This window comes from Manacus candei, unplaced genomic scaffold, assembly GCF_025592945.1.
Source record: "Manacus candei isolate 608988 ecotype Guabito, Panama unplaced genomic scaffold, ASM2559294v1 h1tg000187l, whole genome shotgun sequence".
In the NCBI taxonomy this organism is placed as follows: Eukaryota; Metazoa; Chordata; class Aves; order Passeriformes; family Pipridae; genus Manacus; species Manacus candei.
This window is the reverse complement of record NW_026138235.1, coordinates 1-64,373: the sequence shown is the minus strand read 5'-3', so window position 1 is coordinate 64,373 and position 64,373 is coordinate 1. Positions and strand designations below refer to the sequence as shown.

At 65.1% G+C, this 64,373-nt stretch overlaps 3 protein-coding genes across 3 annotated transcripts; 1 reads left to right on the top strand and 2 right to left on the bottom strand.

Annotated features, from left to right (window-relative positions):
* The first annotated feature begins 19,732 nt into the window (after positions 1-19,732).
* Positions 19,733-20,719, top strand: NEUROD4 (neuronal differentiation 4). Its single transcript, XM_051774124.1, has one exon. It carries the CDS (start codon positions 19,733-19,735, stop codon positions 20,717-20,719), a length of 987 nt encoding a protein of 328 aa, XP_051630084.1.
* A 21,594-nt stretch (positions 20,720-42,313) lies between these two features.
* On the bottom strand, positions 42,314-54,320 carry LOC127464035 (uridylate-specific endoribonuclease A-like). Its single transcript, XM_051774127.1, has 10 exons — positions 54,305-54,320; positions 53,141-53,257; positions 47,800-47,934; positions 47,614-47,667; positions 45,814-45,985; positions 45,073-45,272; positions 44,771-44,884; positions 44,588-44,694; positions 43,603-43,745; positions 42,314-42,428 (listed from the first exon to the last, which is right to left on the bottom strand). Exons 1-10 carry the CDS (start codon positions 54,318-54,320, stop codon positions 42,314-42,316), a joined length of 1,173 nt encoding a protein of 390 aa, XP_051630087.1.
* Positions 54,321-55,053: 733 nt separating this feature from the next.
* LOC127464034 (rap guanine nucleotide exchange factor 3-like) lies at positions 55,054-63,457 on the bottom strand (the record flags this gene model as incomplete). The annotated part of the gene is given in 16 exon segments (XM_051774126.1): positions 55,054-55,310; positions 55,780-55,822; positions 55,824-55,852; positions 56,165-56,219; positions 57,014-57,064; positions 57,066-57,079; positions 57,550-57,586; positions 57,588-57,638; positions 57,743-57,793; positions 58,749-58,839; positions 60,187-60,368; positions 61,613-61,738; positions 62,675-62,772; positions 62,861-62,894; positions 62,896-63,008; positions 63,376-63,457. Coding segments are annotated over 16 exon segments (1,176 nt in total), but the record flags the coding sequence as incomplete, so codon positions are not given.
* Between the last annotated feature and the right edge of the window lie 916 nt (positions 63,458-64,373).

The following is a 64,373-nucleotide window of genomic DNA, read 5'->3' as shown; positions in this document are numbered from 1 at the left end:
AATCCCTGTCCCTGCTCCTGCATCCCTGTCCTTCCTCCAAAATCCCTGTCCTTGCTCCCACATCCCCATCCCTGCTCCCAAATCCCTGTCCTCGTTCCCGAATCCCTCTCCCTGCTCCCAAATCCCTGTCCCTTCTCCCGCATCCCTGACCCGTCTCCCACATCCCTGTCCCTTCTCCCACATCCCTGGCCTTCCTCCAAAATCCCTGTACCTGCTCCTAAATCCCTGTCCTTCCTCCAAAATTCCTGTCCTTCCTCCAAAATCCCCGTCCCCTCTCCCAATCCCCATCCCTCCTCCCTTCTCCCCCGTCCCCTCTCCCACATCCCTGTCCCTTCTCCCGCATCCCCGTCCCTTCTCCCACATCCCCGTCCCTTCTCCCGCATCCCTGTCCCCACTCCCACATCCCCGTCCCCTCTCCCAATCCCCGTCCCCGCTCCCACATCCCCGTCCCCTCTCCCAATCCCCGTCCCTCCTCCCTTCTCCCCCGTCCCCTCTCCAGGGTGTCTCAGACGCCCCCCGGGGCACAGCGGGGGCCGGGGGAGGGGCCGGGGTGTCCCCCCGGGGCCGAGCTGCCCCTTTTTGGGTGGGTGGGCGGTCACGGGGGGGGCCCGGGTGACCCCTTCTCCCCCCGCAGATATCGAGGCGGCCGAGAGCAGCAACGAGGGGGTCCTGGCGCTGCTGGTGGACGCGCTGGGCCGGGTGCTGGGCGGCCTCACCGACAACCTCATCGGGTGCGCTGAGGGGATCGGGAGGAGGCTCCCCTGAGGTCAGAGCCCCCTCCCCGCCGCGGGGGCGGGGGCTGGGGGTCGGCCAGGGGCTCCTCGGGGTGGGCAGGGGCTCCCAGGGGTGGGCAGGGGGCTCCCCGGGGTGGGCAGAGGGCTCCTCGGGGTGGGCAGGGGCTCCCAGGGGTGGGCAGGGGCTCCCAGGGGTGGGCAGGGGCTTCCCGGGGTGGGCAGGGGCTCCTAGGGGTGGGCAGGGGCTCCTCGGGGTGGGCAGGGGGCTCCCAGGGGTGGGCAGGGGCTCCCCGGGGTGGGCAGGGGGCTCCCCGGGGTGGGTGGGGGTCGCTGGGCCGGGTCTAAGCTCGTGGGTGTTCCCTCTGTCCCAGGTGAGCAGCGAGTGCCCAGCGCGGTGAGTGCCTTCCCTCCGCCCTTCCCGGGGGGTTTGGGGACGTGGATTGTCCTCTTGGGGACATGGAATGTCCTCCTGGGGACATGGAGTGTCCTGAGGACATGGATTGTCCTCCCGGGGACATGGATTGTCCTCCTGAGGACCTGGAGTGTCCTCCCGGGGACCTGGAGTGTCCTCCTGGGGACATGGAGTGTCCTCCTGGGGACACAGGGTGTCCTGTCCCTGGCAGGGACGTGGCTCCGGGGCCGGGGGTGGGGAGGGGATTCTCCTCTGGGGGTCCTGGGAATTCCCGCCCCTTCCCAGGGAATGGATCCGGTTCCTTCTTGGCTCCTGAGCACCCAAAGCTCCCCCTCCACATCTCCCCAGGGCACCCGGCACCCCCCAGACCACCCAGAACCCCACCAGACCTCCCCAAACCCCACCAGACCACCCCAAACCCCACCAGACCACCCAAAACCCCACCAGACCACCCAGAACCCCATCAGACCACCCCAAACCCCACCAGACCACCTGGCACCCCACCAAACCTCGCCACCACCCCAAGGCACCCAAAACCCCACCAGACCACCCCGAACCCCACCAGACCACCCAAAACCCCACCAGACCACCCAGAGCCCCACCAGACCACCCCAAACCCCACCAGACCACCCAGAGCCCCACCAGACCACCCAAAACCCCACCAGACCGCCCCAAACCCCACCAGACCGCCCCAAACCCCACGAAACCTCCCCAAACCCCACTAGACCACCCAACACCCCCCCAAACCTCCCCACCACCCCCCAGGCCACCCTTCCATCCCCCCGAACCCTCCCCCACCCCTCCAACCCCCCCCCGATCCCACCCCAGCCCCCCCCCGTGGGTCCCAGCAGCCCCCCCGGAGCCCCGGCCGGGCTGGGAGGGGGTTTTGGGGGGCTCTGGGGGGGTCCTCAGGACCTTCCCCCCCCCGCACGGTGCGATTGCAGCTCCCTCCCAGGGCTGGGGGATGGACCCCCCCTGCTCCCGCCGAGCATTCCCGGCTCCAGGTTGATTCCCGGCTCCAGGTTGATTGATTCCCGGTTCCACATTGATTGATTCCCGGCTCCAGATGATTCCCGGCTCCAGGTTGATTGATTCCCGGTTCCACATTGATTGATTCCCGGTTCCACATCGATTGATTCCCGGTTCCACATTGATTGATTCCCGGTTCCACATTGATTGATTCCCGGCTCCACACTGATTGATTCCCGGCTCCAGGTTGATTCCCGGCTCATCCCGCGGCTCTCCCCGCTCCAGGCGCCTGCACCGCCCGCCCCGCTCCCAAATTCCCAATAAAGCAAATTCCAAAGGCCGCCCGTCGTGTCCCGGCTGCTCTTCCCCGAGTCCCGGGGGGAATATCCCGGGATAAAGGAATCGAGTCCCGGGGGAGGGGGGGAGCGCCGGGAATATCCCGGGATAAAGGAATCGAGTCCCGGGGGGAGGGGGGGAGCGCCGGGAATATCCCGGGATAAAGGAATCGAGTCCCGGGGGAGGAGGGAGCACCGGGAATATCCCGGGATAAAGGAATCCAGTCCCCGGGATTCCAGCCCGGTACCCACGGAGGGGGGGGGGTCGGTGCCAGCTGAGCCCCCCCGGGCCGTGTTGGGGGGGGGGTCCCCAAATTGAGCCCAGGGGATGGAATGGGGGGGGTCCCGGGACACCCCAAATTGAGCCCAGGGGAGGGAATGGGGGTGGGTCCAGGGACACCCCAAATTGAGCCGGGGGGATGGAATGGGGGGGGGGTCCCGGGACACCCCAAATTGAGCCCCAGGGATGGGATGGGGGGGGTGTCTCAGGACACCCCTAAATTGAGCCCCGGGGATGGAATGGGGTGGTCCCGGGACACCCCAAATTGAGCCCCGGGGATGGAATGGGGGGGATCCCCCGGGACACCCCAAATTGAGCCAGGGGGATGGAACGGGGGGATCCCGGGACTCCCCAAATTGAGCCTCGGGGAGGGAATGGGGGGTCCCGGGACACCCCAAAATGAGCCACTGGGATGGAATGGGGGGGGGGGGTCTCGCGGCACCCCCAAACTGAGCCGGGGGGATGGAATGGGAGGGGGTTCCCGGGACACCCCCAAATTGAGCCCCGGGGAGGGAATGGGGGGGGGCTCAGGACACCCCCAAATTGAGCCCCGGGGAAGGAATGGGGGGGTCCTGGGGGCTCCCCTAAACTGAGCGCCAGAAATCGAGTATTGGGGGGTCCCAGGGCACCCCTGGCTGACCCCCAGGGACCCTCCTGGGGGGTCCCGGGGCCCCCCCGTTTCCAGCTGTGCCCAGCGGTGCCTCCGAGTTGTTCCCAAACTTCCCCGTTCCCAAACTCTCCTTCCCTTCAGCATTTTGGGGGCACTCGAGGGCTGGGGGGGGGTCTTGGAGAGGGGGGGGACGGGATGTAGGGGTTGGGGGCACCCGAGGGATAAGGGGGACTTGGGGGGGGGGGTCCTGTGGGGATTTGGGGAGGAGGGGGGGAGACACACTGTGAGAATTTGGGGGGCTCCCAAGGACCGGGGGGGGATGAAAGGGGGGAGTGGAGGGATTTGGGGGCTCCCGAGGACAGGGAATGAAGGGGGAGGGGACGCTATAAGAATTTGGGGGGGCTCCCAGAGGACCAGTGGGGTGGAAGGGGGGGAATGGAGGGATTTGGGGGCTCCCGAGGGCAGGGGAGGGGTGAAGGGGAGCACTGTGAGAATTTGGGGGGCTCCCAAGGACTGGAGGGGTGGAAGGGGGGGAGTGGAGAATTTGGGGGGCTCCCAAGGAGACTGTGAGAACTTGGGGGACTCCCAAGGACTTGGGGGGATGGAAGGGGGGAGTGGAGGGATTTGGGGGCTCCCGAGGGCAGGGGAGGAGTGAAGGGGGGGACTGAGAATTTGGGGAGCTCCCGAGGACCAGGTGGATACAAGGGGGGAGTGGAGGGATTTGGGGGTTCCCGAGGGCAGGGGAGAAGTGAAGGGGAGACACTATGAGAATTTGGGGAGCTCCCAAGGCCTGGGGGGTTGCAAGGAGGGGAGTGGAGGGATTTGGGGGCTCCTGAGGACAGGGGAGGAGGAGGAGGGGGGGACTGTGAGAATTTGGGGAGCTCCCAAGGAGACTGTGAGAACTTGGGGGACTCCCAAGGACTGGGGGATGGAAGGGGGGAGTGGAGGGATTTGGGGACTCCCGAGGGCAGGGGAGGAAGGGGTGGGGGGGACTGTGAGAATTTGGGGGGCTCCCAAGGACCGGGGGGGGGGGGGGTGCAAGGGGGAGTGGAGGGATTTGGGGGCTCCCGAGGGCAGGGGAGGAATGAAGGGGGAACTGTGAGAATTTGGGGAGCTCCCAAGGACTGGGGGGGTGGAAGGGGGGAAATGGAGGGATTTGGGGGCTCCCGCGGACAGGGGAGGAGGAGGAGGGGGGGGACTGTGAGAACGTGGGGGGCTCTCAAGGACCAGGGGGGGTGCAAGGGGGAAGTGGAGGGATTTGGGGGCTCCCGAGGGCAGGGGAGGGGTGAAGGGGGGCACTGTGAGAATTTGGGGGGCTCCCGAGGGCTGGGGGATGCCCAGCCGTGCCCCCCGCCCCCCCAATCCCTGGATATCCTGGATATCCTGGATATCCTGTTGGATTCGCAGCTCTGCCCTCCCCCCCCCCCCCCCCCCCAAATCTCTGCCAAAACCTTCCCGGGGGTTGGGGGGGGGGGGAAGGGGGGTGGGCGGGGGGGGGGGTGCGGGTTTCCATGGCAACGGCGCTGATGTGGCAGCTCCGTGGGAAGCGGGAGAATCTTCCCGGGGCCGGGGGGGGGGGGAGGGAAAGGCTGCGGCTCTTCTGGGAGCCGTGGGATGAGCCCGGGACAGACCCGGGATGAGCCCGGGCTCGGATTTGGGGAGGGGCAGCTTTTAACTGAACCCCCGGACCCCCCAAAATTCGGCCGGACCAGCGCTGAGCTGGTTCCCAGTTTGGGAGACCAGTAAGAGGCGTCTCCTGGCCCCGTTTCCTCTCCCCCCTTGTCCCCCCCAGCCAAGGGAGGGGGGACACCCCAAATTAATGGTTATTAATTAATTAATCAAGCTTTTTTTACCCCAAATAAAGCATTTGGGGGGCATTTTTTCCCAAAAAAATCAAGACTTTTTTACCCCAAATAAAGCATTTTGGGGGCATTTTTCCCAGTCAAAATCAACTTTTTTTAACCCCAAATAAAGCATTTCGGGGGGCATTTTTTACCCCCAAAATCAAGCTTTTTTAACCCCAAAATCAAGTTTTTTTACCTCAAATACAGCATTTCGGGGGGCAATTTTCCCCCAAAATTAAGGGGTTTTTACCCCAATTAAAGCATTTGAGGGGGGTATTTTTTTTCCCCCAAAATCAAGCTTTTTTACCCCAAATAAAGCATTTCGGGGAGCATTTTTTCCCCCAAATCAAGCTTTTTTACCCCAAATAAAGCATTTCGGGGAGCATTTTTCCCCCCAAAATCAAGCTTTTTTACCCCAAATAAATTCCTTCTGGGAATAAACCCTGGAGCGGGGAAATGCCTCATCCCGATGGGAAGAGCTTCCTCCTCCTCCTCCTCCTCCTCGCTGGCATCTCCCTCCATCTCCTTCCGAAGCCGCTGGGCAGTGGTTTTTCCCCCAAAATCAAGCTTTTTACCCCAAAAAAGCATTTGGGGGGGCATTTTTTCCCCCTAAAAATCAAGGTTTTTTCCCCCCAAAATCAAGCTTTTTTTACCACAAATGCAGCATTTTGAGGGGCATTTTTTCCCCCAAAATCAAGCTTTTTTTACCCCCAAAATCAAGCTTTTTTACCCCAAATAAAGCACTGTGAGGGGCATTTTTTCCCCAAAAATCAAGACTTTTTAACCCCAAATAAAGCATTTTGGAGGACATTTTTTCCCCCCAAAATCAAGCTTTTTTACCCCAAATGCAGCATTTTGAGGGGCATTTTTTCCCCCCAAATCAAGCTTTTTTACCCCAAATAAGCCATTTGGGGGGCGGGCATTTTTTCCCCTAAAATCAAGACTTTTTTACCCCAAATAAAGCATTTTGGGGGGCATTTTTCCCCAAAAAAATCAAGCTTTTTTACCCCAAATAAAGCATTTTGGGGGACATTTTTTCCCCCAAAATCCAGCTTTTTTTCCCCCCAAAATCAAGCTTTTTTTTCCCCCAAAAATCAAGCTTTTTTTTCGCCCAAAATCAAGCTTTTTCCCCCCCAAATCCAGCATTTAGGGGGGTATTTTTTCCCCCGCGTCCTGCCGGCCGCCGGGATCTCTGGGATGAGCGGATTCCCGCTCGCGGAGGGGGTGGATAAATGTATTCGGTGCGAGCTGCCGCCTCCGCTGCGCCGGCAGGTGAGAGAAATCACAGCTTCGGGGGGGGGGAAAAAAAATCAAAAGCAGCTTTTCCCGGGGTTTTTGCATCCCGGGAAAAGGTTCCCGGGAAAAAGCGGCGGCTGCCGCCGAGCGGGAGGTCCCCGGGGAGACGGGACAAGTCATTCCCGACGGATCCGCGCTCCTGGATTGGGGCTGGAATTAAGGAATTTTAAGGAATTTTAAGGAATTTTAAGGAATTTTAAGGAATTTTAAGGAATTTTAAGGAATTTTGAGGAATTTTGAGGAATTAAGGAGCCGCCTCGGGGGGTTTAATCCGGCGGGAAAAGCTCAGCCTGGAATGAGGAGCCGGGAGCGACGCGGTCCCAAAATCGCGGGAATTCACCTTAAAAGGGGACACGGAGCAGAAAAACCGAGCGGGGAGGGGGGGAGGGACCGCACAGAGCTGGGGGGGCACCGGGGGGACATTCAGGGGACAATAGCAGGGCCCGAGGGGGACATCCAGGGGATATTATCGGCTCCTGGGGGGGACATCCAGGGGACATCATCGGCTCCCCTGGGGGGACATTGAGGGGACATCATCGGCTCCCCGGGGGGGGACATCCAGGGGACATCAGGGGGACATCCAGGGGACAACAGCAGGTCCGGGGGGGACATCCGGGGGACAACAGCAGGTCCCGGGGAGGGGACATCCAGGGGACATCATCGGCTCCTGGGGCGGGACATCCAGGTGACAACACCAGCTCCGGGAGGGGGGACATCCAAGTGACATCATCGGTTCCTGGGGGGGACATCCAGGGGACATCATCGGCTCACAGAAGGGGGTGACAGCCAGGTGACATCACCAGCTCCCAGGTGGTGACATCCAGGTGACGTCATCCGCCCCTGGCAAGTGACATCCAGCCGGCTGGACATCCAGGTGACATCCAGGTGACATCCAGCTGGACATCCAGGTGACACCCATCCAGCTGGACACTCAGGTGACATCCAGGTGACATCCAGGTGACACCCATCCATCTGGACACTCAGGTGACATCCAGGTGACATCCAGGTGACACCCATCCATCTGGACACTCAGGTGACATCCAGCTGGACACTCAGGTGACACCCATCCAGCTGGACACTCAGGTGACATCCAGCTGGACACTCAGGTGACACCCATCCAGCTGGACACCCAGGTGACATCCAGGTGACATCCAGCTGGACATCCAGGTGACACCCATCCAGCTGGACACCCAGGGGACACCCTGCAGGCTCCTGTCTGGGTGTCACCCCCCGGGCACCGGTGACCCCAAAGGGCTGCGACACCCCCAGTAAGTGGAGAGGGGAACACTGGGGGACATTGGGGAACACTGGGGAACACTGGGGGATACTGGGGGACACTGAGGGACACTGGGGGACACTGGGGACACTGGGGGACACTGGGGGATACTGGGGGACACTGGGGACACTGGGGGATACTGGAGACACTGGGGGATACTGGGGACAGTGGGGACACTGGGGGACACTGGGGGATACTGGGGGACACTGGGGAACACTGGGGGACAGTGGGGACACTGAGGGAACACTGAGGGACACTGGGGACACTGGGGGACACTGGGGGATACTGGGGACACTGGGGGATACTGGGGAACACTGGGGACACTGGGGGACACTGGGGGATACTGGGGACACTGGGGGACACTGGGGAACACTGGGGACACTGGGGGACACTGGGGGATACTGGGGACACTGGGGGATACTGGTGATACTGGGGGACACTGAGGGACACTGGGGACACTGGGGGACATTGGGGGACACTGTGGGATACTGAGGGACACTGGGGACACTGGGGGACACTGGGGGATACTGGGGGACACTGGGGGATACTGGGGACACTGGGGGATACTGGGGACACTGGGGGATACTGGTGATACTGGGGGACACTGAGGGACACTGGGGACACTGGGGGACATTGGGGGACACTGTGGGATACTGAGGGACACTGTGGGATACTGAGGGACACTGGGGACACTGGGGGACACTCCTGTCCATCCCCTCGGGAGCATCCCGGGCTGGCCCCTCCTGTCCCTCCCCTCGGGACCATCCCGGGCTGGCCCCTCATCCCCATCCCCTCGGGACCATCCCGGGCTGGCCCCTCCTGTCCATCCCTTCGGGAGCATCCCGGGGACAATCCGGCCGCGGAGCTGAGCCTGGAGCAGCCCCAGCTGGCCGGGATGTGCCCGTGAGGATTCCCGGGAATTCGCTCAAACACCCCGGCAGGGAGCGGCCGCCCTTGGAGGACCCGGTTCTAATTAATTTTGGCTCGTCGAGTAATTAACGGCTTCGCCCGTAAATGCCCCGAAAATCCACATTCCCTGCAAGGAGCTGCTCCTCCTCCCCGAAGTGTCCTCAGGGATGCTCTTCCCTGACCCTGGAAAACATTCCCTGTCCTTGCGAGTGTGGGGAGGACGCTGGGGTTTATTCCTAGAAGGAATTTATTGGGGGAAAATCCTTAATTTGGGGAGTCCCCCCCCTTGGCTGTGGGGGACAAGGCTCCGGAGGGCGGGAGGACGCTGGGGTTTATTCCTAGAAGGAATTTATTGGGGAGAAACCCTTAATTTGGGGTGTCCCCACCCCTGGCTGTGGGGGACAAGGCTCCCGAGGGGGGGAGGACGCTGGGGTTTATTCCTAGAAGGAATTTATTGGGGGGAAACCCTTAATTCGGGGTGTCCCCCCCCACCCTTGGCTGTGGGAGACAAGGCTCCGAGGGGGGTGGGTGAGGAGGACACTGGGGTTTATTCCTAGAAGGAATTTATTGGGGGGAAACCCTTAATTTGGGGTGTTCCCCCCACCCTTGGTTGTGGGGGACAAGGCTCCGGGGGAGCGGGGGGAGGACACTGGGGTTTATTCCTAGAAGGAATTTATGGGGGAAAACGGAATTTATTAGGGGGAAACTCTTAATTCGGGATGTCCCCCCCCCTTGGCTGTGGGGGACAAGGCTCGGGAGGGGGGGGAGGACACTGGGGTTTATTCCTAGAAGGAATTTATTTGGGAAACCCTTAATTTGGGGTGTGTCCCCCCCCCTCGGCTGTGGGGCACAAGGCTCCGGGGGAGCGGGGGGAGGACACTGGGGTTTATTCCTAGAAGGAATTTATTGGGGGGAAACCCTTAATTCGGGGTGTCCCCCCCCTTGGCTGTGAGGCACAAGGCTCCGGGGGAGCGGGGGGAGGACACTGGGGTTTATTCCTAGAAGGAATTTATTTGGGAAACCCTTAATTTGGGGTGTCCCCCCCCCCTTGGCTGTGGGGGACAAGGCTCGGGAGGGGGGGGGAGGACGCTGGGGTTTATTCCTAGAAGGAATTTATTTGGGAAACCCTTAATTTGGGGTGTTCCCCCCCCTCGGCTGTGGGGCACAAGGCTCCGGGGGAGCGGGGGGAGGAAGCGGAGCCGGGGCCGCCCCATTCCCAGGGGCCGTTTCCCCGGAGCTGGCGCCGATCCCTCGGTTCCTTCCCTCCGGGAATGCCGGCGCGGCTCCACGCCTGGGTCGGGGCCAGGCTGGCCCAGGTGCCGCCGCCGCTCCCGGGGGGGACATTCCAGGGCCATTCCCGGCTGCGGAGCCGCGGGACAGGGGCGGCAGCTGGGCCGGGACGGTGCCAAACGGGCAAAGCCGTGCCCGCAGCTCAACATCTGGGGCCCGCGGTCGCCGTCCAGCCAGCAGTGCCCCCGCCTGTGCCAAGGCTGCTTCCTCCTCCTCCTCCTCCTCCTCCTCCTCCTCCTCCTCCTCCTGCGCCCGCAGAGCCCTCCCGGGAGCGGCGGCACCGCGGACGAACCTTCCCGGGGCTCTGCGGACCCCTGGACCGGCTCTGGGGGGTCCCCGGTGCCGGGAGGGGAGGGGAGGGACCACCCCGAGGGGGCCCCTCTGTGACCCCCCGCGCCTGGAGGGTGTGAGGGGTGTGAGGGGTGTGAGGGGTGTGAGGGGTGGTCGCGGGCAGCAATGGGGGGACACTTGGGGTGCTGGGGGGGGGGCACGCAGGGGTGGGGGGTTGTGGCTGTCCCAGAATGCTGGAGCCCGGGGTTGGGCTGGACCCCCGTCCTGGCACCCCAAATATCCCCAGGGTTGGGCTGTGCCCCCATCCTGGCACCCCAAATATCCCCAGGGTTGGGCTGTGCACCCTGTCCTGGCACCCCAAATATCCCCAGGGTTGGGCTGGACCCCCGTCCTGGCACCCCAAATATCCCCAGGGTTGGGCTGTGCCCCCATCCTGGCACCCCAAATATCCCCGGGGTTGGGCTGGACCCCCATCCTGACACCCCAAATCCCCCCAGGGTTGGGCTGGACCCCTGTCCTGACACCCCAAATATCCCAAGGGTTGGGCTGGACCCCCATCCTGACACCCCAAATCCCCCCGGGGCTGGGCTGTGCCCCCATCCTGACACCCCAAATCCCCCCATCCTGACACCCCAAATCCCCCCGGGGCCGTGCTGTGCCCCCATCCTGACACCCCAAATCCCCCCAGCCCCCCAGATCGGCGCCGTCCGGGGCAGATTCGGCTCCCGCTCGGGAATTCCCTCCGGGACAAGCCCCGGCCGCCCCAACCCCGCGGTACCAGCGCGGGGGGTCCGGGGGGGTCTCGGGGCACCTTCGGGGGCAGCGGCGGCTCCTGCCGGCAGGGGTCAGCTCCGGACAGCGATGGACAGAGCGGGGCCGGGGGAGAGACAGGAGCGATCCATGAGTGATTCCGTGTGTGATCCATGGGCCATCCATGTGTGATCCATGTGTGATCCATGTGTGATTGCATGTGTGATTCCATGTGTGATTCCATGTGTGATCCATGTGTGATTCCATGTGTGATTCCACGTGTGATTCCGTGTGTGATCCATGTGTGATTCCGTGTGTGATCCATGTGTGATCCATGTGTGATTGCATGTGTGATTCCATGTGTGATTCCATGTGTGATCCATGTGTGATTCCATGTGTGATTCCACGTGTGATTCCGTGTGTGATCCATGTGTGATTCCATGTGTGATCCATGTGTGATCCATGTGTGATTCCATGTGTGATCCATGTGTGATTCCGTGTGTGATCCATGTGTGATCCATGTGTGATCCATGTGTGATTCCATGTGTGATCCATGTGTGATTCCATGTGTGATCCATGTGTGATCCATGTGTGATTCCGTGTGTGATCCATGTGTGATTCCATGTGTGATTCCATGTGTGATTCCGTGTGTGATCCATGTGTGATCCATGTGTGATTCCATGTGTGATCCATGTGTGATCCATGTGTGATTCATGTGTGATTCCATGTGTGATCCATGTGTGATCCATGTGTGATCCATGTGTGATCCATGTGTGATTCCATGTGTGATCCATGTGTGATTCCATGTGTGATTCCATGTGTGATCCATGTGTGATTCCGTGTGTGATTCCATGTGTGATCCATGTGTGATTCCATGTGTGATCCATGTGTGATTCCATGTGTGATTCCACGTGCGATTCCATGTGCGCTTCCATGTGAATTACACATGGAATCACATGGAACTGCACATGGAATCACACATGGAATCACACATGGAATCCCATGGAACTGCACATGGAATCACACATGGAATCACACATGGATCACACACGGATCACACATGGAATCACACATGAATCACACATGGAATCACACATGAATCACACATGGAATCACACATGAATCACACATGGATCACACATGGAATCACACACAGAACCCCCTGATGGATGGAAAGCCCCCCTTCCCCTCCCTTTCCCGCAGCCAGTGGGACCCCCCGGCACCCGAGGGGGTTTGGAGACCCCAAAACCGACCCCAGGGACAGCGGGACGGGGGGACAGACAGAGGGACAGTGGGACGGAGGGACAGGGGGACAGACAGTGGGACAGCAGGATGGAGGGACAGTGGGACAGGGGGACGGACAGCAGGACAGGGGGACAGACAGAGGGACAGCGGGACAGGGGACAGACAGTGGGACAGCGGGATGGAGGGACAGTGGGATGGAGGGACAGTGGGACAGGGGGACAGACAGAGGGACAGCGGGATGGAGGGACAGACAGAGGGACAGAGGGACGGGGGACAGTGGGACAGGGGGACGGACAGCGGGACAGCGGGATGGAGGGACAGCAGGACAGGGGGACAGCAGGGCAGGGGGACAGACAGCGGGACAGGGGGACAGACAGAAGGACAGCGTCCCTTTGTCCCCCCGCGCCACCTCCGCCGGTGCCCCCATCGCTCAAAGTGACAAACGTGGGTCAGCGAGCGCGGCCCCCCCGGACCCCCCCGGGCCCCCCCGGCCCCTCATTTGCCCCTAATTGCATTCCCCAGTGTTATGCAAATGAGGCGGCCCGGGCGCAGCTGCCGGGATTAAATTAGACCCCGTTAATCGGCGCTAATTGCGTTTCCGCGCGGGCCCGGGAATTCCAGCCCGGCCGCGGGGAGGGGTGGGAAGAGCCTTTCCCAATATTTACTCTGGGAATTATCCCCCTTTCCAGGCCGCGGGGAGGGGCGGGAAGGGCCTTTCCCAATGTTTACTTTGGGAATTATCCCCCTTTCCAGGCCGCGGGGAGGGGCGGGAAGGGCCTTTCCCAATATTTACTTTGGGAATTATCCCCCTTTCCAGGCCGCGGCCCCGCCGAGGGGGCTCTGGGCAGGGGGGGGGATGGGGGGACACGGGGCCAGGAATGGGATGAGCTTCCCTGGATCTCCTCAGCCCCAAATTCAGCCCAAATCTGGCGGGTTTGTGCCCTGCCCAGAGCGTCGGGGGGGGCTTCATCCCTTCTCCGGGTGGGACATCCCAGGGTGGAGCTTCGTCCAGGTGGAATGTCCTGGGGTGGATCTTTATCCAGGTGGAATATCCTGGGTTGGAGCTCCATCTCGGTGGAACATCCCAGAGTGGAACATTCCAGAATGGAGCTCCATTCCAGAGTGGAACATCCCAGGGTGGAACATCCCAGGGTGGAACATCCCAGGATGGAACATCCCAGGGTGGAACGTCCTGGGGTGGAATGTCCTGGGGTGGAGCTTCATCCAGGTGGAACATCTCAATTTGGAACATCCCAGGATGGACCTTCATCCAGGTGGAACATCCCAGGATGGAACATCCCAGGATGTGACTTAATCCAGGTGGAACATCCTGGAGTGGATCTTTATCCAGGTGGAACATCCCAGGGTGGAACATCCCAGGGTGAAGCTTCATCCAGGTGGAACATTCCAGGATGGAACATTCCTGAGTAGAACATCCCAGGGTGGAATATCCCAGGATGGAGCTTTGTCCAGGTGGAACATCCCAGGGTGGAATGTCCCAGGGTGGAGCTTCATCCAGGTAGAACATTCCGGGGTGGAACATCCCAGGGTGGAGCTTCATCCAGATGGAGCATCCCAATTTGGAACATCCCAGGATGGAGCTTCATCCAGGTGAAACATCCCAGGATGGAACATCTCAGGGTGAAGCTTCATCCAGGTGGAACATCCCAAGGTGGAACATCCCAGGTGGAACATCTCAGGGTGAAGCTTCATCCAGGTGGAACATCCTGGGGTGGATCTTTGTCCTGGTGGAGCCGCAGCGACGGGAATATCCCAGAGATACCCGGGAATGGAGAGTTGGGAGCGATGGATGGGATGGGGTGGGGTGGGATGGGGTGGATGGGATGGGATGGGATGGGATGGGATGGGATGGGATGGGATGGGATGGGATGGGATGGGATGGGATGGATGAGATGGGATGGGGTGGGATGGGATGGGATGGGATGGGATGGGATGGGATGGGATGGGATGGGGATGGGGTAGGATGGGCAGACCCCCTGAGAGGTGGAAGGGTTAAATGGGAGAGGGAGGATTCCCAGGAAGGACGGGATGGGGTGGGATGGATGGACCCCCTGAGAGGTGGAAGGGTTAAATGGGAGAGGAGGATTCCCGGGAAGGACGGAAGACCCGCGGGGGGAAGAGGGTGGGAGGGCTCTGGGGTGGGGGGGGAGCTCCCGGGGTGGGCCCAGCTCGGGATTTGGGGATCCCCAGCCCTGGGTGACGGTGACACCGGTGGCACTTCCCTCCTGTCCACCCCGGAGACCCCCAGTGCCCACCCGGGATGGGTGGGGGGGGCTGTGTCTCCCCTGGGATGGGCCGAGGGGATTTGGGGGGACTGTGGGGGCTGTGCCTACCCCCAGGATGGGCCAGGGGGATTTGGGGGGCTTAGGGGAGCTGTGGGGGCTGTACCTCCCCCTGGAATGGGCCGGGGGATTTGGGGGGGCTTGGGGGGGTTGTGCCTCCCCCGGCATGGGCCAGGGGGATTTTGGGGGTGCTTAAGGGGGCTGTAGGGGCTGTGCCTCCCCCAGGGATGGATCGTGGGGATTTAGGGATATTTAGGGGGCTGTAGGGGCTGTGCCTCCCCCCGGGATGGATCGGGGTGTGGGGGGTCTGTGCCTCCCTCCCCGCTCTGCCCCCCGAGCTCCCCATCCCGGTGCCCCCCCCCCCCCCCGGGAGGCGGGAACGGGCCCCGGGAACATCTTGCCGAGCGTTCCCGGGGGGTTTGGGGGTTTGGGGGGGGGGCTCGGCCCCCGTAACCCCAGAACAGATGCGGAGCCCCCGCAGACAATGGGATTAACGGCGGCGCGTGGCCGGGGCTCACAATGACCCCCCGCACCCCCCGGGGGTCCCGCAGCCCCCCGGGGGCGGCCCGGGCTCTCTGTGTGTCCCCCCCCCCCGGCCCCCCCTTCCCCGGGGCGCCCACCGGCCCCTTTGTGCGGGTGCCGGGACCTGTTGGACCATCTGTCGGGGGGGGGCGGGGGTCGCAACAGGCAGATTTATTGGCCGCAATCTGTTCGTGCCCGGCCCGGCGAAGGAGCCGCGGAGCCGCTAATGAATTAATTAGTATTCCCCCCTAATGCCGGGCTGCCCAAGGCTCCCGTTGGGGCGATCGGGAGAAGGGATCCGGGAGGGTCCCGGATTTGGGGAGCGCCCCCCCCCCCCCCCCCGCGCAGGGATGGGTGGGGAAAGGGGGGGGGGATTTTGGGGGTCCCAGCGCTGTCGCCCCCACATTTCCAGCCCCGCAGCCCCTCCCCCGTTCTCGGGGAGCCCCCCGAACCCCTGGGATGAGCGAAGGGAGCCAGGACACCCAGCCCGGAATTAGTCGGGGGGGCTTTTTGTGCCCCCTCATCCCGTAATTACTTGGGGGGGGGTCTTTTCCACCACTCCCCCCCTTCTCCCGGGGGTTGCCGAGCCCGGAGCCCCTTCCCGTGTCCCCGCCCGGCCCCCCCGTGTCCCCACCCGCCCCCCCCGGGCCCCTTCTGGCTCCGCCGCCCGTTCATTGCGGCCCCTTCGCTCCCTCGTTACCCCCGGGAGGGGGTCGCAGCCCCCCCGCAGCACCGGGCTGGGAGGGGGTGTCACCCCTTGTCCCCCCCCCCCCCCGGTGTCACCAGGGGGGTGCCCAGCCCGGGGGGGCGCGGGGGGGACACCCCGACAGTCCTGTGGGGGGGACACCCCGACAGTCCTTGTGGCGCTGCCACGTCGTGGGGGCGTCCCCGGGGGGGGCGTGGGGGGGCCCCTGGGGGGGCGCGGGGGGGGCAAGGGGGGCCCGTGCGGGGGTCCCGATCCGGGGGTCCCGATCCAGGAGTGCCCTCCCGGGGATTCCCGGGGATCGGCGGTGTCCCCCACCCAGGGATTCCCGGGAATCAGGGGTGTCCCCCATCCAGGGATTCCCGGGAATTGGGGGTGTCCCCCACCCAGGGATTCCCGGGAATTGGGGGTGTCCCCCATCCAGGGATTCCCGGGAATTGGGGGTGTCCCCCATCCAGGGATTCCCGGGAATTGGGGGTGTCCCCCACCCAGGGATTCCCGGGAATTGGGGGTGTCCCCCATCCAGGGATTCCCGGGAATTGGGGGTGTCCCCCACCCAGGGATTCCCAGGAATTGGGGGTGTCCCCCACCCAGGGATTCCCAGGAATTGGGGGTGTCCCCCACCCAGGGATTCCCGGGAACTGGGGGTGTCCCCCATCCAGGGATTCCCAGAGATAGGGAGCATCATCCACCCAGGGATTCCCAGGAATAGGGGATGTCCCCCATCCAAGGATTCCTAGGAATCAGGGGTGTCCCCCACTCAGGGATTCCCGGGGATCGGATCCATCCACCCAGGGATTCCCAGGGATCGGATCCATCCACCCAGGCATTCCCAGGGATCGGTTCCATCCACCCAGGCATTCCCAGGGATCGGTTCCATCCATCCAGGGATCCCCGAGGGTTCGGGGCACCCCCCGGATTCCCTTTCCCAAGGATTCCCGGGAGCCGCGGGCGCCGCCATTCCCGGGGATGGGGGGGTGCCCCCCGGAGTCACCCATCCAGGGATTCCCGGGAATCAGGGGTGCCCCCCATCCAGGGATTCCCGGGAATCAGGGGTGTCCCCCATCCAGGCATTCCCGGGAATCAGGGGTGTCCCCCATCCAGGGATTCCCGGGAATCAGGGGTGTCCCCCATCCAGGCATTCCCGGGAATCAGGGGTGTCCCCCATCCAGGCATTCCCGGGAATCAGGGGTGTCCCCCATCCAGGCATTCCCGGGAATCAGGGGTGTCCCCCATCCAGGCATTCCCGGGAATCAGGGGTGTCCCCCATCCAGGGATTCCCATGGATCGGGAGCATCACCCACCCAGGGATCCTCGGGTGTTCGGGATCCCCTTCCCAAGGATTCCCGGGCTCCGCCATTCCCGGGGATCGGGGGGAGCCCCCGGGACGCTCCTTGCAGGGGTTGCCGGGGGGGTCCGGGGGAGTCCCGGGGGGGCGGCGGGAGGAGCCGGGCTCGGTGCCCTCCCCCCGGGGGAGGAGCCGCGCGGGCCCCGCGGCCGGGCCGGACCCGCGGGCAGAGCCGAGCCGTCAAAACCGCCCGAGCGCGGAGCTGCCGCATCCCGGAGCTCCCGCTGCCCCCCCGGTACCCCCCCGTGCCCCCCCGGTGCCCCCCCGGTGCCCCCCCCCCCCCGCGGCCGGGTCACGATGAGCGCGGGCAAGTGACAGTGGGGACCCGCTCCTGTGCCCAGGTAAGGACGGGACCCCCTCAAGGAGCTGGCGCCGGGACCCCCCGAGGGCGCGGGGGGACCCCAAAGGACCTGAGGGTCCCTCTCGTGGGGGTTCCGCGGCCTCTCTCGGTGCCCCCCGAGACCCCCGGACACGCTCCGGGATGGCGCGAGTTGAAGGGGGGGGGGGGGCTCTGCCCCGACGGCGGAGCGGCGGGACCCCCACCCTGGGGGGATGTGCGGGGTGAATGAGGGGCAGGATGGGGCTCCAGCCCCGATCCTGGGGGGATGTGCGGGGTCAGTGAGGGGCAGGATGGGGCTCCAGCCCCGATCCCGGGGGGCTGTGCGGGGTGTGAGGGGGGGATGGGGCTCCAGCCCCGATCCCCGGGGGCTGTGCGGGGTCAGTGAGGGGGGGGATGGGGCTCCAGCCCCGACCCTGGGGGGCTGTGCGGGGTCAGTGAGGGGCAGGATGGGGCTCCAGCCCCGACCCTGGGGGGCTGTGTGGGGTGAGAGGGGCGGGATGGGGCTCCAGCCCCGACCCCGGGGGCTGTGCGGGGTGTGAGGGGGGGATGGCGCTCCAGCCGCTCCCCCCCGGATCCCCGCAGCCCCGGGCTGGGACCCCCGGCACGGGCGGGATTTCACCCGGAGTGGAGGCGCTGATGGGGAAGGTGACGATGATGATGGTGAGGGAGGTGATGAGTTGCCTTCATCGGGCGATTCCCCCTTTGTCTACTCCCCCCCCCCCCCCTTTTTTTTTTTAATCGATATTCTGGTGAAGGAAAGCGAAATCCCTAAAAATTCCAGCCGGGTTTCCAAAGAGCCAACTTTCCCTGGAAACGCCGTGCGGGGCAGGGGCTCCCCTGGCCAGGAGACCCCCGGAGCCGGGGTTTCTTTTCTCCCGGGATGGATTTTGGCGAGGGATTTTGGGAGGTACAGGCAGCGATGCTGCGTTTGGAGGGGGGGGGAAAGGCGTCCCGAGGGAAAGGGACCCCCCCCGGCTGCACCCGGAGGGATTTTGGGGCAGCCCCGCAGCCTCCCGGGGTCGATCTCACCACGAATCCCCCCACGAGGACTCGGGACCGGCCAGACCCCCCCGCGCATCCCAAAGATTTCCCTTCCCCGGCTGGTTTCCAGCCCCCCCCGAGCTCCCCCCATGAGTTAATTGGGGCCGCGTGGTCCTTCGGGGATAGGGAGCAGCAATTAACACCCTAATCCAGCCCGGCGGCCCCATCACGCGTATTAAAAGTGGGATTTTGCGGCGCGGGATGGCCGGGGCAGGGGAGCCGGGGCTCGGGAAGCGCTCCCAGCAAAGCTGCTTAGAGGCTAAAGCTTTATTAAATGAGTCGGGCCCGGCGGCGGGATTTCGGGCGCTGATTAACGCCGAGTCCGTGCTCGGCGGTGCCGAGGGAAACGAGGGTTCGGGCAGGAAAACCTCCGGGGGCGGCTCGGGGATGGATTTCCCAGCTCCCTTTTGTCGCCCGCGACGGGCTCGAGGGCTCGAGGGCACGAGGGGAGGGATCAACGAGCGGGAATCGCCCCGAAAAACGGGATTGTCGGAAGCCCTGAGCCCGCGGGGAGGCACCGGCGGCTTCTCCTCCCCAAAACGACCCCCCAGAAATTATTGGGGAGAGAGAAGGAGACGGATAAATAGGCTTTGGAGGCACCAGGGGTGGGCAGGGAGATGGTGGGGGCTCCAGGAGGTGACTTTTTCGAGAGATGGATAAATAATTAGATGCTGTAAGTACCAGGAGTGGGCAGGGAGATGGTGGGGTCCCTGGGAGATGATTTTCTCAAGAGGTGGGTAAATAAATAGATGTTGTAGGTACCGAGAGATGGATAAATAAATAGACTTTGTGGGTACCAGGAGCGGGCAGGGAGATGGTGGGGTCCCTGGGAGATGATTCTCTCAAGAGATGGATAAATAAATAGACTTTGTAGGTACCAAAAGATGGGTAAATAAATAGATGTTGTAGGTACCAAGAGGTGGATAAATAAATAGATTTTGTGGGTACCAAGAGATGGATAAATAAATAGACTTTGTAGGTACCAAGAGATGGATAAATAAATAGACTTTGTGGGTACCAGGAGTGGGCAGGGAGATGGTGGGGTCCCTGGGAGACGATTCTCTCAAGAGATGGGTAAATAAATAGATATTTTAGGTGCCGAGGGCGGGCAGGAAGCCGGGAGACGATTTTCTCCGCACGTCGAGCCCCTTTCCTGCCGGAATTCCTTCCCACCTCCTTGTCCCCTCGGTTGCAGAGCTCGGGGACCGGCGAGACCTTCTCCGGGGCCGAGGGGATGGCGGAGCTGGTGAGTCCCCCCTGGGCGGACGAGCCGGGCCCCAAAGCCGAGCCGAGGGACGAGGACGGGGCCGGAGCCTTCGGGCCGGGGCCGGGGCTGAGCCGGGAGGAGGAGGAAGAGGAGGAGGAGGAGGAGGAGGAGGAGGAGGAGGAGGAGGAGGAGGAGGCGGCCGGCGGCGAGAAGCCCAAGAGGAGGGGCCCGAAGAAGAAGAAGATGACGAAGGCGCGGCTGGAGCGGTTCCGGGCGCGGCGGGTGAAGGCGAACGCCCGCGAGCGCACGAGGATGCACGGCCTGAACGACGCCCTGGACAACCTGCGCAGGGTCATGCCCTGCTACTCCAAGACCCAGAAACTGTCCAAGATCGAGACGCTGCGGCTCGCCCGCAACTACATCTGGGCCCTGTCCGAGGTGCTGGAGACGGGGCAGACGCCGGAGGGCAAGAGCTTCGTGGAGACGCTCTGCAAGGGGCTGTCGCAGCCCACCAGCAACCTGGTGGCCGGGTGCCTGCAGCTGGGCCCGCAGGCGCTGCTCCTGGAGAAGCACGAGGAGAAACCCGCGGCCTGCGAGGCGGCCCTGAGCGGCCACCCCTTCAGCTACCAGTCGCCGGGGCTGCCCAGCCCCCCCTACGGCTCCCTGGAGACCCACGTGCTGCACCTCAAGCCCCCCCCGGCCTTCAAGGGCCTGGGGGAGGCTCCGTTCGGGGCTCACCCCCCCGACTGCTCCCCCCCGCCCTACGAGGGGCCCCTGACGCCGCCGCTGAGCATCAGCGGCAACTTCTCCCTGAAGCAGGACGGGTCCCCGGAGCTGGAGAAACCCTACGGCTTCCTGGCCCACTACCCCGGGGTGGGCCTGCCCGGGGCCCACGGGCACGGCCCCCCCTTCCAGGGCGCGGTGCCGCGCTACGAGATCCCGCTGGACGTGGGCTACGAGCCCTTCCCGCCCCACGCGGCCGGGCCCCAGCTCAGCACCATCTTCAACGAGTAGCCCCCGCTCCGGACCCCCATTCCTGAGGTTTGGAGCGTTTCCAGGATGGACGCGGCCCCGGAGAGGGGCGGGGTGGGGTGAGGGCCCCCCCCACCCCGAGCAGTTCTGTGGAGGGTCAGCGGGTCCCCCCGCCCCGGTGCCACCCCTCCGGTGTCCCCGCTGTCCTCAGGAGCTCCGTGAACCTTCCCGGCGGCCAAACCCCGGCCGGCACCTCCCCCGGAGCTGCTCCTGAAACCCTCCAGGGCGTCCCGCCGGGTGCTCTCCAGGGCTTGGGTCATCCCCTGCCCGGAGGCTGCGGCTCCTCTTCCTCCCTCCCCGGGGCGGTGGGATGAGGGGACACAGCTCTGTCCTGCCCCTCCTGCCCCTCCTGGGGGTGGGATTGGGGACACGGCTCTGTCCTGCCCCTCCTGGGGGGTGGGATTGGAGACACGGCTCTGTCCTGCCCCTCCTGCCCCTCCTGGGGGGTGGGACTGGGGACACGGCTCTGTCCTGCCCTTCCTGGGGGGTGGGATTGGGGACACGACTCTGTCCTGCCCCTCCTGCCCCTCCTGGGGGGTGGGATTGGGGACACGACTCTGTCCTGCCCCTCGTGCCCCTCCTGGGGGGGTGACCCGTTCCCCTCCCTCATGCCCCGGTGGGACTGTGGTATTCCCAGTCCAGCCATGTCCAGGTGGGCTGGCAGAGCTGGGAGGGAGCTGGGGAGGAGCTGGACACTTGGCAGAGGACCAGCAGGGATGGAGGTCCCTCATCCAGGGATGGGGGTTCACCATCCAGGGGTGCTGGGGTTCCATCGTCCAGGGACAGGGATCCATCATCCAGGGACGTCACAATCCATGGTCCAGGAATGCCGTGGTCCCTCATCCAGGGACGTCACAATCCATGATCCAGGAATGCCGTGGTCCCTCAGCTACAGATGGCTTGGTCCATCTTCCAGGGATGCTGGTCCACCAACCATGATCCATCCTCCAGGAATGCCGAGGTCCATCCCCCAGGGATGCCGAGGTCCATCCTCCAGAGGTGTCATGGTCCATCCTCCAGGGGCATCCTGATCCATTGTCCAGGGATGGAATGGTCCCTCTTCCAGGGACATCCTGGTCCGTTGTCCAGGGATGGAATGGTCCATCCTGCAGGGACATCCTGGTCCGTTGTCCAGGGATGGAATGGTCCATCCTGCAGGGACATCCTGGTCCATCCTCCAGGGGCATCGATCCATCACCCAGAGACACCCAGGGACGGGGATCCCCCACCCAGGTCCCTCCAGGCTCGGAGCTCCCCCGTGCCGGCCCCTCCACCGCCCTCCTCCTGCTCCCCAACCCACCCTGACCCTCACCCGTGACCTCCAACCCCCGGGATCGCCGGCGCTCGGATCTGGACCCTCGGGATGGGGCCCTTCATCCCTCCCAGAGTTCCAACGGGAAAAGGAGCTGCTGGAACCTCAGGATGGGGCTGTTCATGCCTCCCAGCATCCCAACGGGAACAGGAACCACTGGACCTTGGGATGGGGCCCTTCATCCCTCCCAGCATCCCAACGGGAAGAGGAGCAGCTGGACCCTCGGGATGGGACCCTTCATCCCTCCCAGCATCCCAATGGGAAGAGGAGCCGCTGGAATCTCGGGATGGGGTCCTTCATTCCTCCCAGCATCCCAATGGGAAGAGGAGCTGCTGGACCCTCAGGATGGGGCCCTTCATCCCTCCCAGCATCCCAACGGGAAGAGGAGCTGCTGGACCCTCAGGATGGGGCTGTTCATCCCTCCCAGAGTCCCAACGGGAAGAGAAGCCGCTGGAATCTTAGGATGGGGCCGTTCATCCCTCCCAGCATCCCAACGGGAACAGGAACCACTGGACCCTCGGGATGGGGCCCTTCATCCCTCCCAAAATCCCAATGGGAAGAGGAACCACTGGACCCTCAGGATGGGGCTGTTCATCCCTCCCAGCATCCCAACGGGATCTGGGACCTTCCGTGGCCCTTCCCCTTCCCCCTTCCCCGTCTCCTCCCGGCTCCCCACCCGCGTCCTGCCTCCTCCTGCCCCAAGAGCGTGTCTTAACCCCCGGGTTATTTCTCATCCGCCGTGTCTGAGGGGTCGAATTTACCGGAATGTGCTCCAAGAACCTCCCGGGTTTTCCCGGCCGACTCCCGCGCCCGTAGTTGGGAATTAGCTTCGTGGAGACGTGTGGGGTTTTTTTTTTGCCGTGCTGGTGCTCCAGGATTATTTATTAGCCGTTATTTATTTAATTTATTTCCCTCCCTTCCCCTCGCGACTTAATTTTATTTATTTTTGTATTTTTTTTTTCTGGTGATAAACCCGATTATTTACGTATTTAACGTCCAATTCCGATATTTAAAGGCCATTTCATGGATTTACCCCCCCCACTCCCCCAGCTCCCGACTCCTCCTCGGATCTCGAGACGAGCAATAATTATTTTCCAGGCTATGCAACGATGATTTTTGGCTCCCGAGAAAATACCAGGCGACTATTTTTGATGTCCCCGTTTTTTTTTGTACAGAGTTGGGGAATTTGGAGGTGATTTGAGCTCCAGGGGAGGGGTCCCTGCCCAATTCCCACACCCCCCCCCCCCGAGTCCTGGGGGGTTTCTTCCCTTTTGTACTGAAAATGTTTTATCCTTTTGTAAAAAAAAAAAAAAAAGTTTAAAAATAAAAAAAAAAAAAGCAGAATTGGAGGTTTTTAGCTCAAATAAAGTCGTGGTCTCGTTTCAAGCAGGTTTGCCCCCGGGGCCGTTGTCTCATTTTTGGGGGGGGGGGGGTGTGATGGATACAGGGGGTCCAACTGGGATCCCTGATCCCAGAACTGGGCTCCTTGGGGTGCTGGGGGGACTTGGGGTGTCAGGACAGGGGGTCCAGCACAGCCCTGGGGGGATTTTGGGGATTTAGGGTGTCAGGAGAGGGGGTCCAGCACAGCCTTGGGGGAATTTGGGGGGATTTGGGGGAATTGGGGTGTCAGGACAGGGGGTCCAGCACAGCCCTGGGGGGATTTGGGGGGATTTGGGGTGTCAAGACAGGGGGTCCAGCACAGCCCTGGGGGGATTTGGGGGGATTTGGGGGGATTTGGGGTGTCAGGACAGGGGGTCCAGCACAGCCCTGGGAGGATTTGGGGGGATTTGGGGTGTCAGGACAGGGGGTCCAGCACAGCCCTGGGGGGATTTTGGGGGGATTTGGGGGAATTGGGGTGTCAGGACAGGGGGTCCAGCACAGCGCTGGGGGGGATCTGGGGGGATGTCCTGCTCCATGGGGGACACAGGGACATGTCCCTCCTGCCCCACGCAGGACACAGGGACACGTCCTGCCCAATCCATGCAGGGACACAGGGACACAGGGACACAGGGACACAGGGACACAGGGACATGTCCCTCCTGCTCCACACAGGACACAGGGACACAGGGACACAGGGACGTGTCCCCTGTCTCTCCACGCAGGACACAGGGACACGTCCTGCCCTCTCCGTGCAGGGACACAGGGACACAGGGACACAGGGACACAGGGACATGTCCCTCCTGCTCCACGCAGGACACAGGGACACGTCCTGCCCTCTCCGTGCAGGGACACAGGGACACAGGGACATGTCCCTCCTGCTCCACACAGGACACAGGGACACGGGGACACAGGGACATGTCCCCCCGGCTCCACGCAGGACACAGGGACACCACCTGCCCTCTCCGTGCAGGGACACTCCGTGCCCACGTCCTGACTTCACCCCACTCCACCACCCCCCCTCCCCGCGCGTCCCGACCCCCGCAGCACCCCCCGAGTCCTCCCTTCCCAGCTGCGGCCCCAAAACCCCCCAAACGCAGCGTCTGGCGATGCCCCCCCCCCGGCCCCTCGCGTGGGGACCCCCCGCTCCACGTGCCCTGCACAGCTCAGCGCGTCCCGCCCGTCCCCCGGCCCCGCGCCGGCTGCTCCGCGGCCCGGGGGAGCCCCCGCAAGCTGTGCCCGGCTCGGGGGGGCTCTCCGGGGGCTCTCCGGGGGCTCCGGGACGGGGGGAGCAGAGGGGGGGCTCTCTGGGGGCTCTCCCGGGGGCTCTCCCGGGGCTCCCGCAGCTGCCGAGGGCAGGCGATGAGAGCGGGGGCACGGCCCGGGCAGGGAGGGAGGGGAGGGAGGGGAAGGGGAACCTCGAGTGTCCCCCCGGGAAAGAGGGGAGGGGGTGGGATGGGAGGGGATGGGATGGGATTAGTGGGATGGGATGGGATGGGAGAGGGTGGGATGGGATTTATGGGATGGGAGGGGAGGGGAGGGGATGGGATTTATGGGATGGGATGGAGAGGGTGGGGTGGGATGGGATTTATGGGATGGGATGGGAGAGGGTGGGATGGGATGGGATTTATGGGATGGGATGGGAGAGGGTGGGATGGGATGGGATGGGATGGGATGGGAGGGGAGGGGAGGGGAGGGGATGGGATGGGATTTATGGGATGGGATGGGAGAGGGTGGGATGGGATGGAGAGATCTGGGATGGAGAGAGGTGGGGATGGAGCGACCTGGAGGTGGAACGAGCTGGGATGGACCTGCCTGGGATGGAAGGATTTGGGATGGACCTGCCTGGGATGGAAGGATTTGGGATGGACCTGCCCTGGGATGGAAGGATCTGGGATGGACCTGTTCAGGGATGTGCCCACCCGGGCATGGACCCGCCTGGATTGCATTTCCCAGGGATGCCCCTCCCGGGGGTCTCACCCCGCCCCTCCCCGGGGGTCTCTGGGGGTGGGGACACCCCTCCCATCCCAACAACGCGTCCAAAACACTCCCCCCCCAAGCAGGGACAAGAAACCCCGGGCTGTGACACCCCCCCGGGCTGTGACACCCCCCGGGCTGTGACACCCCCCCAGACCCCCCAGCTCCCTCCCAGCCGGGCACCCCGACCCCCTCCCCAGTCCCTCTCTCCCCCCGGGGCCGCTCTGGGAGCACTGGGGGGGGGTTCAGCGGCCGCCGAGGGTCCAGCCGTGCCCCCCCAGCCCCCCCCGAGGGTCCAGCCGTGCCCCCCCAGCCCCCCCGAGGGTCCAGCCGTGCCCCTCCAGCCCCCCCGAGGGTCCAACCGTGCCCCCCCAGCCCCCCCCGAGGGTCCAGCCGTGCCCCCCCAGCCCCCCCCCAGGGTCCAGCCGTGCCCCCCCAGCGCCCCCCGAGGGTCCACCCGTGCCCCCCCGGCCCCCCTCGCTGGCCGGTGGCCAAAGCCCCCTCGGTGCCAGGCCCCCCGGGCGATGTGCGGTGCCAGCCGGGAATCGCCCCTTCCAGCAGCCCGGGCCGTGCCAGGGGTGGGCGAGCGCGGCGAGGGCACAGCTGGCCCCCGACACCGCGGGGGGGGGGGGACGGGACGGGGGGGGGACACCCTCGTGACCCTGGGGGTGGGCACCGCCCGGGGCTGAGAACTGGCAAGGGGGGTCCCGGGTGGGGTCCCGGGTGGGGGTCCCGGGTCCCCCTCCACCCCACAGCCCCCCCAGCCCCCTCCCAGGGGTCCCCCCTCCCCGGAGCTGAGCCCCCCAGAACTGAACCCCCTGGTGCTGAACCCCCCCGGAGCTGAGCCGGGGGTCCATCGGCTGCACTCTAATTAATGTATAATTAATTAATTACTAATTAATTAATTAAATTTATGTATTTATATGTTATATTTTTATATGTGTATTTATTTATACCTTGCATTTATATATACCCTGTATTTATGTCTATATATATCTATGTATTTATTTATTTATCCATTAATTAGTGACTAATTAGCACCTGGGCCAAGCAGAGCCCTCCTGGGCACAGAAGTGAAGGTTGGAGAGGGGGAAGGAAGGAGGACCCGGGGGCTGGAGCAGCTCCCGGCGGTCTCCCAGGGTCGGTTGTCTCGGATTCCCGGGAGAACATTCCCGGCTCTGGATGCGGCTCCGGGCCTGGGGTGGGATCCCAAAGCTCAGCTTTGAGGCCACCAGGTTTTCCATCTCCATCTCTTGGATGAGAGACCCCCCCTCTGGCCCCCCCATCCCCGGGAGAGCTGCTCAAACACCGGGACTCTTTTTTTTTTTAGGGATAGTGGAAGGGAAAAGCCGCCCGAGGAACGGGAAGGATTCCTCCCTGCGAGGGTGGGGATTCCCTGGGATGGATTTCCCGGAGGACCCAGAGCTGCCCCATCCCTGGGAGCAACCTGGGACAGCGGGAGGTGTCCCTGCCCCTGGATCTGGATGGTCCCTTCCAACCCCATCCCATGATTCCATGATCCCATCAGAGCTGGGAACAACCTCCTTCACCTCCCACCCCACCCACGGCATTCCCATGGCCCTGCTTGGACACACAGCCATGGAAAGGGACTCCTGGGAATGTTTGCTCCTGGAAAAACCCCCGGCTGGGGTTGTTCCCAGCTCTGATGGGATCATGGAATGGGGTTGGAAGGGACCACCCAGATTCAGATCCAGGGACACCTCCCGCTATCCCAGGTCACTCCACCCTGTCCTTGGACACTCCCAGGGATGGGGCAGCCACGGCTGGGAATGTTTGCCCCTGGAAAACCCCCGGCTGGGGTTGTTCCCAGCTCTGATGAGAATCATGGGATGGGGTTGGAAGGGACCATCCAGATCCAGAGGCAGGGACACCTCCCGCTATCCCAGGTCACTCCACCCTGTCCTTGGACGCTCCCAAGGATGGGGCAGCCACAACTGGGAATGTTTTCTCCAGGAAAACCCCCGGCTGGGAGCAGCTCCAACTCCGAGGGGTCCCGGCCCCGGCTCGGCCTGGATTCCCCGGCGGGGGTGGGGGTGCCCAGGGCTGGATAATTGCTAAGCCCCTCTAAAGCCCGGCTTTAAAAGCTGTAATTCCCATATTTGCCTGATAATCTGATCACGCCGGGAGCCACTGAGCCCCTGGATGTGCCCGGCTCGGGAATCCACGAGGATTTTCCCACTAAGCCGGAACATCAGACCGCTGATTCCCCGGTTAATCGTCTTTTCCCCCCTCGGGGGCAGCAGATTTTGGCAACTCACTTTCCTCCTGCCCCAGGGGGAGGGGGGGGAGCTCCGAGTGGTCCCAGCAGGGCCCACAGGGCACCACGGTGACCCTGGAAAAGCGGGATGTGCCAGGAGGGACACTGAGGGATGGACCAGGCCTGTGCCCAGGTGGGGGCAACCCCCCGTTTTTGGGGGGTTTGGGGCCTTTGGGGTGGGTTTGGTGTCTCCATCAGGACGAGGTGCTGCTCCTGGGGGGGGATCCTGGGGGAGGGTTTGTGTCCCTGCAGTGTCCTGCACCCGTCATCCAGCCTTTTATCCGTCCATCCTTCTGTCCTTCCATCTGTCCTTCCATCCTCCCATCCATCCTTTTATCCATCCATCCTTCTGTCCTTCCATCCATCCTTCCGTCCTTCCCTCCATCCATTCTTCCATCCATCCATCCATCCTTCTGTCCTTCCATCCATCCTTCCATCCATTCTTCCATCCATCCATCCATCCATCCATCCATCTGTCCTTCCATCCATTCTTCCATCCATCCTTCCATGTGTCCTTCCATCCTTCCATCTATCCATCCATCCATCCTTCCCTCCATCCCTCCATCCTTCCATCTCTCCTTCCATCCGTACTTCCATCCTTCCATCCATCCATCCTTCCACCCCTCTATCCATCCATCCATCCATCCATGTGTCCTTCCTTCCTTCCATCCCTCCCTCCATCCCTCCCTCCATCCTCCTCCACCACCCTGGACCCTGGCACAGGTTGCCCGGAGAATCCGTGGCTGCCCCACCCCTGGAAGTGCCCAAATCCAGCTTGGACGGGGCTTGGAGCGACCCGGGATAGCGGGAGGTGTCCCTGCCCCTGGAATGGGATGATCTTTAAGATCCCTCCCCACCCAAACCCTTCTGGGACCCTCTGATCCCCCCAAACCCCAGAGCTGTGTCCGGGTGTCTTTGCCCACCCAAATCCTTGGAATGTGGCTCCAGGAGACACCACACACACACACACACATCCCCTGGGATGTTCCACGGGGTGGAAACCCGGGAGAGGTGGAAACCCGGGGGATGGAGGGTCCCCCCGGCACATCCTGGGGCTGGCAGGGGCTCCTGGGGGTGGGGAATCCCACAAATCCCCCTCCTTCCAATCCCTTGGCAAAGCCGGGCAGGGATTAGGGAGAGGCTCCCCCGGCATCTGCTCCGCTGGCACTGCCGGAGCCAGAACATTCCCAGACTTTGGGGGACATCCCAGAGCATTCCCGGCCTTTGGGGGACCATCCCGGAGCATTCCTGGTCTTTGGGGGACATCCCAGAGCATTCCCGGCCTTTGGGGGAACATCCCAGAGCATTCCTGGTCTTTGGGGGACATCCCAGAGCATTCCTGGTCTTTGGGGGACATCCCAGAGCATTCCCGGCCTCTGGGGGGAACATCCCGGAGCATTCCCAGACTTTGGGGGGACATCCCAGAGCATTCCTGGTCTTTGGGGGGACATCCCGGAGCATTCCCAGACTTTGGGGGAACATCCCAGAGCATTCCTGGTCTTTGGGGGGACATCCCAGAGCATTCCCAGCCTTTGGGGGGAACATCCCGGAGCATTCCTGGTCTTTGGGGGGATATCCCAGAGCATTCCTGGTCTTTGGGGGGATATCCCAGAGCATTCCCGGCCTTTGGGGGGAACATCCCAGAGCATTCCTGGTCTTTGGGGGACATCCCAGAGCATTCCTGGTCTTTGGGGGGACATCCCAGAGCATTCCCAGCCTTTGAGGGGGACATCCGAGAGCATTCCCAGACTTTGGGGGACATCCGAGAGCATTCCCAGACTTTAGGGGACATCCCAGAGCATTCCCAGACTTTGGGGGACATCCCGGAGCATTCCCAGCCTTTGGGGGACATCCTGGGGCATTCCCGACCTCTGGGGGGACATCCCAGAGCATTCCCAGCCTTTGGGGGACATCCCAGAGCATTCCTGGTCTTTGGGGGGACATCCCGGGGCATTCCCGGCCTCTGGGGGGACATCCCAGAGCATTCCCAGCCTTTGGGGGGGACATCCCAGAGCATTCCTGGTCTTTGGGGGAACATCCCAGAGCATTCCTGGTCTTTGGGGGGACCTCACATCCCAATCCATCCCACATCCCAGAGCATTCCCGACCTTTGGGGGGACATCCTGGCCCTCCCAACCCCCCCTCGGGCTCTGAGACACTCGGAGCTCCTTTAACCCGAGGTTATCAATGGGGGGTCCCAGACCCCCTCCTGGGACCCCCCAAACCCAGATGGAACCCTCCTGACCCCCCCCCCCAGGGGTGGGAATGGCCCTGTCCTGCTTTTGGGGTCCCTGAGCAGCACCCACAGACCCCCTGAACCCCCCCAATCCCACCCACAGACCCCCTGAATCCCCCACAATTCCACCCTCAGCACCCACAGCCTCCCCCTCTCACCTGGGGGTCTGGATCCACCCCACACCCACCCCACGTCCCAGTCCATCCCAGTCCATCCCACAGCCATCCCACATCCCAATCCATCCCACAGCCATCCCAGTCCATCCCACAGCCATCCCACAGTCATCCTGAATCCCAGTCCATCCCACATCTACCCCGCATCCCACATCCATCCCAATCCATCCCACAGCCACTCCACAGCCATCCTGCATCCCAATCCATCTCACATCCACCCCACATCCATCCCAATCCATCCCACAGCCACCCCACATCCCAAGCCATCCTACAGCCATCCCACATCCTCCATCCCAACCCATCCCACCTCCCAGTCCATCCCGCATCTACCCCATATCCATCCCACAGCCACCCCACAGCCATCCCACATCCAAACCCATCCCAGTCCATCCCACATCCACCCCACATCCCAATCCATCCCACAGCCATCCCACATCCAAACCCATCCCGACCCATCCCACAGTCATCCCACATCCACCCCACATCCCACAGTCATCCCACATCCCAGTCCATCCCACATCTGCCCCACATCCCAGTCCATCCCACAGCCACTCCACAGCCATCCCACATCCCAATCCATCCCACATCCCAACCCATCCCACAGCCACCCCACATCCCAACCCATCCCACATCTGCCCCACATCCCAATCCATCCCAACTCATCCCACATCCACCCCACATCCCAATCCATCCCACATCCCAATCCATCCCAACCCATCCCACATCCATCCCACATCCCAATCCATCCCACATCCAAACCCATCCCAGTCCATCCCACATCTGCCCCACATCCCAATCCATCCCAACCCATCCCACAGCCACCCCACATCCCAACCCATCCCAATCCATCCCACAGCCATCCCACATCCCAATCCATCCCACATCCCAATCCATCCCACATCCATCCCACATCGCAACCCATCCCACATCCAAACCCATCCCAGTCCACCCCACATCCCAGTCCATCCCACATCCATCCCACATCCCAATCCATCCCACATCCATCCCACAGCCATCCCACATCCCAGTCCATCCCACATCCCAACCCATCCCAATCCATCCCACATCCATCCCACATCCCAATCCATCCCACAACCATCCCACGTGGGCGGGAATTGTCCTGGAATGTCCCCGGGAACACGGAGCGTCCCCAGCTCAGGCCGCGCCGGGACGGGACCGGGACGGGACCGGGGTCACTCCCCCATCCCGGGACAGCCCCGGGACATCCCCCCCGGCAGTTGGGAAGCACCGGGAATTCCCCCGGGCCCCTTCCCTCGCCCAAGGGCGGGATCGCGTCCAGGGGGAGCCCCGGCCAAGACACACAAACCCGGGGAGAGGGAGACACAGCCCCGCGGCCGGGGTTCATTTTGGATTTTAAACTCCGAGCTCCGGGCCCCGCAGGTTAATCCGCGGCACAGAAAGCGGCGGCAGGAGCGGGGGCTGCGGGGGGAGCCTCTGGAAGGGACGGGAGCTGGGGATGGAGCCTCTGGCAGGGATGGGAGCTGGGGATGGAGCCTCTGGAAGGGACGGGAGCTGAGGATGGAGGATGGAGCCTCTGGAAGGGATGGGAGCTGGGGATGGAACCTCTGGAAGGGATGGGGAGCTGGGGATGGAGCCTCTGGAAGGGATGGGGAGCTGGGGATGGAGCCTCTGGAAGGGATGGGGAGCTGGGGATGGAGCCCCTGGAAGGGACAGGAGCTGGGGATGGAGCCTCTGGAAGGGACGGGAGCTGGGGATGGAACCTCTGGAAGGGATGGAGCCCCGGGGATGGAGCCTCTGGAAGGGACGGGAGCTGGGGATTGAGCCTCTGGAAGGGATGGGAGCTGAGGATGGAGCCTCTGGAAGGGATGGGGAGCTGGGGATTGAGCCTCTGGAAGGGATGGAGCCCCGGGGATGGAGCCTCTGGAAGGGACGGGGAGCTGGGGATGGAACCTCTGGAAGGGATGGGGAGCTGAGGATGGAGCCTCTGGAAGGGATGGGGAGCTGGGGATGGAGCCTCTGGAAGGGATGGGGAGCTGGGGATGGAGCCCCTGGAAGGGACAGGAGCTGGGGATGGAGCCTCTGGAAGGGATGGGGAGCTGGGGATGGAGCCCCTGGAAGGGACAGGAGCTGGGGATGGAGCCTCTGGAAGGGACGGGAGCTGGGGATGGAGCCTCTGGAAGGGATGGAGCCCCGGGGATGGAGCCTCTGGAAGGGATGGGGAGCTGAGGATGGAACCTTTTCTGGCAGGGACAGGGAGCTGAGGATGGAGCCCCTGGCAGGGACGGGGGGCTGTTGAGGAGCCCCTGGCAGGGACGGGGAGCAGAGGACAGAGCCTCTGGCAGGGACGGGGAGCTGGGGATGGAGCCCCTGGCAGGGACAGGGAGCTGTTGAGTTGCCCCTGGCAGGGACAGGGAGCTGTTGAGGAGCCCCTGGTAGGGACAGGGAGCTGTTGAGTTGCCCCTGGCAGGGACGGGGAGCTGTTGAGGAGCCCCTGGCAGGGACGGGGAGCTGTTGAGTTGCCCCTGGCAGGGACGGGGAGCTGTTGAGTTGCCCCTGGCAGGGACGGGGAGTTGTTGACGGAGCCGTTTCTGGCGGGGCGAGATTAGAGCCCGGCTTAGGGAGGGTCCGGGGGGCGCTTTAATCAGAGTTTGTACAGGAATAATCCCGGCTTTAGACTCGCCCCCGGGCCAATCCCTCCCCAGCTGCAATCAGCCGGGAGAGGCCTCGGGAGGGGGGGGCGTTTCCAGCCCGAACGAGCCCCGCGGGAATTCCAGAGGGGGGGGGGGGGATTGTCCAAGGTCCCCCTCCCGCCCCCCCGGGCACCGGCAGGCAGGGCTCCAATTCGTCCCAGTCCATCCCAGTCCGTCCCAGTCCATCCCACATCCATCCCAGTTCATCCCACAGCCATCCCAATCCATCCCAATCCACCCCACAGCCACCCCACATCCATCCCAGTCCATCCCAGTCCATCCTACAGCCACCCCACATCCATCCCAATCCATCCCACATCCATCCCAGTCCATCCCAGTCCATCCCACAGCCATCCCAATCCATCCCAGTCCATCCCAATCCACCCCACATCCATCCCAATCCATCCCACAGCCATCCCAGTCCATCCCAATCCATCCCAGTCCATCCCACATCTATCCCAGTCCATCCCAGTCCATCCCACATCCATCCCAATCCATCCCACAGCCATCCTAATCCATCCCAATCCACCCCACAGCCACCCCACATCCATCCCAGTCCATCCCACATCCACCCCAGTCCACCCCGGTCCACCCCACATCCACCCCACATCCACCCCACATCCATCCCAATCCATCCCAGTCCATCCCAGTCCATCCCAATCCATCCCACATCCCAATCCATCCCAATCCATCCCAGTCCATCCCAATCCATCCCAGTCCATCCCACATCCCAATCCATCCCAATCCATCCCAGTCCATCCCAGTCCATCCCACATCCATCCCAGTCCATCCCAGTCCATCCCACATCCCAATCCAGCCCCGGGGCTCCCGTTCCTGCTCCTCCCCTGCCTGGGGGCTCAGTTCTGGCTTCTCCCGGTATTTATTTTCCTGGATCCCACACCGGGATCCCTCCTGTCCTGAGGGGACACCCAGATGTCACCTGTCCCCCCCCGGGCAGGTGGCACCAGGACAGGCCCAGCCCTGAGGAACAACCCAAATTTGGGGGCTCATCCTGCCCCCCCAGAGCTCCAGGATCTTCCAAGGAGGCTCATTCCCGGGGGATGCTCCATCCCTGGAAGTGTCCAAGGCCAGAGTGGAGCAGCCTGGGCTGGGGGAAGGTGTCCCTGCCCACGGAACAAGGGGATGTTTAAGGTCCCTCCCAAACCATTCCGGGATTCCACGTGCTGGTTTAGAGGAGATATTGGAAGGAATTCCTGCCTGCGAGGGTGGGGAGGGGCTGGGATGGATTTCCCAGGGGATGCCCCATCCCTGGAAGTGTCCAAGGCCGGGCTGGAGCCAGCCAGGCCGGTGGAAGGTGTGGAAGGTGTGGAAGGTGTCCCTGCCCGGGGCAGGGGCTGGAACGAGGCGATTTTTAAGGTCTCACCCCACCCAAACCATTCCAGGCTTCCCGGACGATCCCAACGCGAGCCCAAACCCCCCAAACAACCCCCGACCCGCCCGTTCACAACCCCCGAGCCCCGAGCGCTTCATCTCCCGCCCCAACCGGTTCCAAACTCCTTCCCCTCCCTTTCCCGTGCCTCGCTTTCCCCGCCGGCTCATTCCCGGCGGGATCTCCGGAGCCTCTTCCAGCGCCCGCCGGGGCCGCGGCCGCTTTTTTTTGGTTGTTTTTTTTTTTATTATTATTATTATTTTTGTGTGTGTGCGGCTGCGGCCCTTTGAGGGAGCACAAAGGGCCGGGGCGGCACAGATGGAGCCTTTCAGAGGGGAGCGGGCTCCTTTCTCCGTCTGCCGCCGGGCGCTGCCTCCCGCCGCGGTGCCCCTTAATTGAATCGGCACTTTCATAGCTCATTACCCCCCTGATGGATTGGATCAGCCGCGCCCGCGCCCGCCGGGGAACAGTTGGCTCCGCGTCCCCGAAGGTGCGCGGGGGCCCCCGCGGGCTCCTTGGCCACGAGCCGGAGCGCGGGGGGCGACGGGCGCGACCCCCCCAAACCCCCCACCCCCGGCTGCGATCCCCAACGGGCCGGGAGGGGCGGGCAGCGGGGCGGGCAGAGGGGCGGGCAGGGCGAGTGCCCGGGGACAGGGATGTGCCCACCCTGAGCTATGGATGGGTCGGGGCAGTGCCCGGGGACAGGGATGTGCCCACCTTAGGCTGTGGATGGGGCAGTACCCGGGATCCGGGATTTGCCCGCACCCAGCCTTGGATGGGGCAGTGCCCGGGGACAGGGATGTGCCCACCCTGAGCTATGGATGGGTCGGGGCAGTGCCCGGGGACAGGGATGTGCCCACCCTGAACCGTGGATTGTTCAAGGACAGTGCCCGGGGACAGGGATGTGCCCACCCTGAGCCGTGGATGGGTCGGGGCAGTGCCCGGGGACAGGGATGTGCCCACCCTGAGCTATGGATGGGTCGGGGGCAGTGCCCGGGATCCGGGATGTGCCCACCCTGAACCGTGGATTGTTCAAGGACAGTGCCCGGGGACAGGGATGTGCCCACACCGGTCAGTGTCCGGGACAGGGATGTGCCCACCCTGAGCTATGGATGGGTCGGGGGCAGTGCCCGGGGACAGGGATGTGCCCACCCTGAGCCGTGGATGGGGCAGGGGCAGTGCCCGGGGACAGGGATGTGCCCACCCTGAGCTATGGATGGGGCAGTGCCCGGGGACAGGGATGTGCCCACCTTAGGCTGTGGATGGGGCAGTACCCGGGATCCGGGATTTGCCCGCACCCAGCCTTGGATGGGGCAGTGCCCGGGGACAGGGATGTGCCCACCCTGAGCTATGGATGGGTCGGGGCAGTGCCCGGGATCCGGGATGTGCCCACCCTGAACCGTGGATTGTTCAAGGACAGTGCCCGGGGACAGGGATGTGCCCACCCTGAGCCGTGGATGGGTCGGGGCAGTGCCCGGGGACAGGGATGTGCCCACCCTGAGCTATGGATGGGGCAGTGCCCGGGGACAGGGATGTGCCCACACCGGTCAGTGCCCGCGGACAGGGATGTGCCCACCCTGAGCTATGGATGGGTCGGGGGCAGTGCCCGGGATCCGGGATGTGCCCACCCTGAGCCGTGGATGGGTCGGGGCAGTGCCCGGGGTCCCGGCCGCCCCCGGATGCAGTGCCCACCCTGTGTCCTCACCGTGCCCGCAACTGGGTGCTGTGGGGTGTTGGAACCCTCGGGGAACAAGGTTTGGGGTGTCGGACCCCTCGGGGGACAAGGTTTGGGGTGTTGGATCTCTCAGGGGACACTTCGGGGTGTCGGACCCCTCTGGGGACAAGGTTTGGGGTGTCGGACCCCTCGGGGGACACTTTGGGGTGTCGGACCCCTCGGGGAACAAGGTTTGGGGTGTCGGACCCCTCAGGGGACACTTTGGGGTGTCGGACCCCTCTGGGGACAAGGTTTGGGGTGTCGGACCCCTCTGGGGACACTTTGGGGTGTCAGACCCTTCGGGGGACAAGGTTTGGGGTGTCGAACCCCCCGGGGGGTCGCGCTGTGGGTCCGGTTCCCCCCCGCGGTGTCGGTTCGATCCCAGGGGGAGCATCCCCGGGAGCAGCAGATCGGGGCACCAACGGCCTCACCCCGCACTTCGGGGGGGAAGGGGGGCTCGTGGCAGCGCAGGGGAGGGGTCTCTGCCCCCCCCTTCCCCAAAAACGCGGGCAGGACCCCGGGACCTGCCGCCCCCCCTCCCCTTTCCCGTGTCCATCTGGAGCAACGGCCGCCGCTCCCGGCCCCGCTCCCTCATTAACCTCTGCTCGGGGGGGACCCCCAGCCCAGCTGCCGGCGCTGCTCGGGGGGCTCGGGGGGGCTCCGCTCTGCTCCCCCCCACCCCTTCCATCCCCGGGGGAAATCGCTGCCGAGGGAGGATTTACCATCCCAAAATCTGAGCGGGATTTACCGGCCCCAAAATCCGGGCGGGATTTACCGGCCCCAAAATCCCGGTGGGATTTACCGGCCCCAGAATCCGGGCGGGATTTACCGGCCCCAAAATCCCGGCGGGATTTACCATCCCCGAAATCCATGCGGGATTTACCATCCCAAAAATCCGGGCGGGATTTACCATCCCAAAATCCGGGCGGGATTTACCGGCCCCAAAATCCCGGCGGGATTTACCAACCCCAAAATTCTAGTGGAATTTATCATCCCCAAAATCCGGGCGGGATTTACCAGCCCCAAAATCCGGGCGGGATTTACCAGCCCCAAAATCCCGGCGGGATTTACCAGCCCCAAAATCCCGCCCTCTGTCCGCTGCATCCCGGGGGGGTGGGAAGGGGGGATGCTCCGAGGGGTCCCCGCCCGCTGGTTGCTCACTGAAAGCCCCCCCGGCCGTGTCGGGGTTGGGGGATTTGGGGTCGTTTTCTCAGTTCCTGAGCCCCCCCCCGTTTTCCCAGAGGCAGGAAAACACCTCCCCCCTCATCCCACCCCTCCACGAGGACCGGGCAGAGCGCGGGGCTCACTCCTGGGGGGCATTTCTGCCGCCCTGAAAGCCCCGAGCCCCCCCAAAAAAGGGCGGGGTGGTCGCATCCAGAGCGGGTCGTTCGGTTTTTTCCCGGGATCAGCCCAGCGGTGCCGCTCCAGGGGGGGCCGGGAGGCGCTTCCAGCTGGAATCCCGTCCTGGCAGCTCTGCCCTCTGACCGCCGGGATAAACGGTTTAGCGAATTCCCCTCCCGCATCCTCCTCCTCCTCCTCCTCCTCCTCCTCCTCTCTGGGGCCGAGGCGGGGCCGCAGCAGATGCGCCCGCGGCCCCATCGGGGCATTTAGAGCCGGATCGGTTACGGGAGGGGATTAAGGAGCCTCCGCGCAGCGGCCCGGCCCCCGCGGCCGCCCGGATTAGGGTCTAATGCCGCGGGCTCGGCCTTCCGGGGGGCTCCGGTGGAGCCGGAACCCTCCTCATCCTCGCTCCGGAGCTGGGGGGGGGGAACCCTGCGGCTGCCGCGGGATAAATCCCGGTGGGATCCCTCGGGAAGGGATTTCTGAGGGTGACAAGAACCAGTGGAGGAGCTGAGGTGGGGATGGGGAGGGGGGGAGGCAGAGCCTTCCTCCACCCGGGACCCCGAATATTCCACACCCCTCCTTCAAAACGAGGGAGAACTCTCCTGCCCCTCCAGGATCCCTCCTGCCTGTCCAGGATCCCTCCTGCCTCTCCAGAATCCCTCCTGCCTGTCCAGGATCCCTCCCAACTGCCCAGAATCCCTCCTGCCTGTCCAGGATCCCTCCCAACTGCCCAGAATCCCTCCTACCTGCCCGGGTTCCCTCCTGCCTGTCCAAACTCTTTCCCGCATCTCTGGAATCCCTCCTGCCTTTCCAAGGCCTCTCCTGTCCCTCCAGGACCTCTCCTGCCTGCCCGGGATCCCTCCTGCCTTCCCAGGCTCTTCCCTGCTTCTCTGGGATCTCTCCTGCCTCTCCAAGATCCCTCCTGTCTGCCCAGGCTCTTTCCCACTTCTCTGGAATTCCTCCTGCCTCTCCAGTACTTCTGCCCCTCCAGGATCCCTCCTGCCTCTCCAGGATCCCTCCTGCCTTCCCAGGCCCTCTCCTGCTTCTCTGGAGTCTCTCCTGTCTCTCCAGGATCCCTCCCGCTTTTCCAGAATCTCTACTGGTCCTCCAAAATTTCTGCTGATTCTCCAAGATCTCTCCTGCCCCTCCAGGATCCCTCCTGCCTTTCCCAGACCTCTCCTACCCCTCCAAGATCTCTCCTGCCTCTCCAGGATCCTTCCTGCCTGCCCGGGGCAGTTCCCTTGGCCCTGGGATGCTCCAGGGATGCTCCTTCCTCCTCCTCCTCCTCCTCCTCCTCTATCCAGTTCCACAGCTCGGGAAAAAGGGGGAATCACGGGCAACCCTCCCACACAGTGAGAGCTTTGGGGGGACCGAGGGGACACCCCAACATTCCAAAACCCCCCCTCCGAGTGTCCCCACGTGCCAGAGGCCCCCGGGCAGCCCCCAAAGGGAGCCCCCAAACCCGCCCCCTCCCAAACCCGAGCTCAGCTGGGGGACGAGGCAGCTCCGGGGGCCCCCCGAGAGCCCCCGGCAGGCAGAGCCGGGGGGCCCTGGAGACCCCCCCGGGGCGGGAGCAGATGGAGCTGGAGGCAGCTTGTCGGCACCTGCCCCCCCTCCCCGCCCCGACCCTGCCCTTCCCTGCCCTTCCCTGCCCTCCCTGCCCTTCCCTGCCCTCCCTGCCCTTCCCTGCCCTCCCTGCCCTCCCTGCCCTTCCCTGCCCTTCCCTGCCCTCCCTACCCTTCCCTGCCCTTCCCTGCCCTCCCTACCCTTCCCTGCCCTCTCTGCCCTCCCCGGGGCTTCTTTCCCCACGCGTGGGGTGACTCTAGGGCGTCCCCCCGTGCCGCTGGACCCCCGGGGCAGGAGGATGGGGAGGGATTCGGGGGCTCCAAGGGGTCTCCCCGTGCCGCTGGACCCCCAGGGCAGGAGGACGGGGAAGGATTTGGTGACTCCGGGGGTCCCCCCGGGGCAGGAAGATGGGGAGGGATTTGGGGGCTCCAGGGGATCCCCCCGTGCCGCTGGACCCCCTGGGCAGGAGGATGAGGAGGGATTCGGTGACTCCGGGGGTCCCCCCGTGCTGCTGGACCCCCGGGGCAGGAGGATGGGGAGGGATTCAGGGGCTCCAGGAGGTCCCCCCGGGGCAGGAAGATGGGGAGGGATTTGGTGACTCCAAAGGGTCCCCCCTTGTTGCTGGAGGGGCAAGGAAGATGGGGTGGGATTCGGTGACTCCAAGGGGTCTCCCCGTGCCGCTGGACCCCGGGGGCAGGAGGATGGGGAAGGATTTGGGGGCTCCAGGGGGTCCCCCCGGGGCAGGGAGACAGGGAGGGATTCGGTGACTCCAGGGGATCCCCCCGTGCCGCTGGACCCCCGGGGCAGGAGGACGGGGAGGGATTTGGTGACTCCAAGGGGTCCCCCTTGTTGCTGGACCCCCTGGGGGGGAAGATGGGGAGGGATTCGGGGGCTCCCGGGGGTCCCTTCGTGCCACTGGACCACTGGGGGGGTCTTCTCCTGAGAGTGGGAGGGGTCTGTGGGACCCCCAGAGCTTCTCGGAGTGATGGAATTGGGGGGGTCTTCTCCTGGACATGTGGGGGCTGTGGGACCCCCAGAGGTTCGTGGAGTGATGGGGCTGGGGGGGGGGGGGGAGAGGGTCTTCTCCTGAGTGTGGGAGGGGTCTGTGGGACCCCCAGAGCTCTGGGAAGTGATGGGGCTGGGGGGGTCTTCTCCTGAGTGTAGGAAGGTCTGTGGGACCCCCAGAGCTCTGGGAAGCGATGGGGCTGGGGGGCTCTTCTGGCCATGGGGGGTGCTGTGGGACCCCCACAGTTCTGGGTTGGGGGGGTCTTCTCCTGAGCACGGCCCACCCCACCCCCGGGCACAGACCCCCACGGGAGGGAGCCGATGCAGGGACACCCCCCACCCACCCCGATCCCACCCCCCCCCAAACCTCCCCCTGCCCCTTTTCCCGGCGCATTTCTATAAATCAACCTCTGGCATCCCCCCCCCCCTCATCCCTCCACACCCCCCCCGGGCCAACCCGCCCCCGTGGCGGGGTTCGGGGGTCACCCGCGACCCCTGGCAGATGGCGCGGGCGCTCCCAGCCCTTCCCCGGGAACTGTTGCGGTTCCCGACCATCTGTCGGGAAGCTCCGAGCTCCCGGGAAAGCTCCGAGCCCCCGGCTCGGCCACCCCGGGACATCCCCCCCCGCCGCGGCTGCCAGCCCGGGGGGCACGGGGAGGGGTCGGGGGGCACGGGGAGGGGTCGGGGGGCACGGGGAGGGGTCGGGGGGCAGCCGGGGGGCAGCTGGTGGGTGGGTGTGTCCCCCCCCTGCCCACGGTGACCCCCCAAATCCGCGGGGAGCGAGCGGGAGAAGGGGCTGGGGGGGGAGGAGGTGGGCGGGATCTCGGTGCCCTGGGGGAGGATGGGGGTCTTCTCCTGGGAATGGGGGGGCTGTGGGATCCCAGGGGTAGTGAGGGGGGTGATGGGGGTGATGGGGGTCTTCTCCTGGCACTGGGGGGGCTGTGGGACCCTCGAGGGCAGCGAGGGGGGTGATGGGGCTGTTGGGGGTCTTCTCCTGGCACTGGAGGGGCCGTGGGACCCCCGGGGGCAGCGAGGGGGTGCTAGGGGTCTTCTCCTGGCGCTGGGGGGGCTGTGGGACCCCCGGGGGCAGCGAGGGGGGGTGATGGGGCTGGTGGGGGTCTTCTCCTGGGAATGGGGGGGTTGTGGGACCCCCGGGGTAGTGAGGGGGGTGATGGGGGTCTTCTCTTGGGAATGGGGGGGCTGTGGGATCCCAGTGCCTTGGGAAACCGTGGGGCTGCTGGGGGGTCTTCTGCTGGCAGTGGGGGGGCTGTGGGACCCCCAGGGCAGCCAGGGGGGTTCAGTGGGGGCAAGCCTGGGGGGGTCTCTGGGATCCCAGTGCCTTGGGGGAGTTGGGGGGTCTTCACCTGATCCTGGGGGGTCATTCCCTGACACTGGGGGGTCATTCCCTGACACTGGGGCAGCGCGGGGGGCACGGTGGGTGCCAGCCCGGGGGTCCCGCTGCCCCCCCCCCCCCCGGGGCTCTGTTTGGTTCCCCCCCCCGGTGCAGAGCTGAGAGAAGCCCCCGGAGCCCTGAGCAGCTCGGGGGGGGGGGATCTGGGGGGTCTCTGGGGACCTGCAGCCCCCGGGGAGCCGCCCGAGCGTGCAGGGACGTGGGAGGAGCCCCCCCCCCAGACCCCAGTTCCCCAGGAGGGTCCCCGGGGAGGGGCTGCCCCTGGGATGGAGCCTGGGGGGTCTCGGGGGGGGGAGGGCAGTGCATGGGGGGGCTCAGACAGGGGCTGGGGGGACAAGCGGGGGCGGGGGTGGACGAAGGAGGGCAGGGTGAGTTTGGGGGGCTGCGGTGGAGGGGGGGCTGTGCTGGGGTGGCCTGTGGGGAGCAGCAGCTCCTGCACCGAAACCAAACCCTTCTCCGGCCGGAGCCCGCATTTATTTCCCTCCGGGATCCTCCTTCCCACGGCAGATCCCTCCCTGTCCAGGGCAAATCCCTCCCTTCCCACGGCAAATCCCTCCCTGTCCAGGGCAAATCCCGCCCTTCCCACGGCAAATCCCTCCCTTTCCACATCAAATCCCTCTCTTCCCACGGCAAATCCGTCCCTGTTCAGGACAAATCCCTCCCTGTCCAGGACAAATCCCGCCCTTCCCACATCAAATCCCTCTCTTCCCACGGCAAATCCCCCCCTTCCCACATCAAATCCCCCCTTCCCACACCAAATCCCTCCCTTCCCACATCAAATCCCCCCTTCCCACATCAAATCCCTCCCTCCCCACACCAAATCCCCCCCTTCCCAGGGCAGATCCCCCCTTTCCCCGTTCTCCTGCCGTCACCGGGGACTGCAGCGCTCAGGGGGGCTCGGGGGTCCCCCTCTGTCCCCTCTGGCCCCTCACGGGGCTCGGCCACCCCTGTCCTGCCCAGCTCCCTCCGGACCCTGCGCTGGTCCCACAGCTCCACGTCCCGCAGCCAGACCAGTCCTGACCAGTCCAAACCAGTCCAAACCAGTCCAAACCAGTCCGAACCGGTCCCGAGCAGCGCCGGGGGCGGCGCGGGGAGGGCGGGGGGACGTCCCCGATGTCCCCTCACGGTGACATCACGTAGGCGGTGGCGATGAACCTCCGGCCGCCGCCGTAGGTGGATTTGGTCCAGGGGAAGGTCTGGATGCTCAGGCTGTGCCCGCCCAGGCTCAGGTGGCACCTGTGGGGACACGGCCAGTCACCCCCCGGGCCCCGCGGGGTCCTGGTGCCCCAACACCGGCCCTGCCCCGGCCCCTCATCCCACAATCCCATCTCCAGGATGCTCCCAGTGATCCCACACCCTCACTGCTCCATCCCTGAGCCCTCATCCCACAGTCCCATCTCCGGGATGCTCCCAGTGATCCCACTGCCCATCCCTGAGCCTTCATCCCACAGTCCCATCTCTGGGATGCTCCCAGTGATCCCACTGCCCATCCCTGAGCCCTCATCCCACAATGCCATCTCTGGGATGCTCCCAGTGATCCCACACCCTCACTGCTCCATCCCTGAGCCCTCATCCCACAGTCCCATCTCCGGGATGCTCCCAGTGATCCCACTGCCCATCCCTGAGCCCTCATCCCACAATCCCATCTCCAGGGGCAATCCTGAGCCCTCATCCCACAATCCCATCTCCAGCCCCATCCCTGAGCCCTCATCCCACGATTCCATCTCCGGGATGCTCCCAGTGATCCCACACCCTCACTGCTCCATCCCTGGGCCCTCATCCCACCATCCCATCTCCAGTCCCATCCCTGGGCCCTCATCCCACGATCCCATCTCCCAGGAGAGAGACAGGCAGGCACGGGGTGGACAGACAGACAGACACACAGGGCAGACAGAGCCAGGACAGACACATGGACCCAGGACACACAGCCAGACCCAGGACAGCCAGACCCAGGACAGACAGACCCAGGACACACGGACCCAGGACACACAGACAGACCCAGGACACAGACCCAGGACAGATGGACAGACAGCCAGACCCAGAACACACAGCCCCAGGACACAGAGCAGGACAGACAGACACACAGACCCAGGACAGACAGACAGCCCCAGGACAGACAGGTACAGTACACACAGAGCAGGACAGACGGACACACAGCCAGCCCCAGGACACACAGAGTAGGACAGATGGACACACAGAGCAGGACAGATGGACAGACAGTCCCAGGACAGACAGACAGACCCAGGACAGACAGGTACAGTACACACAGAGCAGGACAGATGGACAGACAGACAACCCCAGGACACACAGAGCAGGACAGATGGACAGACACACAGCCAGCCCCAGGACACACAGAGCAGGACAGACAGCCAGCCCCAGGACAGCCGGACAGCCCAGCCCCGGTACTCACGCCCGGCCGGGCCGCGCCAGGAAGCAGAGGGTGTAGAGGCCGAGCTCGAACTCGGGGCTGGAGCCGACGAAGGCGGATCCCACCTCCTTGTGGAACCCGTCCCAGCTGAACTGCAGCCCCAGCACCGTGGGGAACGTGTCCCACTGCGGGACGGGGGGACAGGGGGACGGGGGGGTCACAGCCCCGGCCTTGGGGGCTCCAGGAATCCACCCGGACCCCCCCGTGCCCCGGGAATCCTCACACACCCACCCCGGGGACAGAGCGGGGTCCGACCGGGCTGAGAGACCCCAGAGGAGCCCCCCGGCCCCGAACCTCCCCCTGAGGGCTGGAGGGGCCTTTCGGGGTGTTGGGGTGTTTGTTCCGGACCTGCTCACCCCACCCCACCCCGGGACACCCAGGGAAGCAGGAGGAGCATCCCCGGTGCTGTGGATCCATCCCTGGGGCTCTGGATCCATCCCCAGTGCTGTGGATCCATCCCTGGTGCTGTGGATCCATCCCTGGGGCTGTGGATCCATCCCTGGTGCTGTGGATCCATCCCTGAGGCTCTGGATCCATCCCTGGGGCTCTGGATCCATCCCTGAAGCTCTGGATCCACCCCTGAAGCTCTGGATCCATCCCTGGGGCTCTGGATCCACCCCTGGTGCTGTGGATCCACCCCTGGGGCTCTGGATCCATCCCTGGGGCTCTGGATTCATCCCTGAGGCTCTGGATCCACCCCTGAGGCTCTGGATCCATCCCCAGTGCTGTGGATCCATCCCTGGTGCTGTGGATCCATCCCTGGGGCTCTGGATCCACCCCTGAGGCTCTGGATCCATCCCATTGGGATGAGGCTGGTTTGGGGTGGTGCTACCCCGTCACAGACCCCCCAGGTTGTCCTGCCCCCATCACAGACCCCACAGGATGTCCTGCCCCATCCCAGACCCCACAGGCCCTACTGCCCCATCCCAGACCCCCCAGGCCCTGCTGCCCCCCCGGGCTCACTCACCGGCCCGTCGAAGTTGTGGCTCAGGTAGTTGACCGTTCCCTGCTTCTCCAGGAGGTAGAAGCGAATCCAGTTGTGGAATCCGGACACTTTCCCTTTCTTCACCTCCCCTAAACACGAGGGACACCCCGGGGTGAGCCCCCGGCCCCCCCAGTGCCCCTCTCCCCCGCCCCGGTCGGGCTGTACCTGAGAAGACGTGCTCGAAGCCGCTGGAGTCCTGCTCTCCGTCCCCTCTGGAGTAGAGCCCGAACCACATCCCCTTCAAATCCTCCAGAAACTCCTGCTCGGAGTCGTAGCGGTCTGCGGGGCAGGAGGGAGGCGGGACTGGGAGCGCTGGGAGAGGAAGAGCTCCCCCATCCCTCGTCCCATCCCGACCCTCACCCCATCCCGCCCCTCGGGAATTATCCCGCTCCTCCCGGGGCACCTCCCTCCCGGCCGGAGCTTCCCTCGGGGAATTCCCGCAGCCCCCTCCCCGCCCCACAACCCACTTTTCTGGCGGAGGAAGGCGAAGAGCGTCCTCATGAGCTCGGTCGCCATCGCCTCCCCGAGGAAGGTGTCCTGTTCCCGCAGCTCCTCCGCCGTCACCTCCTCCTCCCTGCCCGTGGCCCGCTGGTAATTATCCAGCAGCTTAATGAAGCTGGAGTAGGTGGGTTTGGAGAACAGCTCCTCGTTGACGTGTTTGTAGAGCCTGGAGGGGTGGGGGGAGCGGGTAAGGGAGAGGAGATTCCTCCCCACGGACCCCACAGGACCTGCTGCCCCATCACAGACCCCACAGGACCTGCTGCCCCATCACAGACCCCACAGGATGTCCTGCCCCATCACAGACCCCACAGGATGCCCTGCCCCCATCACAGACCCCATAGGACCTGCTGCCCCATCACAGACCCCACAGGATGTTCTGCCCCCATCACAGACCCCAGAGGATGTCCTGCCCCATCACAGACCCCAAAGGACCTGCTGCCCCATCACAGACCCCACAGGACCTGCTGCCCCATCACAGACCCCATAGAACCTGCTGCCCCATCACAGACCCCACAGGATGTCCTGCCCCCATCACAGACCCCACAGGATGTCCTGCCCCATCACAGTCCCCACAGGACCTGCTGCCCCATCACAGACCCCACAGGACCTGCTGCCCCATCACAGACCCCACAGGACCTCCCACACCAGCCCTGGTGGCCCCGGGGCCACCACCGGCCCCCCCCAGGCTCCCCCCGGTGGCCACTCACGGCTGCGGCGACAGGTCCCGCCCGTGTCCGGTCTCTCCGGGGCCCGCCCGGTGCTGGGGGTTGAGGGCGATGTCTCCGGGCCGGGCCCGGTTGTGATCCAGCCCGTAGAGCTGCTCCGACAGCTCCAGGAGCTCCCGCTCCGTGATGGAATCGCGGCTCCGGGAGAAGCCGCCTGTGGGGAGGGACGGGAGGGGCTGCGGGGGGTCGTCCGGCACCCATCGGATCCCCGGGGGGCCGTCAGGGGGGGCCAGACCCTCCCCAAAACCACGGACATTGGGTGGCCACGGGGAGCCTTCCCTGGGCTCCGGGGGAGCCGGGAATTGTCAGCCCCTGTCCCCCCAAGGAGTGACCCTGCTCCGTGTGACACATCCCCTGGGATCAGCCCCCTCCTGCTCCGTGTGACACATCCATTGGGATCAGCCCCTGTCCCCCCAAAGGTGTGACCCTGCTCCGTGTGACACATCCAGTGGGATCGGCCCCCTCCCCACCATTCAGGTGTGACCCTACTCCGTGTGACACATCCATTGGGATCAGCCCCTGCCCCCCCGCCAAGGTGTGACCCTGCTCCGTGTGACACATCCCCTGGGATCAGCCCCCTCCTGCTCCGTGTGACACACCCACTGGGATCAGCCCCCTCCTCCCAGATGTGACCCCTCTCCATGTGACACACCCACTGGGATCAGCCCCCTCCTGCTCCGTGTGACACACCCACTGGGATCAGCCCCCTCCTCCCAGATGTGACCCCTCTCCATGTGACACATCCCCTGGGATCGGCCCCCTCCCCATTTTCAGGGATGACCCTGCTCCGTGTGACACATCCCCTGGGATCAGCCCCCCCCTTCCGTGTGACACACCCACTGGGATCGGCCCCCTCCCCATCCCTCAGCTGTGGGGTGGGCAGGGGATGCAAATTCCAGCCCCCGGCGGGCTCCCCGTGCCCACCCTGCTCCCGGGAGTGGTGCTGGAAGCAGGATGATGCCCCGAGGCCATGGATACCCCCAGGGGGTCCCAGGATCAAGGGATATTCCGAGGTGGAAGGGCCCCACAAAGATCATCCAATGCCTGGCCCTGCACAGGACGCCCCAAAATCCCACTAATCCCAAAATCCCAACTCCTGAGGGCGTTGTCCAAATAATCCCGGAGCTCTGGCAGGTTTGGGGCTGTGACCAAACCCCGGGGAGCCCGTTCAGTGTCCAAAAACCCTCTGGGGGAAGGACCTTTCCCTGAGATCCAACCTCACCCTGCCCTGGCACAGCTCCAGCCGTTCCCTTGGATCCTGTCCCTGGGAACACCCATCCAGGGGGGTCCCTGTGGGGTTTGGGGTGTGCAGGACCCTGGGAACACTGACCCAAGGGGGTCCCTGTGGGATTTGGGGTGCACAGGACCCCGGGAACGCCGACCCAGGGGGGTCCCTGTGGGGTTTGGGGTGTGTAGGACCCCGGGAACACCGACCCGGGGGGGGTCCCTGGGGGATTTAGGGTGTGCAGGACCCTGGGAACACCGACCCAGGGGGGTCCCTGTGGGGTTTGGGGTGCACAGGACCCTGGGAACGCCGACCCAGGGGGGTGGTTTGGGGTGTGCAGGACCCCGGGAACACCGACCCAGGGGGGTCCCTGTGGGGTTTGGGGTGTACAGGACCCTGGGAACACCGACCCGGGGGGGTCCCTGTGCGGTTTGGGGGGCACAGGGACACAGTCCCAGCACATCCCCGTGGGGTTTGGGGGTCACACCGCGGGGCTCATCCCCAGGCTCCTCCTGTTTCCCCCCCTTTCCCCCCCCCCTCACCCCGGGCAGACTCACCTCGGGCTGGAGCTGCCTCCTCATCCTCATCCTCCTCCTCCTCCCCGTCCCCGCCTGCACGGAGCCGAAAGGAAAAGGTGACGGAGCCGCTCTGGGGGGCGATGGAGCCCTCCCAGGACCCCCCACCCCCCGGGGGAGACCCCCGCGCCCACCCCCCGCGCCCACCCCCCGCGCCGGGGGTCTCACCGGGCCGGCAGCGCCGCTCGAAGTCCCCGCAGCAGCTGCCGAGGGTCCCGCAGCCCGGGTGACAGTGACACTCGTCCTCCTCGCTCGGGGCTTCCCCGCAGCGGCCCTCGCACGAGTCGGGGGCCGTGTACAGGTCTGGGGGGGGGGAGAAAAAACACCCGCGGGGGTCCTCAGGAGGGGCTCCCGAGCCGGGAACATCCCGTCCTGCCCCGACTCCCGCCTTGGAGCCGCCCCGGGCGTTTGTCGGGGCTCGGAGGTGACATCGGGGTGACATCTCCGCCCTGGCGTTGGGGACCCGCCGCGTCGGGGCCGTTCCCGGCAGGAAAACAGCCCGGTTTGCTCCTCCTGATTCACCGGGATGGTGCCGGGATGAGCAGGAACGCCCCGGGCCCTGCCCGAGGAGCTGCCGCATTCCAGACACCCTCGTCCGCAGCCCGGCCGTCCTTCCCACCGGGAAGTCCTTCCCGAGCTATTTATGCCAAACGAGCTGTTTATGTGACAAACGAGCTGTTTGTGTGACAAATGTGTTGCTGAGAACCTGCTTTGAGGCTAAAAATAGCAGCGAGTCGGGCTTTGAGGAGGGGGAGTGTCACCCTCAGAGGGATGAGGGACGCGGGTGTCACCCTCAGAGGGATAAGGGACGCGGGTGTCACTCTGAGAGGGACGAGGGACGCGGGTGTCACCCTCAGAGGGACGAGGGACACTCGTCATCCAGCCAGGAGAAGCTGCAGGAGCACGAGGGGTCGGGTTTGTGCTCAGGCAGCCCCGGGGGAAGCAGCTCCGGGCTCCTCCTCAGCTCCTGGTGGGAGCAGGAGGTGGTGGAAAAGCCACCCCGGCAGCCTTTGGTCCCGTCCAGGGAGGTGACCCTGTCCCAGGAAGGTGACCCTGTCCCAGGAAGGTGACCCTGCTCAGGTGACCCTCCTCAGGTGACCCTGTCCTAGAAGGGTGACCCTGTCCCAGGAAGGTGACCCTCTCCAAAGAATGTAACCCTGTCCCAGGTGACCCTCCCTCAGGAAGGTGACCCTCTCCAAAGAAAGCGACCCTTTCCCAGGAAGGTGACCCTTCTCAGGTGACCCTTTCCCAGCAAAGTGACCCTTTCCCATGAAGGTGACCCTGTCCCAGGAAAGCAATCCTTTCCCAGGAAGGTGACCCTTCTCAGGTGACCCTCTCCCAGGAAGGTGACCCTTCTCGGGTGACCCTCTCCCAGGACCCCTCTCCCAGGACACACCGAGGAGTCACATCCCAAGCGCTGCTGCCCTGCCAAGGGATCCCTGGAGGATCCCTGGAGGATCTCTGGAGGATCTCTGGAGGATCTCTGGAGGATCCCTGGAGGCTCCCTGGAGAATCCCTGGAGGATCTCTGGAGGATCCCTGGAGGATCCCTGGAGGATCTCTGGAGGATCCCTGGAGGATCTCTGGGGGCTCCTGGAGGATCCCTGGAGGATCTCTGGAGGATCCCTGGAGGCTCCCTGGAGGCTCAGGCGTGGCTGTCCCTGCCAACCCTGCAATCACCAACATCTGAGGCACCGCCGGGTTGCCCAATTCCAGCTCCAGCTCCAGGGGAAACGTGTCCTGGGGCAACTCCTGACACTGCACGTCCTGTGCCAGGACATCCAGGGGTGAGAGGGACATCCCAGGGAGGAGAGGGACATCCCAGTAGGGAGAGGGACATCCCAGGGAGGAGAGGGACATCCCAGCCAGGAGAGGGACATCCCAGGGGTGAGAGGGAGATCCCAGGAAAGAGAGGGACATCCCAGTAGGGAGAGGGACATCCAGGGAATCAGAGGGACATCCCAGGGGTGAGAGGGACATCCCAGCCAGGAGAGGGGCATCTAAGGGATGAGAGGGACATTCCAGGGGTGAGAGGGACATCCCAGGGATGAGGCTCAGGAAGGCCCTTTGGAGGAGGGTGGAGGTGGATTTTGGGGGTGCCCAGAGGGGATCAGTGGGGTGGGGGAGGCCCCACACCCAAAGGGGCTCTGTGAGGGCCCCAAGTGGGGTCTAAGGGGCACCCCGGGGGTCCCATGGGGCACCCAAGGGGGGTCCATGGGGCACCAAAAGGGGCACCCCACAGGACAGGGGAGTCCCAAGGGGGGTCTGTGGGGCACCAAAAGGGGCACCCCAGAGGACAGGGGGGGCTCAAGGGGGGTCTGTGGGTCACCCAAAGGGGCACCCCATGGGACAGAGGGGTCTCAAGGGGGGTCTGGGGGGCACCAAAAGGGGCACCCCACAGGACAGGGGGGTCGCAAGGGGGATCTGTGGGGCACCAAAGGGGCACCCCCAGAGGACAGGCGGGTCCCAAGGGGGGTCTGTGGGGCCGTGGCCACTCTGCTTCTCCTTCCCTGCAAATCCACTTCACACCAGAGGGATTTTAATGGGGGGGGGGGGTTGCTTTTGGTGGTCCTGGAGACACCTCAGAGCCTCTTGATCCCACCCGGGAGGCACTGGGAGCACCGGCAGGGAAGGGGTACCCGCGGGTGGGGTGGGTGACGCTCGTGCCCTCCAAGACCCCCCCACCCAGTCTGACCAGTCCCCCCCAGCCCCGGAGCTCCAACGGGGGGTCTCCATCTCAGACACACCCCCCGTGCCCGGGGCGGCCACGCCGGGGATAAATCACCTGGGATCACTCATCCCGGCTCCCGGGATCACTCCTCCCGGCTCCCGGAATCACTCATCCCGGTTCTCAGGATCACTCATCCCAGCTCCCGGGATCACTCATCCCAGCTCCCGGAATCACTCATCCCAGCTCCCGGGATCACTCATCCCAGCTCCCGGAATCACTCATCCCAGCTCCCGGAATCACTCATCCCAGCTCTCGGGATCACTCATCCCAGCTCTCGGGATCACTCATCCCCAGCTCTCGGGATCACTCATCCCGGCTCTCGAGATCACTCCTCCCGGCTCGTTTTCCAGCGGGATTGTGCAAGGGGGAGCTGCCCACACATCACTCACCCGAGTGAAGCCCGAGCAGGTCCCGGCCCCCCCCCGGGGCTGAGGGGTGACTCAGAGGGGCCACTCAGGGAGCTCTCGGAGGAGCCACCTCAGCGTCACCTCCCCCTCCCCGGGGCTGTCCCCTGCCCGGGGAACGGCCCTAAAGAACCCCGGGGACACCCCCCCACCCCCGGGGTCACGGTTAGAGGGGCTGAGGGACATTTTGGGGAGGTTTTTGGGATACTGGGAGAGCTGGAGGAGGAGTCTCCCACCACCCCAAATCCCTACAGAGCCACTGCCCACTCTTGATAATCAAATTGAAGGGGGCTGAGGAAGATTCTGGGGAGGTTTTAGGGATGCTGGGAGAGCTGGATGAAGTGTTTCCCAGCACTGAGGAGCTTTTTGGGATGCTGGGAGAGCTGGAGGTGTCTCCCAGCACAGGGAAAGGCTCCTCCTGGCACAGGCACGACCCCAAATCCCTGCAGAGCCACTGCCCACCCTCGATAGTCAAATTCAAGGGGGCTGAGGGAGATTTTGGGGAGGTTTTGGGGCCACTGGGAGAGATTTTTGGAGCACTGAGGAGCTTTTGGGATGCTGGGAGAGCTGGAGGTGTCTCCCACCACCCCAAATCCCTACAGAGCCACTGCCCACCCTCGATGGTCACAGTTAGAGGGGCTGAGGGAGATTTTGGGGAGGTTTTTGAGGCTCTTGGAGAGCTGCAGGAGGTGTCTCCCAGCACAGGGAAAGGCTCTTCCTGGCACAAGCACGACCCCAAATCCCTACAGAGCCACTGCCCACCCTCGATAGTCAAATTCAAGGGGGCTGAGGGAGATTTTGGGGAGGTTTTGGGGCCGCTGGGAGAGATTTTTGGAGCACTGAGGAGCTTTTGGGGATGCTGGGAAAGCCGGATGAGGTGTGTCCCAGCACCAAATCCCCGCAGAGCCACTGCCCACCCTCGATAGTCAAATTTAAAGGGGCTGAGGGAGATTTTGGGGAGGTTTTGGGGCCGCTGGGAGAGCTGCAGGAGGTGTCTCCCAGCAGGGGTGGGAGATGGTTGGGATGTGACGGAGTTTTCCCGGCGGCTCTCCCGGTTTGGGACACGGGGCTGAGTCACAGCCCGTCCCCAAGGCCTGGCCTGACTCAAGCCCAGCTCAAGGCCCGGCCTGGCCCCTGAAAGGGCGTCTTTGAAGGACAAACGAGCCCCACACGAGGATGTTTTACAGCCTGAGCTTCCCAAAGCTTGGAGTGACGCCTCCCGCTCCTCCGATCCACACGGAACTATCCCTGTGGGACAACCAGGGGAAATCTCCCCCCCCCCTTGTCCTGCCCAGACGAGGAGAAGTGAAGTTACTCCAGGTCCACCAGGCAGATCCATCAAGCACCGACCCCAGCCCAGCCAGGAGCTCCTTATCCCGGTTTTCCCTCTGGAATGACTCGCAGGGAACAGGGAAAACCCTCCTGCTCCCACCCCAGCAGCAGCTGGAGCTCCTTGTCTTGCCCAACTCCCCGTCACTCGTCCCGAGGGGAGCCGGGAAACAGCAGATCCGGAGCGTTGGGAGCGTCGGGAGTGACGAAATTCCCGCCTCGCAAGTGGGGGCACAGGTCACGTTCTGAGCAAGAGGGATCCCGGGATTCCCACCCCCGGGATGCTCCTGGAAGCCACAGCTCCCGTTCCTCATCCCTCCAAACCCCTCCGGAGCACCGGGAAGGGGAGGGAAGGGGAGGGAAGGGAAGGGAAGGGAAGGGAAGGGAAGGGAAGGGAAGGGAAGGGAAGGGAAGGGAAGGGAAGGGAAGGGAAGGGAAGGGAAGGGAAGGGAAGGGAAGGGAAGGAAGGGAAGGGAAGGGAAGGGAAGGGAAGGGAAGGGAAGGGAAGGGAAGGGAAGGGAAGGGCACCAGGTGGACAAGGATGAAGACCAAGGAATGTCAACCCATGAGGAGATGGAAAAACCAGGCAATGTCAGCCCAGGAGGAGATGGGAAAAGCAGGGAATGTCAGCCCAGGAGGAGAGGATAAACCTGGGAATGTCAGCCCAGGAGGAGAGGGATAAACCTGGGAATGTCAGCCCAGGAGGAGAGGGATAAATCTGGGAATGTCAGCCCAGGAGGAGAGGGATAAACTTGGGAATCTCCACCCGGAGGAGACAGAGACATCGGGGAATCTCCAGTCCCGGATAAACCACATCCCAGGCCGAGCCCCCCGGACCTCGAGGGGGACCTCCCAGCCTGGACACTTCCCACTCCCTTTTCCCTGTGTTCCCAAACCTCCCGGGGAACCAGCTGTCCCAGCCCAGCCCAGCTCCTGGTTTTTGGGCAGCCCTGTCCCCCACCCTCCTCTCCCAACCCACTTCCCGTGGGATGCGGCGGGAGCTCTGACCCCCCCCCCCGTCCCCCCAACTCCCCAAAATTACTCACGGCCGGACACGCAGCCCCAGGGCGATCCCCGCCCCCAGCAGCAGGATCCAGGGGCTCCATGACCGCCGGGAATGCCGGGCGGGAATGCCGGAGCTTCCCGGTGCTTCCCGGTGCTCCCTGTTATATGCGGGTGCCCCCCCCGGGATCGCGGGGGGGGGTGGGTGGGTGGAGGGAGGAGTTTGGTGCCATCCGAGGGCTCCACGGGGCAAAGGCTGCGCCCAAAAAACTTCCCCAAAACTCATTAGGAGCGCGCCCTTAATTACAGGCTGCCCGCCCGGCGCGGGAGCGGGGCTGGTAAAATCCAGTATTATCCCCGGCCCTGCTCCGCTCCCGGGGGAAGGGGGGGAGGGGAGGGAGGGAAGGGGGGGGATCGGGAGCGCGGGGGAGAGGGACTCGGGGGGGGGGGGGGTCGGTGAGGGGGACCCCTCGATGTTGAGCTGGACCGGCGTTTTGGGGTTTTTGGGGGGTGACGAAGCCCCCTCCCCCGAGCTCCGGGGAGGTTGTGACCCCCCCTCCAGGTCCTCCGGGAAACCCCAATTCCCAGCTTTTGGGTCATCCCGGGTTTTTTTGGGGTCATCTGTCCCCTCCCCCCCCGCATGCCCCAGGGGTCTGTGGGGGCAGCTCGGTGGCCAGAGCCGGGGTCTGCACCCCCGGGTGGGTACCAAGAGGAGGGGACACCCCCGGGTGGGTACAGGAGGAGGGGGGCACCCCCCGGGTGGGTCCCAGGAGGAGGGGGCACCCCCCGGGTGGGTCCCAGGAGGAGGGGGCACCCCCGGGTGGGTACAGGAGGAGGGGGCACCCCCCCGGGGTGGGTCCCAGGAGGAGGGGACACCCCCGGGGTGGGTGCCAGGAGGAGGGGGGCACCCCCGGGGTGGGTCCCCAGGGGAGGGGGACACCCCCGGGGTGGGTGCCAGGAGGAGGGGACACCCCCCGGGGTGGGTGCCAGGAGGAGGGGGCACCCCCCCGGGGGTGGGTACAGGAGGAGGGGGGCACCCCCGGGGTGGGTACAGGAGGAGGGGGCACCCCCGGGTGGGTGTGGGGGGGGCTGTGCCGGGAGGAACAAAGGGCAGCTCAGCCTGGATCCAAACATTCCTCTATTGCTCCGCTCTCCATGTTCCCCCCTCCTCACCCCGGAGACCCCCCCGGATCCCGCTGCCCCTGCACCTCGTGCCAGCTCCATGCCCACAGGGAAGAGCTCTGGGATGGATCCGGAGCCCGGGGGGATCCCCAGAGCAGGGCCAGGGGCTGCACATCCCTGAGCCAGGGTCCATATCCTGCTCCAGGGTCACATCCTGATCCAGGGTCACATCCCTGCTCCAGGGTCACATCCCTGCTCCAGGGTCCATATCCTGCTCCAGGGTCCATATCCTGACCCAGGGTCACATCCTTGATCCGGGGTCACATCCCTGCTCCAGGGTCATATCCTTCTCCAGGGCCCCACATCCAGCTCCAGGGCCCCACATCCTTCTCCAGGGCCCCACATCCAGCTCCAGGGCCCCACATCCTTCTCCAGGCCCCACATCCTTCTCCTGAGCCCCACATCCTTCTCCTGAGCCCCACATCCAGCTCCAGGGCCCCATATCCTTCTCCTGAGCTCCATATCCAGCTGCAGGGCCCCACATCCTTCTCCAGGGCCCCACATCCAGCTGCAGGGCCCCATATCCAGCTGCAGGGCCCCACATCCTTCTCCTGAGCCCCACATCCAGCTCCAGGGCCCCACATCCAGCTCCAGGACCCCACATTCTTCTCCAGGGCCCCACATCATTCTCCAGGGCCCCACATCCTTCTCCTGAGCCCCACATCCTTCTCCAGGGCCCCACATCCTTCTCCAGGGCCCCACATCCTTCTCCAGGCCCCACATCCTTCTCCTGAGCCCCACATCCTTCTCCTGAGCCCCACATCCAGCTCCAGGGCCCCATATCCTTCTCCTGAGCTCCATATCCAGCTGCAGGGCCCCACATCCTTCTCCAGGGGCCCCACATCCAGCTCCAGGGCCCCACATCCAGCTCCAGACCCCACATCCAGCTCCAGGGCCCCGGGCCCTCCCTCCCTCAGGGCTCCAGGTCCCGGGAGAGCCGCAGCAGCTCCTTCTGGCTGTCGATGGCGTGGAGGTGCTGCAGGAATTCCCAGGTGGACACGGGGCTCCTCCCGCTCAGGGACTGCTCCGAGCCTGGGGGACAGCGGGGCAGGGCTGGGGCAGGGCTGGGGCAGGGCTGGGACCCTCTGCAATCCCGTGGGAACAGCCCAGGGATCCCCCTGCCCTGCCCTGCACCCCCTCTGAACCTCTGCATCACCCCTGGGCTGGCTCATGGATCCCATCCATTCCCTTGGCCATGGATCCCAACCCTTCCCTTCTCCTGGCTCATGGATCCCATCCATTCCCTTCTCCTGGCTCATGGATCCCATCCCTTCCCTTGGCCATGGATCCCACCCATTCCCTTCCCTTGGCCATGGATCCCATCCCTTCCCTTCTCCTGGCTCATGGATCCCATCCCTTCCCTTCTCCTGGCTCATGGATCCCATCCATTCCCTTCTCCTGGCTCATGGATCCCACCCATTCCCTTGGCTCATGGATCCCCCATTCCCTTGGCCATGGATCCCCATCACAGGGTGGGGGGGGTGGGGACCCCCAAACTTACACGTGGAGATCCTGAGGGCCTTGGGATCCTCCTGCCGGGGGGGGGGAGCGGCTCCTCAGGGGGGACAGCGGGGCTGGGGGGGGACACACAGAGAGGGGGGGGCTCAGCCCATCCCTGGGGGGGCACAGAGAGCAGGGGGGGCTCAGCCCCATCCCTGGGGGGGCACAGAGAGCAGGGGGGGCTCAGCCCCATCCTTGGGGGTCCAGGGGGGGGCTCAGCCCCATCTCTGGGGGGGCTCAGCCCCACTCCTGGGGGTGCAGGGGGGACTCAGCCCCACTCCTGGGGGTGCAGGGGGGGCTCAGCCCCACTCCTGGGGGGTGCCCGCAGAGCGCGGGGGGGGGCTCAGTCCCCTCCCCACCCCTCCACCCCCCCCAAAATCACTCACGGTGGGCGTGGCCGCGGCAGCGCTGCAAGACCCGCGCGGTCTTTGCCATCATGTGCTGGGGGACGGGCACGGAGTCACCCCCTGCCCCACCCTTCCCTTCCCCTGCCCACCCCTCCCTCCCCTGCCCACCCCTGCCCTGCCCACCCCTCCCTTCCCCTCCCCTGCCCTCCCCTCCCCTCCCCTGCCCACCCCTCCCTTCCCTTCATGTGCTGGGGACGGGCACGGAGTCACCCCCCTGCCCACCCCTGCCCTGCCCTGCCACCCCTTCCCCTCCCCTGCCCACCCCTCCCTGCCCTGCCCATCCTTCCCAGGCTGGGAAACCCCCGATCCCTGCGGCTGCAGGACCCCCCCGAGCCCCCCCGAGGGGTCCTGGCTGCGGGAAAAGGGGGGGGACCACCCTCCCCTGTGGCTCCAGGGGCAATCAGAGACCCCCCGAGACCCCCCCGAGGGGTCCTGGCTGTGGGTAGAGGGGGGACCACCCTCCCCTGTGGCTTCAGGGGCAACCACGACCACCCCAAGACCCCCCCGAGACCCCCCCGAGGGGTCCTGGCTGTGGGTAGAGGGGGGGACCACCACCCTCTGTGGCTTCAGGGGCAACACACAACCACCCCGAGACCCCCCCCCCAGGGGTCCCTGGTGGTGGGTAGAGGGGGGACCACCCTCGCCTGTGGCTTCAGGGGAAACCACAACCCCCCTCGAGACCCCCTCGAGACCCCCCCCAGGGGTCGTGGCTGTCGGGGCTGTCGGGGGAGCAGTGCCAGCCCCACGGAGATGTCCCGGATGGGCATCCCGGGGGGTGGGGGCACAGCAGGGCCCCTCGGGGGGGGTCCCCGGGGGTCCCCCACTCACCATCTTCTCAAAGTTGATGAGGTTCTCGGCCCACGTGCAGTTCCCCTCGTGGAATGAACGTCATGTCTGGGGGGCGGGGGGGGGGGATTTGGGGGTCAGGGGGGCTTCCCAAACCCTGGGAAAGGCTGGATGCATCCCAAGGGGGGCTCAGGACCCCCCCCCGACCCTGGGAAAGGCTGGATGGATCCAAAGGGGGGGCCCAGGACCCCCCCCCCCGACCCTGGGAAAGGCTGGATGGATCCCAAGGGGGGGCTCAGGACCCCCCCCCCCCAACCCTGGGAAAGGCTGGATGGATCCCAAGGGGGGCTCAGGACCCACCCCCGACCCTGGGAAAGGCTGGATGGATCCAAAGGGGGGGCCCAGGACCCCCCCCCGACCCTGGGAAAGGCTGGATGGATCCAAAGGGGGGCTCAGGACCCCCCCCCGACCCTGGGAAAGGCTGGATGCATCCCAAGGGGGGTTCAGGACCCCCCCCCGACCCTGGGAAAGGCTGGATGGATCCCAAGGGGGGGCTCAGGACCCCCCCCCCGACCCACCTTTGAGGAGCAGGGGCACGAAGGGGATGAGGGGGGGGGCTCATCTTGGCCACGGCCAGGCGATAGACACGGTGGTTCCACGAGGGGTCCTGGGGGCAGAGCGGGGGGGGCCTCAGGGGGGGCCCGGACCCCCCCCCCAGCCCTTCTCCAGGGGGACAATCCCCCCGGGAAAGGGGGAAGGGGCTGCACTCACCAGCATCCGCTCCAGCGCCGAGTGCAGCTTCCGGACCTTGTGGGGCAACCTCTGCTCGGGGAGGGGGGCACCGGGCTGGGGACCCCCCCGGCTCTGCCACCCCTGAGACCCCCCCCCAGGGCTTTCCCACCCCTGAAAATCCCCAACCCTCCCACCCCTGAGACTCCCAGGGCTCATCCACCCCTGAGACCCCCCCCCAGGGCTCTCCTACCCCTGAGACCCCCCAGGACTCCCCCCACCCCCGAGACCCCCCCCAGGGCTCTCCTACCCCTGAGACCCTCCAGGGCTTTCCCCACCCCTGAGACCCCCCCAGGGCTCTCCTACCCCTGAGACCCTCCAGGGCTTTCCCACCCCTGAGCCCCCCCCCAGTTCTCCCACCCCTGAAATCCCCAACCCTCCCACCCCCGAGACCCCCAGGGGCTCCCCCACCCCCTGAGACCCCCCCCCAGTTCTCCCACCCCTGAAATCCCCAACCCTCCCACCCCTGAGACCCCCAGGGTTCTCCCACCCGAGACCCCCCCCGGCTCTCCCACCCCCTGACACCCCCCCCACCATGTCTCCCAGCCCTGAGACCCCCCCAATTCTCCCCCCCAAGACTCCCCCACTCTCTCATCCCTGAGACCCCCCCAGCTCTCCCACCCCCGAGACCCCCCCCAGAGATCTCCCACCCCCAAGACCCCCCCCAACTCTCCCACCCTCGAGACCCCCCCCAATTCTCCCCCCCAAGACTCCCCCACTCTCTCATCCCTGAGACCCCCCCTGCTCTCTCATCCCCGAGACCTCCCAGAGCTCTCCCACCCCTGAGACCCCCCCAGGGCTCCCCCATCCCTGAGACCCCCCCAGAGCTCTCCCACCCCTGAGACCCCCCAGAGCCTCTCCCCCCCCATCCCCCGCAGCTCTCTCCCCCCAGCCCCCCCCAGCTCTTCCCCCCCTTGAGACCCCCCCAGCTCTCCCCCCCAGCCCCCCCAGCTCTCCCCCCAGCCCCCCCCCCCCAGCACCCCCCGACCTCCCAGGTCCGGGCCAGGCGGGTCACCGCCGTGTTGCTGATCCCGAACATCACCGCGAAGAAGGAATTGAGGTTCTTCTGCTCCTTCAGGCTGCGGGAGGGGAGGGGACGGGACAGGGATAGAGAGGGGACAGGGAGGGGATAGAGAGGGGACAGGGAGGGGACAGGGAGGGGATAGAGAGGGGACAGGGATAGAGAGGGGATAGAGAGGGGATAGAGAGGGGACAGGGATGGGATAGAGAGGGGACAGGGATGGGACAGGGAGGGGACAGGGAGGGGATAGAGAGGGGACAGGGAGGGGACAGGGAGGGGATAGAGAGGGGATAGAGAGGGGATAGGGATAGAGAGGGGATAGGGATAGAGAGGGGATAGAGAGGGGATAGAGAGGGGACAGGGATGGGACAGGGAGGGGACAGGGAGGGGATAGAGAGGGGACAGGGAGGGGACAGGGAGGGGATAGAGAGGGGATAGAGAGGGGATAGGGATAGAGAGGGGATAGGGATAGAGAGGGGATAGAGAGGGGATAGAGAGGGGACAGGGATGGGACAGGGAGGGGGACAGGGAGGGGACAGGGAGGGGACAGGGAGGGGAGAGGGGTGGGATAGGGATGGGGACAGGGAGGGGACAGGGAGGGGACAGGAAGGGGGAAGGGGATGGGGACAGGGATGGGAGAGGGAAGGGGACAGGGTTAGAGATGGGGACAGTGACAGGACCAGAATAGGATCCGAAAAGGGACAGGGATGGGGACAGGGACAGGACCAGAATAGGATCCGGAAAAGGGACAGGGATGGGGACAGGGACAGGACCGAGACAGGAATTGGGGACAGGGACAGGACGGGGTCAGGACCAGGAACAGGGATGGGGACAAGGCTGGGGCCAGGGCCGGGAACGGGATCCCCTCGGGGTCAGGAGCAGGAACGGGAACGGGAACGGGATCCCCTCGGGGTCAGGAGCAGGGTCAGGAACGGGATCCCCTCGGGGTCAGGAGCAGGGTCGGGAATGGGATCCCCTCGGGGTCAGGAGCAGGGTCAGGAACGGGATCCCCTCGGGGTCAGGAGCAGGGCCAGGAACGGGATCCCCTCGGGGTCAGGAGCAGGGTCGGGAATGGGATCCCCTCGGGGTCAGGAGCAGGAACAGGAACGGGATCCCCTCGGGGTCAGGAGCAGGGTCGGGAACGGGATCCCCTCGGGGTCAGGAGCAGGGCCAGGAACGGGAACGGGATCCCCTCGGGGTCAGGAGCAGGGTCGGGAACGGGATCCCCTCGGGGTCAGGAGCAGAAACGGAACGGGAACGGGATCCCCCTCGGGGTCAGGAGCAGGAACGGGAACGGGAACGGGATCCCCTCGGGGTCAGGAGCAGGGCCGGGGGCCGGGGCCGGGCGGTCGGGGCTGGGGGCTGCCCCCCGCTCTGTCCCCCCGGGGGGACGCCGGGCACTCACTGAGCCGCCACCTTGATGAACTTGCGCAGGAGCCGCGCCCGCCGCGCGGGGTCGGGGCAGAGGCACAGCTCGGTGGCCACCCAGAACTGCAGCTCCTGGAAGCGCCGCAGCGCCCGCTCCAGGTTGGCCGCGCTCACCTCCGGCAGCCGCGGCGGCCCCACGATGTAGTGGATCATCTCCACCTGCGACCCCAGCCCTGCAGGTCAGGGGGGTCCCAAAACCCCAAATCCACCCTCCCCGCGGCCCCACAATGTGATCCCCCAACCCCTGGATCAGGGGGAGCCCAAATCCCCCCTCCCTGCGGCCCCACGATGTAGTGGATGGATCATCTCCACCTGTGACCCCATCCTCGGGTCAGAAGGGCCCAAAACCCCAAATCCACCCTCCTCGCATCCCCACGATGTAGTGGATCATCTCCACCTGCGACCCCATCCCCACGGGTCAGGGGGGACCCAAAACCCCAAATCCCCCCTCCTGGCAGCCCCAAAATCCCCCTTCCTGGCAGCCCCAAAATCCCCCCTCCTGGTGGTCCCACAATGGAGTGGATGGATCATCTCCACCTGTGCCCCCATCCTCGGGTCAGGGGGGACCCAAAACCCCAAATCCCCTCTCCTGGTGGCCCCAAAATCCCCCCTCCTGGTGGCCCCACGATGTAGTGGATGGATCATCTCCACCTGCGACCCCGTCCTCGGGTCAGGGGGGACCCAAATCCCCCCTCCTGGTGGCCCCAAAATCCCCCCTCTCTGCAGCCCCACGATGTAGTGCATGGATCATCCCCACCTGTGCCCCCATCCCCGGGTCAGGGGGTTCCCCAAACCCCAAATCCCCCCTCCCTGCGGCCCACGATGTAGTGGATGGATCCCTGCAGGTCAGGGGGTCCCTAAACCCCAAATCCCCCCTCCCTGTGACCCCACAATGTAGTGGATGGATCATCCCCACCTGTGCCCCCATCCCTGCAGATCAGAGGGGTCCCCAAACCCCAAATCCCCCCTCCCTGCAGCCCCACAACATGGTGGATGGATCCCTGCAGATCAGAGGGGTCCCCAAACCCCAAATCCCCCTCCCTGCAGCCCCACGATGTAGTGGATGTATCCCTGCAGGTCAGGGGGTCCCCAAACCCCAAATGCCCCTCCCTGCGGCCCCAGGATGTAGTGGATGGATCCCTGCAGGTCAGGGGGGTCCCCAGACCCCAAATCCCCCTCCCTGCAGCCCCACAATGTAGTGGATGTATCCCTGCAGGTCAGGGGGTCCCCAAACCCCAAATCCCCCCTCCCTGCAGCCCCACAATGTAGTGGATGGATCCCTGCAGGTCAGGGGGGTCCCCAGACCCCAAATCCCCCTCCCTGCAGCCCCACAATGTAGTGGATGTATCCCTGCAGGTCAGGGGGGTCCCCAAACCCCAAATGCCCCTCCCTGCTCCCCAGACCTGGTGGATGCTGCGGAAGAGGTCCCAGTCGTGCTCGGTGAGGTGACTGGCGAGCTCCTTGGAGCTGAGCAGGTCCAGGGTCTCGGAGGAGCCCACGCGGGGGCCCAGCTGCTCAGGGTGGGGGGTCTGCGACAGGAGAGGACCCCCCCGAGCCCCCCTGCCCTTAAAACCAGCCCCCAGAGGGATGGACACCCCCGACCCGGCCCCGCTCGGGGGGTGGCACAGGGCTGCCCACCCCCGGGACCCCCCTCCCTCCTGCCCTTCAAACCAGCCCCTTCCTGGGCAGGGGTGGACACCCCAACCCAGGGGCACCCCAAAACCTCCCCGGGGGCTCTGCACGGCGCTGCCCACCCCCGGGACCCCCCTCCCTCCTGCCCTTCAAACCAACCCCTTCCCAGGCAGGGATGGACACCCCAACCCAGGGGCACCCCAAACCCTGCTCAGGGGGTGGCACAGGGCTGCCCACCCCTGAGACCCCCCTCCTGCCCTTCAAACCAGTCCCTTCCCAGGCAGGGATGGACACCCCAAAGCCGAGGGCACCCCAAACCCTGACCAGGGGGGTCTGCACGGTGCTGCCCACCCCCGGGACCCCCCAATGCCACCTGCCCTTAAAACCAACCCTTTCCCTGGGGAAAGACACAGGGAGGGATGGACACCCCCAACCCCAGGGCACCCCAAACCCCACTCAGGAGTGTCTGCACGGCACTGCCCACCCCCAGGACCCCCCAATCCCACCTGCCCTTAGCAAAGCACCCCCTTCCCATGGGAAAGACAAACGGAGGGGTGGACATCCCTAAAAACCCACCCCCTTCCCCTGGGGAAAGACACAGGGAGGGATGGATACCCCAACCAGGGGCACCCCAAACCCTCCCCGGGGGGTCTGCACGGCACTGCCCACCCCCAGGACCCCCCCAGTCCCACCTGCCCTTAGCAAAGCACCCCCTTCCCCAGGGAAGGACACAGGGAGGGACGGACACCCCCAACCCAGGGGGCACCCCAAACCCTGCCCGGGGGCTCTGTACGGCGCTGCCCACCCCCCCGCCCGCCCCCCCAGCCCCTCACCAGGCCGCCCAGCTCCTCCGGGCTCACGGCAAAGAGCCTCTCGTTGAGCCCCAGCGCCGTGAACACGCCCGTGGCGTCCGGGGGCAGCCGCGCCTTGTCTGGGGGGGGACACGGGACCAGATCCCGATCCCGGCCGGGCACGGGCAGGGAAATGCCCCCCCCCCGGCCCCTGGACAATGCACTGACCTCCGGAGGAGTTCACCTTGACCAGGACGTGCTCGCCGGGCCCCCCCGAGGCGCGGGGCCAGCGCCCGCAGCACCTCCCGCACCGAGGCGGCCACGGGCAGCACCGTCACCAGGCACGAGTGGTCGGCGCGGTAGATCTCGTAGGGCACTGCGGGGGGGGGAAAGGGGGCTTTGGTGTCGCGGCAAGCGGCGGGGGACTGTCCCTGGGGGTGGCACTGCCTTTGTCCTGCGCTCTCAGGGCACAGGGGACAGACCCCCGGGGTGGCACTAAATTTGTCCTGCGCTCTGGTGGCACAGGGGATGGTCCCTGGGGGTGGCACTGCCTTTGTCCTGCGCTCTCGGCACAGGGGACTGTCCCCAGGGGTGGCATTACCTTTGTCCTGCACTCTCAGGGCACAGGGGTGGCATTACCTTTGTCCTGCGCTCTCAGGGCACAGGGGACAGACCCCAGGGGTGGCATTACCTTTGTCCTGCGCTCTCAGGGCACAGGGGACAGACCCCCGGGGTGGCATTACCTTTGTCCTGCGCTCTCAGGGCACAGCCGCCGTCCGGAGCCGCCTCCTCCGCGCTGCCGAGCCACGGCCCCGCGCTCCGAGCCTGGGGGGAAGGGAAGGGGGGACGGGCTGGGAGGGGGCGGCCCCACCCCCCAGACCTCCAGCTGGGGGGCCCAGGTGCCCAAAAACACCCCCTGGCACCCCCAGGGCGGTCCCTACCAGGGGTTGGGTTGGGGGGACACGGGTGGCCCACATCCCCACCCTCACATGCCCTGTCACCCCCAGGGTGGTCCCACATCCCCACACACCCCCCTGTCACCCCCAGGGCAGTCCCACATCCCCCACACACCCCCTGTCACCTCCAGGGCCGTCCCACATCCCCCCCAGGGCGGTCCCACATCCCCAGACACCCCCTGTCACCCCCAGGGTGGTCCCACATCCCCACACACCCCCTGTCACCCCCAGGGCGGTCCCACATCCCCACACACCCCCCGTCACCCCAAGGGTGGTCCCACATCCCCACACACACACCCTGCCCCCCCCAAGGTGGTCCCACATCCCCCAGACACCCCCTGTCACCCCCAGGGCGGTCCCACATCCCCCTCAGGGTGGTCCCACATCCCCCACACACCCCCCTGTCACCCCCAGAGCAGCCCCAGCTCCCCCCCAGGGTGGTCCCCACCTTGGGCTGGGGGGGACCCGCTGCCGTCGCCGTTCTCCAGCCTGGGGGAGGATGAAGGGGGAGGATGAAGCCCAGACACACAATTCCCCCTCCCCCCAGGATTTTGGGCCCCCCCAAGCCCCCCCTACCCCACCGGGACCCTCCCCACGGCTGGGAACCCCCTCCCCCCGCCTGGGGACGAGGGGGGCGACAATCCCTGCCCTGGGAAACACAACGGGGGGGGACACGGGGACACAACGGGGGACAGGACACGGGGACACAACGGGGGGGGCAGGACATGGGGACACAACGGGGGGGGACACGGGGACACAACGGGGGATGGGACAGGGATGGGACA

What these genes read in the sequence shown, in the direction of transcription:
- NEUROD4 (XM_051774124.1), top strand. Translation starts at nt 19,733, where the DNA reads ATGGCGGAGCTGGTGAGTCCCCCCTGGGCGGACGAGCCGGGCCCCAAA.
- LOC127464035 (XM_051774127.1), bottom strand. An exon ending in CGAGCGGCGCTGCCGGCCCG is followed by an intron (nt 47,668 to 47,799) that starts GTGAGACCCCCG and finishes GGCTCCGTGCAG; the next exon opens with GCGGGGACGGGGAGGAGGAG. An exon ending in CTGGCGCGGCCCGGCCGGGC is followed by an intron (nt 42,429 to 43,602) that starts GTGAGTACCGGG and finishes GTGTCCCCACAG; the next exon opens with GTGCCACCTGAGCCTGGGCG.